The sequence below is a fragment of the Stylophora pistillata genome, chromosome 2 (genome assembly GCF_964205215.1).
Source record: "Stylophora pistillata chromosome 2, jaStyPist1.2, whole genome shotgun sequence".
In the NCBI taxonomy this organism is placed as follows: Eukaryota; Metazoa; Cnidaria; class Anthozoa; order Scleractinia; family Pocilloporidae; genus Stylophora; species Stylophora pistillata.
In genome coordinates this window covers 53,855,664-53,922,377 of record NC_142520.1, presented here as the reverse complement: position 1 = coordinate 53,922,377, position 66,714 = coordinate 53,855,664, and the positions used below count along the sequence as shown (strand labels likewise).

Here is a 66,714-nt window from a genome sequence, read left to right as displayed (position 1 = left end):
TCTAGCGATCCCCGACCAGAAGAGAATGCGCTTGGCGATCATCGTGGACGAGTGAGAAGTGATCTCGAAGACCAAAACATCATGGCAAAGGAATTGAAATAAAAATGAAAATAAAATGAATGAAAGAGAAAACTGAATCAATTTATTCTATAGATTGAATCGCTGATTGTGAAGGAGACCACCTGCTAAAGAAAAGCGCTTTTAAGTAAGCGTTCAAGTTTCAAGTATTTATTCTTGCAGTTCAGTTTTCAAATCATGTCAATACTTGTAAAGACTACGTTACACACGGCCAGCAAACTTTATAAGGTTGAAATTATAGGAAAGTGTTAAAAAATTTTCCTCTCCTAAATTCGATTTATTGTCACTTAATTTGGGCGGTTGAAAGCGATTTCAAGTTTCTGGGATAAAATTCTTATCCGCTGATCATAAATCCAGCAAACTGATCAAAAAATACAAAGAGGAGAGGACGTTCTCGGATAGTAAGTAAAAAAAGAAAATTGTCGTAAGTGCTCCTAGTATCAACAATTTTCGTTAGTGTTGTACTTAACTGATGATGTAAATATGTAATAAAGACGATCAGTAATTTGTTAAGTTATATCTGATTTTTTTTTGTTTTTGGTTTTTTGGTTACCACAAAGAAAGGTATATATAACGGAGGGGTGTAACAGAAAGAGGAAATGTATTTGGGGCCTGATTTCATTTAATCATTAACCTTTTAATCTCCTACTCAGTCGTTTCTTCCACAAGCAAGGGATTTATCTGATTCCACTGAATAAATTATCGTTCCTAGACTGGACATCTCACATAACAATCTAACCACCGTCCCTGATACTATTGGGGAGATGGTGGAGCTGGAGGGACTGGGGCTGAGTTTCAACCAGTTGACAGTGTTGAGTCCAGCTATAAAACAGCTGAAGAAACTCATTTCTTTGTATGTGAGAGGGAATCCTTTTACAGTTGAAGGAATGAGAAGTGTTATGGAGCTAAAGGATAAGATTGACAGAGTATATTCATATGTCCCACGTGAGTAAAGGAAATTCCTCTTCACATTTATGTTGTGACATGTGCATTTACTAAATTGGTTCCAATGGTTGGGTCTGCTAAATCTGTGAGCTGGCAAGCCCTGCGAGCCACGGTACGAGCCACGGTGCGAGCCATGCGAGCCATTTTTGCGAGTATTTTTTCTTCGATTGGTCCAGGGTCCAGCTAGGAGGTCGTGGATCATTTTGCGCCTGACTATCACTCAACTGTCACTATAAACCGCCCACCCGCCATTTTGAAAGTGGAGATGATCCTGGGGACGAGTGTAAACGGTACAACCTCGCTCCCAGGGTACTCTCTCTTTGCCTGGAAAATTAATTTTAAATTTAGCTACAAAAGGGTTTAATAATGAAATATTCCCAGAAAAAAATCTTATACTCGCTTTGGTTGCCAGAACTATTGCTGGTGCGTCAAATATGAAAAATGCTCTAAACATCTGTACATCGTCCCAAGTCTTGCATCATAGTAATGGCTGCATGTCCTGAGTTGGACGAATTATTTTCTTCGTTTCATATTTTTGTTATTCAGAGAAAATTTTATGTATTAAAATTGCTCAAGATCTGCAAATAATGAAAACAATGTGAAAAAAATTAATTAAGGTTCAAGACTTAAGTAAAAAAATTTTCTAAGGAAAACGTATGGCTCCATCACCCTACCACGACTGAATGGTATCCATTGACTGTGTGTCTGTGTGTCTTTATTGTTCAAAAGATAAAATTACATATCTTATGTTACATCTAATACAGGAAGTACACTTTCACAAAGCTACATTATACTTAAAAACAATTCTATTAAAAAATGTATTCTTAAAACGGTTTGTGCGAATAGCGGGCATGACAGGGGATTTATTTCTCAAATTATACCTCGTGATCTTGGTCTCAGGGAAGTAGGCTCTAAGAGGATGGCTCAGGATAGTTGAAACCTTGCGACAAATTTTGTGATCTTGCGTTTTAAGTAAGTCACCTATCACTAATTTCTTAGATATGTATTTACGTTTAAAACAACGATCTAAAAACTGCTGGGCTATAGTTAGCTCTGACTCAGAGGCCCCATGCACAGATAGAGCATAAGTGATATTAGGTAGGACAATGGAATTAAATAAAACATCTACTTCTGCTTGGCTACATCCTTCCTTGCGGAGGCATCTGATAACGTATAACCCTTTATTAGCTTTACCTAACTTTTCTTTTAGGTGAGTACTGAATTTGCAGTTCGGCTGAAACGTGAGACCAAGAATGGTTATTGTACTAGTCTGAGGTATGCCAAAAATACTTTTGTAGGCCTCGGCAGTGTGACCTTTTTTATACATAATAAGCTCTTTACATTTAGTAGAATTTGAATTCATTCTATTTTGGCTTGCCCACTGTAAAAACTGATTTATTAAGTCTACAGAGTGATCTTTATAATAATATACCGGAGCAATAATCGTACAGTCATCAGCGTATTTGAAACCAAGTGTCTCGTTCCCTAATTTAATTTCCAGATCGTTAAGAAATATATTGAACAAATAAGGTCCTGAAACACTACCCTGGGTTGTGCCCTTGTTAACTGTTTTCCAATTACAGACATGATTCCCGAAAATAACTCTTTGTTTTCTATCTCGCAAAAAACCTAACCACCAGTTTATGATATACGGGTTAAGTGGTAGACTCTTAAGTTTCTCAGCAAGGAGTTGATGGCTCACAGAGTCAAAGGCCTTACTGAAATCCATCGCGAACATCCGCACTGCCTTGCACTTGGGATCATCAAGAAACTTGCAGATTTTATTCTGTATAAGTAGCAGAGCATCTGTGCAGCTCCCTCCTTCTCTATACGCGAATTGACTATTCAACAGCTGTTCTTCTACCGGCCTTTGGGCGTGAATCTTATAGACTGCCTTTTCCAGGGCTCTTGCTATTACAGGGGTTACGTTGATCCCCCGGAAGTCCCCTCTTGCCACTGGAACATCAACTTTTGGCAGTGGGTTTATACTTGCCCTTTTCCACGATCTAGGCCATTGGTGCGTAGCGAGAGACAAATTCCATAGCTTAGTAATGATTGGAGTGAGGATCTCCGCATGGTCTTTCCACACCCAATACGGAATTTGGTCAGGACCAGTTGCAGTCTTCTTTAGAGTACTCAGTGAGTTCCATACATATCGTTCACTAATTTCCGGGACTTTCACCTCAGGACCAATTTCAAGTAACGCGGGCTCAACGTAATCGCCATCCGTACACAGGTCACCGAAATACTCGTTCAAATCTTGAGCGGTCTCTCTATCCAGCGAAACGTTTGTGGACCGCCGGCGTTGAGATATCAAGTCTACGTTTTTCCACCATTCTCTGCTCCCCATTTTGCCCTCCAGAAGCATCCTTCTGTTTTCGCCAATAACCTTCAACACATTTCTACTAAGCTCTCTATGCTTATTAGTACGTAAAACAGAGATGCGAGACTTGCTACGTAGCATGTATTTAACTAGCGGTGTCATCCAACTTGGATCACGGGACGAAAGGGAAACCGTTCGTAAAGGCATGCACCAGTTAATATTTGCCAGGATCTTCAATTCTAAGATGTTCACAGCTGTTTCGATACTATCCGCCTCCAAAACATCATCCCAGCATTCTGATGCGAGGGCAAGGTAAAGAGCTTGCTTCCTATGCTCACGACAATCCCTAAATTGCACTTTCTTACGAATAGGCTTGAGTTTCTTGCCCGCTGGAACTATAAATCCAATGTGATCCGTCTTAATCAGCATCTTTATAGATAAAGCTTTTCCGAAGAGCTCTGGCCTATCTGTAAGACAATTATCCAAAAATGAATTCCCTCGTGTTGGAAAATCCACTAAAGCAGTCCAACCAGTAATGCGTTTAAGTCTCGTGAGATCAAGGTGATTAAGATCGCCACCGCAAACAATAGTAGCGTTTGGGTGATTATCCAGCATTGTGTCAAAGACATTAAGAAGATAATCCATTAAATCGCATTGCTGGTATGATGTCTTCGGGGGGTGATAAAGACCAGATAAAAGAATGTAATTCCCACTTGGCAGCAACACAGTCAGGCAAATAAACTCGTATAAATTAGAACGATAAACATCAATAACTGAAAGATTACTCCTTGTATAGATAGCAACACCTCCCCCATTCCTTAGATCGCATCCAGACCAATTCCTATCCCTTCTGAAGATATTATAACCCGAGATATTGACCACCGTATCGGGTACCTCAATTTTTTAAATGAGTTTCCGACACAACACAAGCATCGATGTCATTATTTCTTAAGTCGGCCTCCAGAGCCACAACCGCTCGCACCCGACTAGTTGTTTTCCCCAAACTACAGATGTTAATAAACAAAAGTTTAGGGACAGCAAGCTGACCAGAACTAACAGAGGTGTGTTCGCGGGACACCACTTGTTTTGGTACACTGACGAGATTGCTAGGGTTTCGTCGTTTTTCAACCCGCAGCCGGGGAATAGCAAACCCGCTTTCCGCCCTTCGTCCAATGACGACAGAAATATTCTGAATAGATCTCTCCTTCACATGCTGAACATTTTTTCTCAAACCTCCCCGTTTACCACGAAACCTGAGCAGCTGTAGTTTCTTAAGCGTCTCTAAGACAGGGCTCGAAGGTTTACCAGATTTCTTTCTCAAACCGAGTAAATAGTTTCTTCCATAACATGGAATCTTACTTTCGTCCGACCAGGTTTGCTTTCGTAGATCATAGCTCTTCTCTGAAGAAATAGGACCAGGGTTCGTCTCCACATCCATAAAAACTGTAATGTCTATCGTTAACAGGGAGCAATCCGTCGCCGCAAGCAGTATATGACCATGTTTAACCCATTTCATGATAGGCCTTCGAAGTCTATCATGGCGGTGCACTCTTGTTGAGTAGCACTTACGAGCTGAGAAGGAAATTCCAAAGACGTCGCAACCAACCGAACTTTTTCCTCTCCAAATAGGCTTGAGAGAGTCAAAGTCTTCATCCGAGTATATATTGTAATAAAATTGAAGCTTAAAATTGATTAAAATAGCTAATAGAAGAGGAGCCAATATCCTCGTGGCCGCCATACTCGGCGCCTGCGCAAAAATAACTCCTCTCATTCAGTGATATCAACGAGGAAAATCATTCAAGAGAAAAGAGAATAGTAGTTCCAGGATAACTCCGTGTATTGGCATCAAGAATGGTGAGCAAATCACGTAATTTTAACAGCTTCACACTTTAGTGAATCAGACTTATCAAAATTCTATCAAATAAAAATTCTTAACATTTTGACTGTGGTTCACATGACTCGCGGGCTCGCACCTTGGCTCGCAGGGCTCGCCGGCTCACAGGTTTATAAAACTCCTAATGGTTGAATTGCAAGTGGTTATAGGGCTTGTTATGATAATTGCAGGCAGCTGACAACAGTTTCATAATAAAGCCTGAGAAGAATATGAAGTGAATACTGTCACAGCTATACTCGGGGGTGGAAGCGGAATAATTGGATCTCATTTATTCATTATTCCGATCCTGATGAGCTCAACTCTTTCTTCGCCACTACAGCAGAGAGAACCTTAGGAAAATCTTCAGGGGACTCTGTCGATGACCTATTATATCTGGTAAATTCACTGGATGATGTTAGCGACTCCGTCCCTTTCAAGCTACGCGAGGTAACCCATGTAGAGGTCTTACGCGAGATCAAATTACTAAGAACGGACCGTTCAACAGGTCCAGATAATATCCCAGTGAAGTTTTTGAAACCAGTTGCGGAGCTTTTAGCAGGTCCCCTCACACATACAATTAACTGCTGTATCAGAAATAGTTATTTCCCTATTGACTGGAAGGTGGCGCGTATCTCACCAATACCAAAGATAGATCAACCAATGGCTAAGCATGACTATCGACCTGTATCCATCCTCCCAGCCCTGTCCAAAATCTTTGAAAGGCTGGTAGCCCATCAGACAATTGGATTTATTGAAGAAAGAGCACTTTTTGGTGAAAACATCACAGGATTTAGAAAGAATCACTCAGCGGCCACGAAATTACTGGAGATTAGAGACGATATTACACGTGCAATGCGTCGCGGCAAAATAACTCTCATGATTCTTGCAGATTACTCGAAAGCTTTTGACATTGTGAACTTCAAGTCAGTTATTTATAAAATGCACTCAATGGGTCTTTCAAAGGATTTTCTAACCTGGATTACCTCCTATCTTATGGGCAGGCAACAGTATGTAATGATAGATGACAAGTTTTTTCAGCGGTTGGAAACGTGCTTCGGCGTCCCTCAAGGATCGATCTTAGGACCGTTAATTTTCAATATCTATGTAGCAGACCTCCAGAAAAAGTTAAGTTGTAAATGCTTTCAATATGGGGATGATACCACGTTGCTTCACCACTCGAAGCCGCATGAAATAGAGGCGTGCATAAAGGATGCTAATCAGACAATAAGAGGCCTGAGCAGTTACTCTGAATCGTCCAATCTGGCGTTGAATTCAGAAAAAACAAAATGGATGCTTCCCTCTACAAGACAATTGGCGCGCGCACACTCTTTAAGTGGTTTTTCTGCAGATGTATACTGCGATGACACTTTTGGGAGTTTATCTGGATCAAGAACTAACATGGCAAGAACACATAACGAGTCTGTTGTCATCGTGTTACGGTGCTTTAGCAGTACTACGGAAACTAAAAAACTTCGCACCATACCACATAAGAAAACTACTGGTGGAAAGTCTTATACTCTCTAAACTGAATTATTGCAACGTTGTGTTTAGTCCTCTCCCAGAGTACCAGACCAAACGCCTTCAAAGAGTACAGAACACGTGTGCGGGTTTTGTGTTAACTAATCTAGTATAGTTTTTATTATTCACTATTTTATCAATTTTGATTTATTGTGAGTATTAGGCATATAGTTAGTTTTTATATTAGTAGCGAAGAGCCACTATGTGGAAGTGTACTAATAAAGGTCATTATTATTCCTATCATTTTTTTCGAGGTTATTCATCATTCCGTATTAGAGTTTTTTAGGGAGTTTCTAATTCGCCTTATTGTGAATGGATGATTTCAATTCGATTAAAATATGATTTAAAACCGTCACCGTCATGTTCAATCTAATTACCGTATTTATTTACTTAACTCCAGCCTAAGGTTTATTTAGATATCAGCCTTATAGGCGTGGCATTTATTCTTACATACTGTACATTGAACAAAAATGTACACTAAACATCTACACTATAGGGACTTTAAGCAGTGACGACGGAAAGCTCTTACGATGGCGTTCGACACTTACCTTTTTCCCTAGTCCTATTTACTTTGCGCAAATTAATGGTAGATATCTAAGCATCATAATGTTTGATATTCTTATTTTCGATCATGGGATTGAGTCTTTCGTCTCTATAACGTAACGTAAAAAACACTGGAATTTTAATTGATAACGTATTTAAGATCAAAACAGCATAGTTATTCAACAATATAATAGCGCGAGTCACCATGAGGGGACGCAAATCGTCTGCACTGCAAGTATCCCGGAAAGTCCCATACATTTTCTTAGACTAAAAGTCTAAGAAAATGTATGGGGCTTTTTGAGCGCTCCAGGCAGCTTTCCTGTAAGGCGTCATAATCTTGTTGCCGCTGACATCGATGTGACAGATAATTGCTTTTACAGTGTTTTCTTTGCCGGCTTATATTGTCATCAAGTTTCAATAAGACGGGTCTCATTTTTCACGAGAACAATAAAGTATTTGTAAATTACGAGATCGGATGCAAGAGCACGTACTGTTTCAACTAATTCGCTCTTCTTGCTTGGGAATACATTAATAAAATGTCGGCGGACCTTGAGGCCTCCACTAAGCTGGAAATACCAAATAAACGTGAGGTAAAATCGCGAAAAAATACTCCCAAGGAGAAACGTAAACAAAGTAGAAATGGGGGAAGCGAAAGCGACAGCAGAAGAAAGCGGGTAATGTGGCTTAAGTTCTGCCTGGCTTAAGTTCTGCCTGGCATCGATGGTGGACCAAATGTGGCTGACACAAACTTGATAGATGAAAAATCATTTTCTCCAAATCTGGATACAAAACAGGTAGGCAACGAAAGCGGACTTATCATGCTTAAGGCTAATTCTAAAGAAGAAATGGAAAGTAATGTGAAGCGAGCACGATTAACAACCGTTTTAGATGTAAATAATTCAAGTTCAGCAACAATGCTTCGGCGGGCGCTTGGAGACGATGCAAGACGCAGGCGGGCTCAATATTCAAGGCCGTTTTTGGCACAGACAACTTTTAAACGTATTGGTAGTCAGAAAAATATCCATTTGAAGAGTCATCATGAGACTCAGGTAAACAGAAGTTCAAATATTCAAAAAGGCTGGTTGCTATGGAGTGACGTCATAAACCGGCTTAGGGCCTGATTACATGAGCCGAGCTGGCCCGGTTAGCGGGGCTGATTTCTTTTGTTTTCACGCTTTGGCGAACACCAAAACAAAAGAAATCAGCCCGGCTAACAGGGCCAGCCCGGCTCATGTAATCAGGCCCTAAGTGTATTTGCTGCCTTATGTTTTGTTGTGAATGTTGGTTTTGTGGTGTATCAGAACTCATTTCTGCTTGGCAGGAAAATGACATATAATACCGTTAAATTTCATTAAAGATCCAGCAAAGTGCCTGAGTTTGATTTTGCAGCTTATAGCGGTTGATGGAAGATGCATCTAAAGTTAAATTTCCCGTAGGTACTTAAAGTTGGAATCACCTGAAACCATCTGAAAGCACCCATGAAACCATCTGAAACCCCCAAGGAAACCATCTGAAATTACCTGAAAATATCTCGAAACAATTTGAAACAACATGAAAGCACCTAAAAAACTACGGGTGACATCAGAAAATAAGTGTTAACAATCGAGTTTATCCACAGGGAGCCCGGCTTACGGATATCGTATATAATGCCCTACAGTACAGAATAGGCACCACAAACAGGTCTTCAAGGAAACATTCCACTGTTCTTGTTGAAAACACACTCAATTAGCTCTACCAATGGCTGGGAGTTGCACGGGAATATGCGAATTCATTTCTTGACAAAGCAATTGCGTGACAATAACAACATGCGATCGCGAATGCAAAGAAGAAACTGTTTTAAATCGAAAGAAATACGTGAAGTTTTTTCAACGGGATCATGCAAATTATATAAGAAAAAGCCCAGGAAGGCTTGAAGATTTTCAAACTTCCTAAGGACACTTTGAACATTGTGTTTCTTTTAATCAGAGACGAATTTATAGCGTGACCTAGAATTTCACTGACTTTGTCATTGCAAAAGTGAAATATATGTGGATTTTTTGCAAGGTACTTTACTGCAAATGGCAGAATATAGCTGATGAATGGTGGCTTTAACTTTTACTGCCTAAGTAAATTTCAGGTGGTTTCAGGTGATTTCAACATTTAGTACCTACATTAAATTTCCAGGCTGTGTCTGCCATTCTTGACTCTTCATATTTTTGCAATGTTTTTATGTTACATGTCTAGCCATGTTATGCTACTCAAGCAAAAAGTTGGTGATGCTAACAAATAATCAATGAACTTTGCAAGCGAGGCCAGATTGGACACAGAGTGCTGTGTATTCTGCAAAGTTATTAAGGTAGGTTATACCTGCAATTGCTAAATGACATGCATCATAGCAGAATTCTACAGTAACACAAAACATTTTCAGGTTACCGGTATTTGTGATGAAATTTATTTGTAATCAATTAGTGACAGCTTTCTTGACTTTATGGAAAGGCAGAAATCTGTCCACAAACATGAACCTGTTTTATCTGTGATGAACAGTGATTATATATCTACAAATAGTAGTGAATATTATGACTTTAGCCAAGTTAATTCATTATTAAGTCGTACGTGCACTTTATTGATAGGAATGTGCCTGTCCTGATGTTCCTCGTGGGAAGCCTGTGCTGAGCGTTTCCCAAAGAGCAAAGCATATACTGGGGGGTAGGTACAACTCTGCATTTCCGTATTGACATGCATAAAAACGTCTAGCTTGCAGTATATTCACTTTCTATTTAGAACCCATGTCTTTAAATCTCACTTGGGATACTCAGTTTGACAGACAGTTACCAGCAGAAATATGGTAGGCTTGGATTATAAAGGTGGAAACTAAATTCACTGTATTTTTTTCCTGTCTGTTTCAGATGGACAGGGTTGAGATGACTTGCTCTTTCCCCTTGAAGAGGAACCATGTGATTTCAATTTATGTGCTCTGCATGCAATGTATAACATTTGAATTTTTAAATTGTGTGTACCCATTGTAGTATGGTACAGTCAACATTGTTTTCGTTTAAAGAAATCTATTTTCTTGAAGTTTAATCCTGTAATAATGATCTTTTGTTTAGTGTTGCCTGATCACTTCTGAGATATAAATTTATTTTTCATATTTCTTTGATTAATATAGCATTCAGCGTAATGTCAGAGGGCTTCTGGGATATATAGCAAACTTAGTTTTTCATTCACGGTTAATAGAGGGATATGTTGTCTTTCCTTTCTGGTTCACCCAGGTTGAATTCCTGGCATTCAATGTAATGCCTGAGTGCTTCAGGGATATATAACATACTTAGCTTTTCATTCATGGTTAATATAGCGATGTGTTGTCTATCCTTTCTGGTTCACCCAGGCTGAAGTCCTGGCATTCAGAGTAATGCCAGAGCTCTTCTGGGATATATAACATAATGAGCTTTTCTCTCATGGTCAGTATAGGGAAGTGTTGTATATACTTTCTGGTTCACCCAGGCTGAAGTCCTGGCATTCAGTGTAATGCCTGAGCACTTCTGGGATACATAACATACTTAGTTTTTCATTCATGGTCAATCTTGGGAAGTGTTGTCTATATCCTTTCTGGTTCACTCAGGCTGAAGTCCTGGCATTCATTGTAATGCCTGAGCACTTCTGGGATATATAACATACTTAGATTTTCATTCATGATTAATATAGGAAAGTGTTGTCTATCCTTTCTGGTTCACCCAGGCTGAAGTCCTGGCATTCAGAGTAATGCCTGAACACTTCTAGGACACATGACATACTTAGTTTTTCATTCGCGAATATTATAGGGAAGTGTTGTCTATCCTTTGTGGTTCACCCAGGCTGAAGTCCTGACGTTTCAGTGTAATGCCTGAGCGCTTCTGGGATATATAACATACTTAGTTTTTCATTCATTGTCAATCTTGGGAAGTGTTGTCTATCCTTTCTGGTTCACACAGGCTGAAGTCCTGGTATTTAGTGTAATTAATGCCTGAGTGCTTCAGGGAAATATAACATACTTAGCTTTTCAGTCATGGTTAATAAAGGGAAGTGTTGTCTATCTTTTCTGGTTCACCCAGGCTGAAGTCCTGATATTAAGAGTAATGCCTTAGTGCTTCTGGAATACATAACATACTTAGTTTCTTTGACAATCACGGGTTAATCTAGGGAATTGTTGCCTATCCTTACTGGTTCACCCAGGCAGAAGTCCTGGCATTCATTGTAATGCCTTAGCGCTACTGGGATATATAACATACTTAGGTTTTAATTCATGGTTAATATAGGGAAGTGTTTTCTATCCTTTCTGGTTCACCCAGGCTGAAGTCCTGGCATTCAGAGTAATACCTAAGTGCTTCTGGGATATATAGTGTGAAGAAATTCTTGTGACTCAAACTGTTCTGCTGTTTGAGCTCTTCACCTACCTACAGCAGAGCGACAATAATAAATGGTCAATTGAGACACAAATTTGAAAAACAGTTTCATTTACTGCTAGAAGGCGCCCTGCAAACCGCGACGGGAAGAGAACTTCAAAACACAAAATGCTGCGAAAAAAAAAACCAATGAATAAATCAAGGCAAAACAAAAGCTGGTACATTTCTTTGCGAAGCTAGATCATGAAATTTCCGATGCGCCGTCTTTGTAGGACGTAAACACACGACGACGACTGATTTCCTGACAAACTGGGCAATACGAGATAACATGAATTATGCAACAACACGAAATAACGCACACAGCCTCAAGTAATCTATATACTGTATTTCCTTGAATAGGCGCCCACCCCTCGGCCATCCAAACTTCAAATGCGCTGGAATTTTTCTTGTTGATGAAGGGGCGTCTCTGGGTGTGCCACCTTAAAGTACAGCCTAATGACTATGACCATATAAAGAGTTTAAAAATACAGAATTGCTGAGTTATACTGCACTTTTGGGTGTGCCACCTGAAAGTACAGCCTATTGACTATGATCAGAGAAAGAGTGTAAAAGTACAAAAAATGCTGGGTTACACTGCACTTTTGGGTGTGCCACCTTAAAGTACAGACTACTGACTACGATCATATAAAGAATTTAAAAATACAGAACTGCTGGGTTACACTGCACTTTTGGGTGTGCCACCTTAAAGTACAGACTACTGACTACTGACTACTGACTACAATCATATAAAGAATTTAAAAATACAGAAATGCTGGGTTATACTGCACTTTTGGGTGTGCCACCTTAAAGTAGAGCCTATTGACTACAACCATAGAAAGAGTCTAAAAGTACAAAAAATACTAGGTTACACTGCACTTTTGGGTGTGCCACCTTAACGTACAGACTACTGACTACAATCATATAAAGAGTTTAAAAATAGAGAAATACTGGGCTATACAGCACTTTTGGGTGTGCCACCTTAAAGTACAGCCTTTTGACTACAATTCTAGAAAGAGTGTAAAAATACAAAAATGCTGGGTTATACTGCACTTTTGGGTGTGCCACCTTAAAAGTACAGCCTATTGAATATGATCATAGAAAGAGTGTAAAAATACAATAATGCTGGGTTACACTGCACTTTTGGGTGTGCCACCTGAAAGTACAGACTACTGACTACGATCATACAAAGAGTTTAAAAATACAGAATTGCTGGGTTATACTGCACTCTTGGGTGTGCCACCTTAAAGTACAGCCTATTGACTACGATCATAGAAAGAGTGTAAAAATACAAAAATGCTGGGTTATACTGCACTTTTGGGTGTGCCACCTGAAAGTACAGCCTATTGACTATGATCAGAAAAAGAGTAAAAAAGTACAAAAAATGCTGGGTTAAACTGCACTTTTGGGTGTGCCACCTTGAAGTACAGACTACTGACTATGATCATATAAAGAATTTAAAAATACAGAAATGCTGGGTTATACTGCACTTTTGGGTGTGCCACCTTAAAGTACAGCCTATTTACTACAATCATAGAAAGAGTGTAAAAGTACAAAAAATGCTGGATTACACTGCACTTTTGGGTGTGCTTCCTTAAGGCACAGACTACTGACTACAATCATATAAAGAGTTTAAAAATAGAGAAATGCTGGGTTATACAGCACTTTTGGGTGTGCCACCTTAAAGTACAGCCTTTTGACTACGATCCTGGAAAGAGTGTAAAAATACAAAAATGCTGGGTTATACTGCACTTTTGGGTGTGCCGCCTTAAAGTACAGCCTATTGAATATGATCATAGAAAGAGTGTAAAAATACAATAACGCTGGGTTACACTGCACTTTTGGGTGTGCCACCTTAAAGTACAGACTACTGACTACAATCATAGAAAGAGTGTAAAAATACAAAAATACTGGGTTATACTGTACCTTGGGTGTGCCACCTTAAAGTACAGTCTACTAAATAAGATCATAGAAAGAGTGTAAAAATACAAAAATGCTGGGTTATACTGCACTTTGGGGTGTGCCACCTAAAGTACAGACTTCTACATACGATTAATAGGAAAGGTAATAAATACTAAATACTAAATAAGAAAGGTACCTAGTGCATACTGTGAAATTGAAAAGGAAGCAAGTACTTACAAATGGTGCCCATTTCAAAAGCGCTCTCCGATGAAACATCTGGGCGCTGCACAATATAAACCACACCTCACAAATTTAAGAAAAATAAACAAGAACTGTTGAACCACAAGTGAAGGTACTTGCCAATGCCACCTCTGGTATCAAAGACTTGCATCAACACGGGACTGACAAAATGTAACACAGTTAAGAATAAAATTCTTAGCTGTGTTTACATCTGTGTAGGAGAGCTTCAATTTGTCCAGCAGAAGGGAGAATCCCACAATCTCTTCCAGGTTTTGAAGAGTTTCAAATTCTGTTGGACCTGAAATGTGTTTTATCACAATGGGAAAAATAATAGATATACCCACAAAGTGAATCAATTGACCACTCACGCACCCGACATAGAGCTAACATGAACATTCTGCTTTGAAAAGCAGACTCCTGACCACTCTTCTTCTTAACAGAAATTCTATCACCATAAAAAGACTCTGGGCCAAAGCTCTTCAGGGCTTGATTGGCTTCTGGAAGTGAACCAATCTTGTAGGCAATCAGACCAATGGATGCAAGCAACTGCTCTGTATTGCGCATCTCCATATGTACTGCACACAACTGAATGCTAGTAAGCTCTTCATCAAGGAGAAAAAGGAGATCATCCCGGATTCCAGTTGATCTGCAAATTATGGATAACAATGGTGCATTTACAATAATTATATTGTAAATGGGTACCCCAAGAGGAGCAGAGATGGCATAGTGGTGAGAGCAATCGCCTCCCACCACTGTGGCCCGGGTTCAATTCTCGAACCTGGCGTCACGTGTGGGTTGAGTTTGTTGGTTCTCATCCTTGCTCTGTGGGTTTTTCTCTGGGTCCTTCGGTTTTCCTCCCTCCGCAAAAACCAACATTCCAAGTTGTGTCCCCAATTAGCTTCAAGCTAAATACCCCTGACACATTCTTAAAGTTTATTATTATTATTATTATTATTTATAAATAAAAAATAAATAGTCTTATGAATATCATGGCGATAAATAAATGGTGGAAGGTGGCTGCTCTTACCAGTGCATCAACTTTGGTACCCAAAAGGCCTCAAGCACTTCCTACATAAGCCTGTGCATTATATAATGATCATGAAAGGCTAAACTTAAAGTATACCTGCCTATGTTACACTTGCTTTGTAGGCATTCTAGGCAGGTTTCATCTAGGGCCACTTCATGACATTTGCAACCCTAATGGGAAATGAAATTACCTCAAAATAAATTAATATTATCTTACAAAATTTTGTGGTTGCATTATTAGAGAAGACTGTAGCTTGTGTATTGTAACTGATGAACTACAACTAAAAAATGCTCATTGATCCACATGTACACCAACACAAATACTAACCCTGCATTGCATATAAAGCAGAATTCTACATCTACCCCTCGACCACTAAGTTGAAAATCAAGATCCCCTTTCTTTACCAAAAGAAGGATCAGTGTTTTGTAGTCCAATGAAACTAAGATATGACAAAAAAAACAACAGCAATAAAGAATTATGATATGACATACCCCTGGTACATGTAGAAAATTAACTTATTGTTTAAAATAATGGTCACTGATAATGAAAAAAAAAACCCTCAAATTAAGTTTCTAAAAAGAAAGTCAGCATCCTCCCTTTTAAAAAGATTAAGGTTAATGTTCTTGCAAATAACTTTTATGTAACAAAATGATAGAAACATCTTACCATCAAATTCTACATTGAACTTCATGCCATCAACAAAAATTCCTTGGTTCTTGATGATTCTCTTTTGTTCATTTAGATCCTTTAAAAGTACCTTCAGGCTTTCCCTATCAAAATAACAGGCATGAACACAACCGATGAAACTTGTTGTTTATTCAGAGCTTATGTTGGGGTAATGTTCTTATAATGCAAAAGGATTTGCAGTTTTTTTCCTCTTTCTGTTTAATTCATAATGTGTGGGTATTTTGGGTGTGTGTGTGTGTGTGTGTATTTGTGTGTACTACATTTGTCAGATCTTAGAGCCAGTACTGGAAATTCAGTCAACAATACAACTATGAAAACTGTAACATATGTTCTATAAAACTATAAGCTTTCAGTAACGAAAGCTTTATGAGAAAGTGTCTCTACTGTGCAAATTAAAAACTTTGTAACCACGTCAAGCAAAGGAGAAAAAGTATTTTAGTAACATGATATAATAGAAATTAATGATGAACCTGTTTTCTTTACAATTGGCAATGGCCAGTGGGTAAACAGACTTTGCACCCTGTATGTTGTAAACAGGGTTAAGATGGGGAACCAGACCTACCAACACCTGATTTCTACCTGATCATAAAAAAATGATAATAGAAATGGTTATTATTTCATTTTGATTCAAGGGAACAAAAATTATGCACAACCACACACTTAATCCGAGATAAGGTATTGTTTTATAATTTATGGCAGCAGACTTAAACCTGACAGTCAGTATTTACCACAAAAGGGTCTTCCATCTATCCTCATCAGAAGTTTGAGAGTTAGTAAGCACACATTATGCAGCCTTTGCTCACGGACAATCAACTCCAAAACAGGAAACAAATCCACCTGATAACCTTGTAAAGGAGAAGGCACCTTTTTCACATCCATGTATTCTTTACAAACTCCAAAGATCACTTTTTTGGCTGCCTTCATTTGGTTAAGGTTCAACAATATTGGTGTGTCAGAGGATTTCTAAAACGGAAGCCAAAGAAAGAAACCAAAAGAAAAATTAAAACAACAAAATTAACATGAAAAATACATCTGATATAACTGAGGTTTAAAAAAATTAGCTATTATCATAGTAATAGTAAATAATAATGAGACTTGCACTTCTTCTACCACTTTCAAGCATTAAATTTGTTACTGTGGAACTGCTTCCAAGTTGGGATAAATTAAATCTGAGTGCAGACATATCCTTTCCAAAAGAAGCCTCTTAAGATTGATAACTAATGACAGACCTTACTTACCCCTGTCCTTCCAAGTTTGGTGATATCGATTACAGCTTGCCAAGTATTACCAGATACCCTTGCCTTGGTCTTGAAATATAATAGCACTCAATCTGGAACTCGGAGGCTTTCCACGTATAAGGAAAATGTTTCATCACCAACAAGCTCTTCCACCGTCCGTTTAACTCCTTTCTTTAGGGCCACGTCCTCCACAATCTCATTTAAAATAGCCTTGGCCTCAGGATCGCCAAAAGCACACATGCTGGAAAGCACCGTTGATAAATTTTCTCGGCTCCTTTCACAAATGCCTTGTGCATCTTAGAGAACGCGGCTCCCCCTTTTCTTAATAAGGAAAGTCTTTTCTGGGATCTCCAAATCACTCCTTTCAGAAATCTCCTTTAGATTAGGAGAGCTAAGACTGCCACTGTTTGGAGGAGTCAAATAAAACGAGACAGGCATTTCTTTCGTACTAGGAGGAGTGTTGAATTGAGGGGTCATTGTAAGGCACCGAGCTGCACGTGGTCGCTCGCAATTCAAGTCGTTGCCGTCTCCCTTGAGGGAACTCAAATCCAAGCCATTCAAAAATTCTTTAACTTTATAAATCGCGGCGGATCCTCCTTCTTCAGAACCTCTCTTTTTCCTCAGAATAACCGATACAAGCCCAACAGACGAGCAAACAACTTCAAATGCGCTGGAATTTTTCTTGTTGACGAAGGGGCGCCCATCGAGAAGCCGAAATTTGTCGCTTTCAATTCGGCAGAAATCTTCTGGAAAAGTTGTCACGATCGGCGATCGCTTAAAATATTGCAGAGGAGTAATTCCACAAAATTCTCTTGTGAGCACATACCAGTAATTATCCTCGCTTAATGCATCACTGACGACGCGAGAGAAGGTCGCAAAAACCTCTCCTTGGCGCCATTTTTGGGGAAAATAACTAAGAAAACTACATGCACACAAAGCAATCTGGGAAAAAAAAAGAACATTGTCCAGATCCAAAACCAGACACCGTCCAGATCCAACCGAAAGGGGCGCTAACGATATTAACCATGCAAACGCTGACATAAAAACCACATATTTAATGGGATTAGAACGCCTGGGGAGTTTGATGTGTACTTCCAGTGCAGACGATTTGCGTCCCCTCATCTTGGTAGATTGGGTGGTAAATAGCCGAGAACCACATTTTACTGATTCTTTCCGACGTAGAAATATTGTCACTCAACTTTCTCAAAATTATATTAAGCTTTTAAAAATAACACAACGAAAGAAATAACTTTGAGATCCTAGAATACTTACACCAATGAATACGTGAATTGCGTTAAGCAAAGTGTTAACTTAACTTAGGTTCAAACGTGTTGCAGTGCGTCCAGATCTCGTATTTCAAGCTACACGTCTGCAGAGTCGTCTTTTACAGCAGTTTAGTCGATATTGAAATCCCCCAAAACGACAATTTCCGATCCGCTGGCAGTTTTGAGAGTGAGTGAGTCATTTAGTGCATCGAAGAATGTCTCAGAACAGACGTCAGGTGTCCTATATACACAGGCAATAAACAATTTCTTGCACTTGAGTCGATGTACTTCAATCCATAATGTTTCAATATTTTCAGTAGTCAAATCCGTTCTAAGTTTGTAGGGAATCCCATTGCGTACGTAAATTGCCGTGCCGCCGCCTCTTTTACCCGTTGGGTCATTTCTCAGTACTGAATAGCCAGTAATATCTACTTCTGTCAGAACCTTTATAGATGGGCTAAGGCATGTTTCAGTTAAAGTAAAAATGTCGAATCTGCTTGACTGCCCTAAACGCTCTCTATTTAAAGAATAGTGTATTTCTGTCGAGGAACTATCGGTTGATAGTTGCCCCGCGAAAATTTGATGTTCTTAAAACAAATATTTCGCTTCTCGGGAGATTATGCTAGTTCCGAGACATAAACACTCTATTGTCTTTATTGTTCACCATTCTTCCGCGTGCCAGTTGAAAAAAAGTCAAAAACCTACTAAACGCAGATCAATCAAATATTTATTCATACGTACAGCCTGTCACAAATGTCAATAATTCGCAACCGTACATTAGCTAAATACTACGTTATACCTGTCAGAATATGTAATTTGTGGTAATCCTAATTAGCATAAATTGATATTTTGCCGGCACGTATCGGAGGACTGGGGGTGGCTGTGAGGTACGCAGAGAGTTATGGGATCGTGATCTGTAAGCAGAGGTCGTTTGCGGAGCAAGGTATTCTACGGTCAGCCTTCACCGGACGTCGCTGTTCCTTTTCGTTTGAGTCTTTTGTATAAATTTAGAGCGGTACTTGCATAGTACCTTAAGTAACTATGCAAAAATGTCATTTATAGGATACCCTAAAACCCCAAGGGTGGCACCACTGCCTTGGTCGGGGGTACACGTTCCTCGTTTTTTCCAACTGCTGGTTTTTAGGGGTTTTTGTGTCCGGCTTTGGTGCATTTAGTTTACTTCAACTGTAATAGGCTTCTGTTAGCATACCGATTTGGCGTTAAATAAACGTTGGCTTGGCTGGCCAACCCGCCCAGATATCAACTCTTTGTGCATGTCTGGTTGAGCAGTGAAGGCAAAATAGTCCCTTTTACAATTGTGGGCTTGGTGGCCAGGCCTTGAAACAAGAGTGAGGCTAAGGGTGACCCTGTTGTGATAGAGACCTGTATCTAGTTAGCATGATAACAAAGTAATTTGCATTTGAAAAGCAGCAACATCTATATCATAACAAGGTCACTCTAAGCCTCATTCCAGTTCAAAGGCTTGGCCACCAAGCCCACAACTGTAAAAAGGACTTTTTGAAAAGTCACTGTTTTTCCGATCTGCCTAACTTCACGGCTATCAGACCACTCAAAATTTTTCACGGATGTGTATTTTCCGCGGACGGGCACTATGGATTATCATAGTTCACCACTAAATTTTCTCCGGTTTTTGTCTGTTTAAATCGATCACGTGACGTGATAGTGTTCAACTGTGGAGAGACACTATCAGCCCATAGTGCCCTCCCGCGGAAAATACTCGGATGGATAGTGCCCGTCAGCGGAAAATATCTACCTGGATTGATAGTACTCATCCGTAAAAAGTTTTGAATGGTTTGACGGCCGCGAAGTTAGGCAGATCGGAAAAACAGTGACTTTTCAATTCTGACAGGCATAACGTATTATTTAGCCAATGTACGGTTGCGAATTATTGACATTTGTGACAAGCTGTAGGCGCGGAAGCTAATTTAGTGGTGATCAATTAAAACAATAGAATGTTTATGTCTCGGAACTATCGGTCTGATAGTTGCCCCTTGGAAATTTGATGTTCTTAAAACTAGCATATTTGCCCTCGAAGCTTCGCTTCTCGGGAAAATATTTGTTTTAAGAACATCAAATTTCCGCGTGGCAACTATCAGCCGATAGTTCCTCGACAGAAACACTCTATTGTTTAAATAGTGTCTCTCCACGGATAAACACTCTCGCGTCACGTCATCAACTTAAACCAAAAAGAATCGAAGAAAATTTAGTGGTGAACTATAATCCATGATAGATACTGCGTAAAGTGAGTAGTACGTGACCTGATCCATTTGTATCATCAAATATAAAAATATCAGCCTGTATGAGGAGGGCTTTGGGATTGTCGGTTTTGTAGTTTTGACTGTTTTTTTTTTTTTTTATCGGTGTTTCGGTTTTTGGGTCAAAAAGGTTCGGTTTTTCGGTTTTGATGTTCAGAGCGGTTTGCGGATTATATGTGTTTTTGCATTCGGTTTTCGGTTTTCACGAAGACCCTGAGACGGTTTTCGGTTTTTCCTTTTGGACCCCTTCAAAGGTGAAAATGTAGCGGTTTTGTCAGGTTTGCGTGCAGTTTTCGGTTTTGCTGCCTTTTTTCGTCGGTTTTTCGGTTTTGGAGATTTTTTTCTCCGGTTTTGCGGTTTCCCAGAGGCCCCATGCAATGCCCCCCCCTCCTGTATATTGACAACATCTATGGAAGGTGTATACCCAGTTGCGGCTTCTTGTTATGCGGAGATTTCAAGCGCCTAAATATTCGCCACTTGACCACCCAATTCTAGCTCAAACACCTGGTAGACAAGCCTATAAGGAAGGACCAAATTTTGGACTTAGTGATCACAAACCTCCCTCAACTACACGATGCAAACTCAGTCCAAACCCTTCCCCCCTTCGGCCTGTCCGATCATAAGGTCGTTCTTGTGGGCCCCAAGGCGAGGCCACAAGGCGAGGCCAGTTGGAAAGGGTTCCGGTTGGAAATCTGTTGCAAAGCGGGATACTCGTGCAAGTAGAAAGTTGGAGCTCGGACGCTACCTCTCGTCTATCGAATGGTCCCTGTTCAACCGCGCTGATTCGTGCCTGGCCAAGTTGAATCTGTTTGTAGACACGATTCACATTGGTATGGATCATACTATGCCGATCAAGCACCACAAGATTCACGTCAACGATGCACCTTGGATCATCGCTGAGTCAAAATACCTTATAACGCTACGAAAGAAAGCATTCAACAGTGAAGACAAGAAGAGCTACTACTCTAATGCTGTAAACCGAAACCGTAAATCGCAGCGCAGCAAGTACTTTTCCTCAAAAAATGACAATCTCAAGTCCACCAAGCCCTCGCAGTGGTGGAATGCTGTCAAACGGGTTGCTGGAATAGTTCCCTGTTCCAGTTCGAACAGCATTTTCTCCAGTTTACAACTTGAAAGCGAACTCAGTGAACTTGAAATCGCCAAAAAAATTAACTCCACCTTCCTTGCTCCCATGAAAATCTTCCAGCCATTAGAGCCAGTTGCAACTGTAGAGGACGAACCCTATGTATTCACTCTATCCGAGCCTGCGCTTCTGGCCACCCTGAGACAACTAAATCCACGCAAAGCGGCCGGATCCGACTGTATTCCTAATTGGCTCTTGCGTGAGTACACTGAGGTTCTTGTCGAGCCCGTGACGGCCATTGTCAACTCTAGCTATGGAGAGCAAAGACTGCCTTCACTCTCGAAGCTAGCTGACGTCGTTCCGCTCCCGAAGTAGAAGCCTGTAGAAAACCTCAGCAAGCAGCTGCGCCCCATCTCCCTGACTCCCGCCATCTCGAAACTCGCGGAAGGTTTTGTTGTATCGACCCATGATGTTGGCCCCGCTGTATTGAAGAACATTGACCGTGATCAATACGGTGCTATCCCTAAATCCTCCACCCTGTTCGCTCTGATCTCGATGTTTCACCACTAGTCACAAGCTACAGACGGTACCGAGGCAGCCGTTAGAGTCGTGTTATTTGATTATCGCAAGGCCTTAATAATAATAATGATAATAATAATAATAATAATAATAATAATTTGATATTTATATTGCGCAAATTAACACGTAGATATGATCAAATGCGCATCACAACACTTTTCGGGGGACTTTGGCCGGACCGCATCAGCAGTTTACAAACAATCGAAGGAAACTTTATTTGAAGATGCCCCCTCTCCCCAAATTCCCAGTAAACAGGCCAGACCACATCACAGTAATCTCGTGAGTGGGTTCTTTAACGTCCCCTACCTAACCAAATTAATTAATTAATGGATGCAGGAGACTGGACCTACGGTTTATTCGTCCTTATCCGAGAAGACTAGAATGTCTATCCATTTCTGGATATTATAGAAAAGTAGCGCATTCTCCTCAGTTAATTTTAGACTTTGAGTGTTGGTCCAGCCGGGGCTCGAACCATCGACCTCGACCTCCCGCACAACAGTCCAGCGCTCTAACCAGTTGAGCTAACCGGAGGCGGTTAGTTCATCGATCATAAGATACTTGTCGCTAAGATCATCGGCCTCGACATACCGCACGGCATCAAAGCCTGGGTGACTGACTTTTTGATGAATCGACACCAACGCGTCAAGTTGTCCCCTGACTGCTTTTCTGAGACAACTAGGCGGTTAGCTTACCGATCATAAGATACTTGTCGCTAAGATCATCGGCCTCGACATACCGCACAGCATCAAAGCCTGGGTGACTGACTTTTTGATGAATCGACACCAACGCGTCAAGTAGTCCTCTGACTGCTTTTCTGAGTGGGGCCCAGTCCCTGCCGGAGTTCCGCAGGGGACCAAGCTCGGCCCCTGGCTTTTCTTGCTCATGATCAATGATCTCAAGGTTGTCACTCCCATGTGGAAGTATGTTGACGACACGATAATCTCCCAAACCATACCCCGCGGCTCTCTGGGTGATGTGCAACACGCTGTTACTGCCGTGGAGGAATGGTCTCTGTCTCAGCGGATGCAACTCAATGCCGACAAGTGAAAGGAGATGATTATTGACTTCAAGAAAAACCCTCATAACTTCTCCCCTCTCGAAGTAGATGGTCACGAGCTTCCTGTCACCGACTGCGCGAAGATATTAGGTGCTACGATATCCAGTGACTTGAAATGGAACAAGGATATTGTAGATTGCGTTAAGAAAGCAAATAAGGGCCTGTATTTTATTGTTCTCTTGAAAAGGGACCGTGTTCCCCTTAAGGACATTGTGAACTTCTATTGTACATCAAGTAGACATATACTAGAAAACTACTCTCCACTGTTCCATCATGCACTCCCGGCCTATCTTAATGAGGATATAGAAAGAATTCAGAAACGCATGCTTTAAAATAATAATAGTAATAATAATAATAATAGTAATAATAATAGTAATAATAATAATGACAATCTTTATGCAGGGGGCTCACATCACTGGGGAATGGTATTCTGTGAGGCCCTGTAAAACTAAAAATAAGTAAAATAAAATTATAGAAATGGAAAACAAATTACAAACAAAAACTAAGTAATATACAGGGTATGTGAACATGATAAAATCAGATCTCAACGCTAACTTAACTAAATACATGATTTTCCACTCTATGCTTAAAAATGAGAAAGCAGTCAATTTTTTTAATAGAAGTGTCTAAGAAATTCCATTCTCCTGCGCACATATATAAAAGTCTCTGTTTTCCATAGTTCGTTTTTACACGATGGAGGCGGAAATCGTTCTTTCTTCTTGTATTATATCTATGGAGGTAAGAATTCCTTGGGATATTAAAGCTACAATCCACAAGGCCGTGAATGTACTTAAAGGTGGCAATGTATCTGTGTACAAGACGCCGTTGGAGCAGTGTTGGCCAGTTCAGAGAACTTAGAACGTCGGTGGATGAGGCGTGATTCGGCAAATCAAGGATAACTTTTGCAGCTTTATTTTGTAGTATTTGCAAATCTTCCATGATAGTGGAGTTATTCTTGTCTCCCCAAATGATGTCGGCATAGTCAAAGAGTGGACTTATTAAGGAATTGTACAATATAATTCGCGTTTCTAATGGTAACAGATGCTTGACTCGTTTTAGTAAACCGATTCTTTGTTTTATTTTGGTGATTAATGATTCGATGTGCTCGAGCCATGTCATGTTCTTGTGGATGACTACACCGAGATATTTGATTGAATCCGTATTTTCAAGTTCTTTGTTATCTATTTCAAGCTTGATACCTTGGCAGGTTTGCAATCTGCGATGGCTACCAAACAATAAAAAGTTTGATTTTTTAGTGTTCACTTTCAGATAGTTACTGTCAAACCATTGAGCTAATTTGGCAAGGTCGGCATTTAGATGGTATTGAATATCTTGGCAGCGTTTTCCACTTGAGTATATCACAGTGTCGTCTGCATACATAATAATAATAATAATAATAATAATAATAATAATAATAATAATAATAGTAATGACATACGTTAATTGAAGCTCCCCCTTAGGGGCTTCTCAGCCACAATGTAGACTAACTAAGAACTTAAAAATCCCCACTGGCAGGAGGCAGGCCAGTGAGCTATTTACAGAGCGCAGCCGAGGAGTTGAACTGGGGGCAACCGAGAACAAATCCAGTGAGTGGCAGGGTGGAGGACTTGAACCCAGGACCTCGACAGTGTTCTAAGCAGTTCGGAAGATCGTTAATGTAGATAAAGAATAGTCAGAGGGCCTAGGATGCTACATTGAGTCACTCCAACATGAACCTCACAAGGAGGGGACTGGTAGCCTTAAACAGATGTTACTTGGTACCGATTATTGAGGTATGAGACAAACCACTCCACGACTTGAGAACCAGCACCAATAGCCTTGAGTTTTTTAACAAGAAGCATACGGTCTACGGTATCGAACGCCTTGGAGAGGTCTAGGAAAACTGCTCCCGTAAAACAGCCGTTATCAAGACTCTGAAGTATATTATCAGTGAAATGGGCAAGGGCAGTTTCAGTTGAAAGCTTGGAACGGAAACCAAACTGATTTGGAGTAAGTAGTTTGGAGTCTGATAGAAAAGTGTAAAGTTGCTGGTGCACGGCTCGTTCAAGAATCTTGCTGATGGTTCGAGAACAGTTTTCGGTCTGTATTTGTTGCAGTCCGTTCTTTCACCTGTCTTAAATAAAGCACATACTTTGCCAAGTTTCCAGATCGATGGGAAGGTGCTTGTCTCAATTGACCGGTTAAATAATTTGATCAGCATGGGTGCCAGACACTGAGCCGAATCCTTTAATAATCTTGCACTAATACGATCTAGTCCAAGGGCTTTGTTAGTTCGTAAAGCTTTCAGTTGCTTGAGAACAAATGATTCAGTGATAGTAGAGAAGGTGAACAAGTTCTCTTTTCCGATGCAATGAGTGTAAGAGGGTGAGAAAAAGTTTATACTGTTGTTAACTGTAGATTTCAGTTTTTCTTTGATTTTGGAGCTAGTTTGGTTCCGGTAAGGAAAAAATGTTCATTTAGAACCCGAGCTATGGCGCTTTTTTCAGTGTGAAAAACGCCATCAGCCTCTATTAGAGAAACGGTAGAGTTGGATTTCTTTGACGTGATCTCATTTAGTCTTCCAAAGCTCACTGGGATTACCTTTCTTCTTGTCAATTAAATCCGACTAATAGTCCGTTTTACATTTTTTCACCAGTTTGTTTACGAAGCAGTTGATCTTTTTAAACAATCCACAGTGGTATTTCGAGTTCGTTTTTATCGCCTTTCTTTGATGAAAATCTCGGTCTCGCATGGCGTTTGATAGATCAGAAGTCATCAAGGGTGTTTTTATTCCTTTGATGCGAGTTTTCTTGATCGGCTCGTGTCTATTTGCAACATCAGTAAAAGGGATGTTCCACGTTTCCACAGCAGGATCTACATCTCTATCTATATCAATTAAGTTCCAGTTAGTCTCAGCTAAATCCTTGACGAAGGCATCTTTATCGTACTTGCGGTACGAACGGTATGCCACTGTCTTTGGCTGGGACTTAGGGACACCAGATTTTATGGTGCAGAACACAATGGAATGGTCGCTAATTCCAGAATGAATTACACCACTTTCAACAATGCGATGGTTGTTGTTGACAAAGATCAGATCGATGGCGGATTTCGTTTGTTCACATATTCTGGTCGGGGTGTTGATTAACTGCTCAAATTCATTAGTTATTGTAAATTTTTGCAGTTGCCGTTTTAGTTTAAATGCAGAGTCGTCTTCTACAGCTAAATAGTCGATATTGAAATCCCCCAAAACTACAATTTCCGATCCCGCTGGCAGTTTCGAGAGTGAGTGAGTCATTTAGTGCATCGATGAATGTCTCAGAACAGACGTCAGGTGGCCTATATACACAAGCAATAAATGATTTCTTGCACTTGCGTCGATGTACTTCAATCCATGTTTCAATATTTTCAGTAGTCAAATCCGTTATATGTTTGCAGGGAATCCCATCGTGTACGTAAATTGCCGTGCCGCCCCCTCTTTTACCTGTTCGGTTATTTCTCAGTACTGAATAGCCAGTAATATCTACTTCAGAATCCTTTATAGATGGGCTAAGGCATGTTTCAGAAAAAGTAAAAATGTCGAATTTCTTGTCACTAAATAATAGTCGAACATGATTCATCTTGTGCAAAATGCTTCGCACATTAAGATGAGCTCTAATTTCACCTGAAATGTCATATTGGGAATGCCTTGACAGTCTAGGCCTGCCAACGTTGTATGATAGACGCATAGAACTCTGTTGTCATTTCTTCGATTATATTGTTAAAAATCCCGAACATAAGTTATACCATCTTCTTCCATCAAGGAAAAAATGCAGCTCTAATTTAAGGCGTCCAGAGATATATAATTTTCCACGTTCTCACACTAAACGTTTTCGACGCTCATTCTTTTATGCTATGTCCCAGGGTGCGCACAATGGCTCCTAAAGTTTCAGAGAAAGTCGACTTTAATTTTGGATATTCATACCTATTCTAGATTTATTTATTATATTAGGCATTTACATTTATATGATTTTATTTAGCTTTATATTTTAACCAATGTTGGCTGTAAAATACGCAATTCAGTTTTACGACTGCAAAGTATTACTCAGTAAACGATCTATCTCTCTAAGTTTTGGGCGACAAGTAGGTTTCCACAAACCATCATATTGTTCCTTGTTGATTTCCACTCTTGACAGTTGATTCTCGAACCCGTAGTCCTTTGTTTTATAGCCTGATTCTTGAAGGAAATTTCGATGGTTTCTTATTATGTGTTTTTCTTATCATGCGTACCTTAAGGGAATAAACTTGATTCATGTAAATGAAATAAAGAAAAGACTGAAAAGTATAGGATTCGATTCTGTAGAAATGAGTCGCTAAGACCATTGTAATCATTTTTACCTCTTGAAAACATTGGAAAATGAAAGAAACGATTCTTGGATCTCTCTTCCTTGTCCTGGTGGAGTAATAAAGAGCTTCTCACCCTCTCTCCCTCGGTAATCAGTCATCTTCCCTAGCCAACAGATCGAGGTAAACAGCCCAGTGGCCTTTCTAAATGGTCGCGGACGTTGAAGGGCACGGGCACCAAAAGGTCTTGCATCAGTAAATACTACTCTACTAAAGCTTCTTAATGACGCTACTGTGCCTAGCATTAAAGGTGGACTATGCAGTAAAACCCACTCGAGTTTTTATCTCTACCATAAAAAAGTATCTAAGATTGCCAAGAGTAACCGAGCTGATTAAATCACAGCCGGGGCTCACACAAGCTTCCTGTAGTGTTTCCAACAAAACTGTTGACTTTAGATACTTTTAATATTTACTCTGTATCGTTATTAATATTTCTTTCAACTCACGGTCATTATTTACATACCCATTCTCGATTTATTCACTATTTAGGTTTTTATTAATTGATAATTTAATTGGTGCAGGTCCACATCAAGACGTAATGTCTTGCCTATCCCTACACCTGCTTTATTATGAATAAACGATGATGATGAAACGATGATGAAGCGGCGTGTCTGGTCGTTTATTCGAAATATAAAGAAATGTATGGGAGAATGTTGAAGAGTCGTAATATCGTAAACTTATATCCACGAATGTCTTTGTTAAGGCTCAAGATAAATGTAAACCTACCTCACTTGCTGTGTATTGTCTTTTCTCTGGTTCAGTCTAACAGTTCCAAACTTTCAGTCACGTTTTCTTGCCATTTTTTCCGCAGAACACACCCAACATCCCTTTGTTGAGGTGAAATGCAAACGATCGGATAAGTTTTTATCACTTTTTAAGATCGATCAGTTTCCATTCATCAAATATTACTTTGATACCTTCTGAAACATCAATTAACTACTTCACTATACTAGTCCGCCGACGTAGCGAAGAGACAAGCACTCCCCCATCCCCTGTAGTAGTCTACCGGGTCGCGTGACATGTGAGAAGCATTGTGATGTAAATCAAACCTAAGTTGTCAGTCAGGGAGTGTGTACTTGTAGCCGAACAGCTAGATTGTTCACAATCTCTCTTCGATTTCGTCATAATTCGCCGCCGCAGTTGTTGTTCACTTTGCTGAGAAGTAAGTATTATGTTCAACACAGTTATGAATTTAGCCCATTTGTGTAAACTGTAGCCTCGCTAGACTCCTGAAACGCGAACAAAGATAATTCAGCTGAGAATTAACTCGGACTCTCCGCCCGATCGAACTGATGTAATATTTCCCCTCAAGTGTTTTTGCCGTCATTTCCCGTAAGATTAATCTAATTCTCTGGTATCTCCAATACTCTTTCTTTCCCTTTGTATTCTAAGTTTGCTGGGTTCTGATCCATTGTTCGTACTTTAACGACGCTCGTCAAATGCAGAGCACTTTCGTCATACGATCTTGCAGGAATCAGTCAATGTTCTGTAACAGACGAGTTCAAGTAGAAACTCCAAGCAACAACAAGAGGAAAACAGTGATTTTAAGTTATGATAGCGTTTTTAACGGGATATTATTGGAACTGGTATGCACCAGAGAAACTGTTTCTGATCGTGTTGACGTCAATTAGCTCTAATCGTTATCTGTCTAGTAGTTGTTAAGCATCGATTAGTATTCACAACAAGTAATGAGAGTGTTTAAACTGATAGCAAAATTTTTCCATGGTTCCCTGGATTGTACTTCATTTTAATTTTAACTGATAGAAGTTAGAAATGTACTCGAAACCGCCAAGGTCTGTTAAGTAACCAAGTGTAGGCATGATTATATGATCTACAGGCAGTTATGTCACGTATTTGATACTTGCTCGCTTTCTGCTTCGGTAATTGACAAGTGAAAAAGTACAAGTCAAATTCTTAGAAACTTTCGAACTCACTCATTTTTTATTCATTAACAAGCTTTTTTGGTAAGATGTAGAAACTACAGCATACTTGAATGTGCATTTCAAGCCAAAAAATTTTGATTTCAGTGTTTGGCCTGTTGTACGTTTCTTGTTTGCGAAAGCAACAAACGCTTCCCCGTTTGTATTCAATAAGTTTGATTATTATACTTTGGACATACTATGAAAAACCTGTTTGGTTGAGAGCTTTCAATCAACATACTAAAGTGTGTATACTTGACATGGTAAATGAAATATTTCCAGTGAATGTTGAATTTATTATTATTTTTTTTTTATTTAAGCACATTTTTCATTGTTTTCCCCAAAATCACCTAGGCCTAAGGAGGGGATTACAATATTACAAGTTTTATCCAATTTATTCAGGGACACAGACAAACAGACACACAAACAACCCTTCATTGGCAATAACAATGACTTAAACCTACAAAGCTAGAGGGGTTTATTATTTAAACAATCAAATAATGGCCTCTGAGAAGCCATTAGTATTAATTATCAAACTTTGTACTTTGTGAAAAAAACCACAGTTGACATTGTAATTTACAGACTGAATACCATACAATACAAATTTAGTTTCCTGATGCATCACTGCTCAGTGACCATGCTTCACCTAGAATGTTTGTAGCAGAGGTAGAATTAGGACATCACGTTGAGCTCAGTGTACCTTAGAAAAACAAGAAAGAGTATTTCACTACTTCAGATTCAAAACTGCACTGGGAAATACATAGGTGATGCACAGCTATTAATTTTCAAGAGATATTCTCAAAGAAAATAGGAACCCAGTCTGAGGTAGGTGTGATCAACAGATGCATGCCATGTAACAGAACAATCATATAACTTAGTGTCAGTATTCAGAAAGAGAATTTACCAGGTTTGATCTCAAAGTGGGAAGAGATACAGAGATTGGCACAACTAGGTCCAGACAATTCTAGCCAGTGATAATGGATGGAAAAAAAAGACTTTTGAAATGTAGAACTCTACAAGGAAATTGAGTGAAGTTTTCTTTTGATTTAAGACAAAAATATGCATATCCACTTGACAGTTTAGGGAATAGCTAAGTTGAATAATGTGGAGCAAGATTCTTGGCTATTTTGTAAAATTGGCTTAATGTATGTAGTTCTCTCCTCAAACTAAGAGGCTTCCAAGCAAGTTCATCATGTACCTTTGTGAATTAATAATTAATGTACCTTTTTTAATTAATAAACAATTAAATTGTTTATTGCATCAACCACATCATTACACGACATAATGTGTACGACAACTGTTGCTGACCTAGATCTCATGCAAGATGTATCATAAATTGAAAATTGTTGTCTCAAAAGCATCTTACTGGGTGACAAACTCTTAAAAAAAAAGAAACCATCTTCTGAGTAATTTTCTGTGTCAATTGCAAATGAAAACAACTTACAGAGGATAAAATGAAATAACAGGTCTGGAAATAGCCACTTGGTTTGAATATTTTCAGCTTGGAAATCATTCATGTTTTGGTTTATATTACAACTGTTTAAGGTTATCACATCAAAACATAACCAACCATAGATTTGCACTAATGATTTCTTTCCTGTTAGATATTAACCTTTACAATAAAGGTAATCTTCATGTTGTTTTTAAAGAGTCGGGAGAACTCTGTTTTAAAATTCAAGTATTTTCTTGTTCGTAATAGCCTTGTTGTTAACATGTATAACGCAAGCAGTTGTTTATTTTTGACAAAAAAAATTATACAGTGAGAGTAAAATCAAAATGTCTGACATGAAAATAAATGACTAGAGCTTTTTACAAATAAGCAGTGTTTACTCAGAGTGTTTAAAAGAACACTGAAGGGTGGATGGCTTCCAAAGATTGTACTTAGAGGAATAAAATATAACTCATTACTTTGGTTTAGTAGAAGGTAAATTATAAACCTCATTTTTTCCATTTTTGGTTCAATGGTTATAATGCCAAAGCAAGTTAGTTTAAGTTACTCACCTTTAATGACAGCTTTTATTTTTGTTGTGACAGTTTCCCATGAATGAAATGGAATTTCTTTCTAAAGAAGAGTTAAGAAGAAAGATGTCAACATTTTTGGGAAGAAAGAGTTTAGATCTCAGTTGGAAAAGTTTGCATGAATTGCCTGCAGCTTTGTTTGAATTGACTGAGTTGGAGGAACTTGACCTGTCAGGGAATAAACTTACAACAATACCTGAAAATCTCGGAAAGCTAAACAATCTTACGGTACTTCATGTTAGAAGTAACCAGCTGTCCATATTCCCTACAAGTTTGACTCAGCTGAAAAAACTCAGAGTGCTGAACATCTCACATAACAATCTAACCATCATCCCTGATGGTATTGGGGAGATGGTGGAGCTGGAGAGACTGGGGCTGAGTGACAACCAGTTGACTGTGTTGAGTCCAGCTATAAAACAGCTGAAGAAACTCAGAGTGCTGGACATCTCATATAACAATCTAACCTCCATCCCTGATGTTATTGGGGAGATGGTGGCGCTGGAGAGACTGGAGCTGAGTAGCAACCCGTTGATTGTGTTGAGTCCAGCTATAACACAGCTGAAGAAACTCAGATGGCTGCTCATCTCAAATAACAATCTAACCACCATCCCTGATGCTATTGGGGAGATGGTGGAGCTGGAGAGACTGACGCTGAGTTATAACCAGTTGACTGTGTTGAGTCCAGGTATAAAACAACTGAAGAAACTAGAATATTTGGATGTGAGAGGGAATCCTTTTACAGTTGAAGGAATGAGAAGTGTTATGGAGCTAAAGGATAAGATTCACGAAGTAGATTCAGATGTCCCAGGTGAGTAAAGGAAATTCCTCTTCACATTAATGTTGTGACATGTGCATTATTTACTAAATTGGTTCTAATGGTTGACTTGCAAGTGGTTATGCTGCTTGTTACTGATAATTACAGGCAGCTGACAATAGTTTCATAATAAAGCTTGAGAAGAATATGAAGTAATGCTTTTACAGTTGTACTGTATGATTGAACAAAGTTTGCATCACTTTAGAAATACATGACATTTGTACTGGAAGGTTTGGTTATATTTTGAAAGGTTTATTTTAACAACTTGGCTGACATTGAAATTTAAGTTGAACTACAGTGTACTATAATTTGATAGGGAATTGAGGAGGGATAAAGTTTATTACAAATCATTTTACAGTAAGGGATTATTGTAAGTTGTAATTTTTGCTTTCTAGTTGATTGGAATTTAAGAAGTTTATTGCAAATCATTTCACAGTTGTAGGAATTGCGGTTGTAATTTGTACTTTATATGTATTTGATTTTAATTAAGGGAGATTAAGGTTACTACAAATCATTTCACATCTGGGAATAGTTGTGACTGTAATTTTTGCTTTATCTTATTGGAAGTTATTAAGTGTACAACAACATTTAGCTTATATCATACAGAATTTATGGACTGATATGATTTTAAAACGAGAGTTTAGGTTATTGGGAATAAAACTTTTGTCTTGTCTGGTCAGGAGTAATTTTGATAATTGTTACACCATAATTTATGCTGGCCTTGTAATATTTTAGAATGTATCAATTGTTACGTTTTGGGAATATGTGATTTTTCTTTCTGTTTTCCAAACACCATTTGGCAGAATTGACATCATTTATTGCCTTTGTTTAGTTTGATCACTCACATTTTAATCAAACTCTTTACTGTTTCATTTCTTTGAGTTAGTTTAAAATAGTCATTGTGTTTATGTTTACCAAACCCAGCAATGCAATGACTTTTCTATGTATCTATACAATCATAGATTTTAAATTTATACCTAGTAGACATATCATTAAATTTACTTACCTACTTCTAAGCTTGTTGCAGATTCTTTTATAACTTATTAAAACAAAAATTGCTGTTTGTTTAGGTTTCTTATTTATAAAAATAAATTACAACTTCCTCTGATTAGACTTTTTCCTTTGGCTCAATCATGACAACTTTTTTTTTTTTAAAATTAGACTCTAAAAGAGCAAAAGGAAGCAAAGCACAGTCGGCTTACGAAGAGGCTTTAAAAGATGGATATGTAAAAGTTTACCGTGGGCGTCTTATACTGGTTGGTCAGGATCGTGCAGGTAAAACCAGTCTGAAGAAGAGTCTTTTAGGCCTCCCATTTGACCCTAAAGAACAGAGTACTGAGGGGATTGAAGTGGATCCTTCAAAATGTGAAATTGATGTTGACCAAGCTGTCAAGAACTGGCAGTTGACCAGGGACAGTAAGCCAGGACTATTGGAATCTTCAAAAGATGTAGCAAAGATTGTGGCAGACAGAATGTGTGGAGCAGATATTTCTCGAAAGACAATTTTAAAGAAAGATACAATTGATGGAGGAAAACTGAAATTAAAAGATGAAGTTGGAGATATTTTCAAGTCAAAGCAGGTTTGAGAGTTTTGTAAAGTGTTGAGAATTTTACACCAGTCCTATGTCTGTAGAACTCTTTTTGTTTTAGGAAGGAAGAAAGGAAGGAAGAAGAGAAGGGAGTGCAAAGTAGCCTCATGAGAAAATATTTTTTTAAGGGAATGAGTAAGATTTAAACTTGATATTTTTCAAAATTCTTTTCTTTATGAAAAATTTTAAATTTCTTACATCCAGCATGTGCCTGAAAGAGTCTGTTTCTTTGGATGTTTTCACAAGTGTTTAGATGAGTCTAGAAAAGAATTAAAGATCTACAAGTAATTTTTATTTAAACATCTTAAATGAAGGCGTATATGCAAAACTTTTACCATAAAAATGATGGGGCATCTTTTAATTTTTCCATTTGTGAATTGCTTTTTCAGTGGCATCTTCAGTCAACTTGAAAGGAAATTTGAGATTTTTTTCTCCAATCACCTAAAATTTTAAATTTTCAGTCGTGATTATTTTTTATTCTCTGATATAATTTTTTGATAACTTTTGTTACATTTTGGCTATAAAATCCTTACAGAGGAGCCTCAATGAATGTATGTTATATATGCTAATGCTTAATATGTAACTTCAGTGTCAACAAACATTTCTTCTGGATGATGCACGATCCTCGCAGTAGATAGCGCTATTTAAGCAATAGTGAAAATCAGACCTGAAAAAAATCAGGCCTGTACGGGACTCGAACCACTGACCTCTGTGATACTAGTGCAGCGCTCTACCAATTGAGCTAACAAGCCAACTGTGAGCAGGCCGTTAAGTTGATTCATAATAAACCCGTGAAAGTGATAAATGAGATACAATGAATATATAAAGATCATATATTTTTTTTGAACTGCGGTATTACATACGCATGATGCACAATCCTTGCAGTAGATAGCGCTATTTAGAGCGCTGCACTAGTATCGCAGAGGTCAGTGGTTTGAGTCCCGTACAGGCCTGATTTTTTTCAGGTCTGATTTTCGCTATTGCTTAAATAGCGCTATCTACTGCGAGGATCGTGCATCATATGTATGTAATACTGCAGTTCAAAAATATATGATCTTCATATATTCATTGCATCTCAAACATTTCTTCGTCTGAGTTGACTAGCTCCAGGGTTGGAGGATTTGTTCTTTTATGTCTTAATCTAAGTTTACCTCTCTCTAAGGGCTCTTACACTTGAGATGTCGGTTTCAGAACTCTATACAGTAGCCAATTTATAAGTTCAACTCAGTCAGTAAACCAAGTTATCTTGTTATACCCCTCTCAGTAAAGCAGTCCAACAGTTGATTAGAAACTTGCCCCCTTAGAATTATTCTAGACTGAGGTGATCATAATGTTTTATCATTTAGCAGCCTGTCCATAATGTCAAGTTTGATTACATAATTATATACACTTAAGTGAGCATAATGTTTCATTTAATTCTCCATTCAGGTTGAGGAGGATGAAGGTTTCACAGATATTCTGCCAAACAATGGCAATGAACATTCTACTGAATGTAAAGATGAAAATATGCAAGCTGAGCCTGATGTGATGATTGATGTTTCTCAACCGCCTGATACTGTTAAGCATGTTAATCAGTGGTTAAAGTATGCCAAAGGCAAACCCATCAAAAGTGCCTTACTCACAGAAGAATCCTATGTTACAATGGACGTGTGGGACTTTGCAGGGCAGCACTTGTACTATGCCAGCCATCCTATCTTCCTATCACAGCGGGCACTATACATATTGGTGCACAATCTCAGCAAGCCTCTGGATGCCCCAGCTGAGCCCAGTATGAGGCAAGGGTGTAATGATGTGAAGTTGGAAAATCCTAACAATGAAACAAACATGGAGAATTTGCTGTCATGGCTGGCTACAGTACATAGTGTTGCCCTGGCAACCGATAACACAGATGATGATGCACAACACAAGCTGCCCTACCTCCACCCCCCAGTGTTCATTGTTGGCACACATGCTGACAAACCAGTTGAAGACATTGCAGTAATAAAGAAAGAAATTCAGAAGAGAATTTCTGGTATGGAATATGAGAAGCATGTGGTCAAACCCTTATTCTGCATTGACAACACTCAGAGTCCTAATTTGATGAAAAAATTTATCCATAAGATTGGAAAGCAGATTGGAAAAGATAAAACAGGTAAGATAAATGATTTTATTACACGACTCGGGCAGTCAGAGGGCTAATAACTAAAATCAACCAATCAAAATGCTTCATTGCCAGTCCAATACATAGTATTGGACCGGGCACTGTCCCGAATGATAAAACAGGTAAGATAAATGATTTCATTTTGTATCCATAACCATAGGTTACTTGCAGTAATTGTTGACTTTATAATTGTATAAAAGCTTATCTTTGGGTGAATTTCAAGAACACCTGATTTGTAGCAATTTTTGTAACCAAAACCTCAATATCGGGATATGGTTGACAAGCATTGAGCATACAATAATTATTATCTGACTTACATTGTTACATGTTATCCAGCAGCAGGCAGTGTGTTGTGCTTCATTATAATTTGAATTGCAAGTAGATAGAGAGACAGAACATTCTAGTCGAAGTTGTAGAGGGATTAAATGATATTACTATGGTGGAATGAGCTAGGACTTAATTATTGTGGAAAAAAGTCAGAGTTTGAATTGCAAGTAGATAGAGAGACAGAACAATTTTTCTAGTGGAAGTTGTAGAGGGATTAAAAGATATTACCATGGTGGAATGAATTAGGACTTGATTGTAGTGGAAAAAAGTCAGAGTTGTTTGTTGTTGTTTTTTTGAATAACCTGCACTCTGCTTTAAGCTTTCAGCTACTCTATATTCTGAATATACTAGCAGCATCATATAGAGTCCAATTAATTTTTGGAGATGGAGCCATTAATTTCAGAGTATGGAATAATTATAGGGAACAGAAGAGCTAAAATGTGGGGATTTAAAGAGATTGTCATCTTAGCTAAGTTGTCAGCTGTAAAATCTCTGCAATTATACAAGTATAAAATTATGCTATCATACTATGCTCATTGTAAGCGCATGTTTCTGTGTTGTATTATGCTTTGAATTCCTTTTCTAAATAATATCCTGTAGAGCAAGAAGGAAAAGTAGATGGTATAAATGAATTACAGAACACAATCCTGGAGGTGTTGAAACAAGAGCCTTATATGGGAGAGAAGATACCAGTGAGGTAAATAAAAAACACAATTTATTTGGAAAAACCCCAGTTCATGCACTTCAAAATCGATTTTTCCCCTCAAATCAGCCATGATAAAGATTTTAAATGGTACGCAGTGTATATAGCATAATTTTATGTGCAGGTAAGTAATAAAAAATATCCTTCCACCACTGGATTAAATTGTGGGTACATCAAAATTTGCAAAACTATAGATTGTACAAATGCACAGCAGTTGCTTCAGTGCAGACAAACAAAATTTAAATTTGTGTCATTACGACAATGTTATAATTCTAAAAGATAAGAAGATGTGATTGATATTTAAGTAGGCACAGTTCTTGGAATTGACATTGTAAGTTGCAAAAAATAATCATGTTTGTTATAGTTGAAAGTTGAAGATAGCATGATCGAGGCAATACATGTATTAACACTTGAGGACTTTAAACACATGCGTGTCGGACTGAATTTAAGACCCAATTTGATGCCAGAATGCATTGTAGGTATTCTGTTGCTTTCTAGGTGGTTTCTGTTTGAAAAAGTGATTGAAGGTTTGGTGGCTAAACAGATTTATCACAGAAATCTGCAACAACTTGAGCACTATGCAAGGAAAAAGTGTTTCATGGAAGATGCAAAAGAGTTTGACTCCATGATCGGTTTTTACCATGGCCTGGGGATGATAATCAAGCACCGCAGCACAGTTGTACTGAAGGCTCAGTGGCTGATTGATCTGTTCAAGCAGCTGATAACCATTCCACCTTTCAATAAACAGGTAGAAAAACTATTTTCATTTTAGAAAGACTAGCTTACTTGGAAACTGTTGTTCAATAAATTAGAACAACAGGAAACTAAGCAGGATGATTCTTCGAAGAAATGGGCACTTATTTCAAAAGCTATAGAGAACATGTAGAGGGGTAGACGGCATCGACCAGCGGCTCTTCTGATGTCAGCCGTAATGTCATTGTTTGATCTGATTGATTGCATAAATACGCCCCAGTACTTGAGGGGCTAAACTGTGCTGCGAATCCAGTTTTCCTCAATGTAACCGACGAACTGCTGTGAAGGCTCCGTCTTAGCTTCTGGTTTTAGGCTACCGATGGTTGCGGCAATGTGTTATAATTTGTTGGGTAGGAATCGACCAGAGGATTGGGGACCAACTGATCGAAAGTGGGTATGAAATGTCTGAGCCTAGGTACGAATCGTGTAGGCACGAAAGATCCGGCATGGTTACGAAACGACTGGATAACACCTGTAAACATGTGTCTTTTACTGTTTCTTGTTATAATCATATGATTTGTTGACCCCACACTATTTTACGTACTTTTTGCAGCTTGTCAGGCCATTTATTGATTTAGCCTTTTTATGTACAATTAGAGACTCGCATTAAGTTGCTACTGCTCACAATAATTGTATTCACACAATTGAATAGTTCTTTTTGCGTGTGCTAGTGGGCGTATTCACCTCTGAGCAACCCAAGATACAAATTTGCCCATTAGTGGTTTCATAGCCAACCATTTCAGTGTATTAATGGAAATAAACTTTTATTTCTTATAAATGTACGTGGGAAACATTCAAAAGGAACATTACGTGGCCTTTCCTTATCCAGAATTGTTGCATTGTTCCACCTACATTTTCTAGAATCCCCTGTATGCTAAGTACTGGCAAGAACTTGAAGGAAGTGGCATCCTCAGCATGAAACATGTTGATCATGTGTTCTCCAGCTTTATTGGCCAAGGAATCATCAAAGAAGACATCTTAGACATGATGGAGCGATTTGGTTTGATTGCTAAGTTCTCAGTTTCTCCAACTGACGTAAAGTACTTTGTACCAGCTCAGCTAAAGTCATCACCTGATAAACTCTGTAAGATGAAACCGTCGTCAACAGATCCCTGTCCATTGTATCTCCTGTTTGTCCATGGCTTTGTCCCTCATGGCCTCTTCTTACAGCTTGTCTCACGATCCATTCGTTGGTGTTCAAAGACATGGCCCGCGGATCAACCTACTCTGTACCAAAATGGTGCATGGTTCATCATTGGCAAAGATATTCATGATTTTGTCCTCGTATGCAAAACAGGATTTGTGAAGGTAATCTTGAGACAAAGAACACAGAGTCATCAGGTTGTAGGACAGAACTCCGCTGAACTAGCTAGTGTCGTTCGTGAATTTCTTGAAGACACCCTTCATAATTTGTCACAAGAGATGCCGTACCTGAGGGGACTACAGTATAGGCTGTGTGTTGCATGTCCTTACTGCCATCAAGGGGCAGAAGAACCAAGTCGTGCATGCTCAGACCATGTGAAAACCACGTGCACCCACGAGGACTGCTTCCACCTCATTGATGCAAATGAAGGCCGAGCGGAAATATGTAAAAGAAATATCGATGATAAAATACTTCCTCCCTGTGGATTGGAGAAATGGTTCTTGAAAAGAAGAAGGCAGGTATGATCGATGAAAAAGATTTTTCAAGTACAGATTTCTAGCCTCTGATTCATCTTTGAAAGTTCTCTCCTCCATATAACTTGATCTGAGAATCAAATGTTCATTGTTGAGAAAGGTAGCCCTAATAGTTTATATCCATGAGTTTCAAATATTAGTAAGAGAATCTCTATCACGATGAAATTATTTTTGAAGTTTATACTTTTCTGTTTTCCTTTGGTCAAGTATTGATCAACATATATTTATATCGTAACACACATAATATGTTATGTCCTGTAATTGTTTTAATGCTAAATGACGTATTTTTCTTCAGGGTTTATCTTCAAATGTGGCTGCTAGATCACTCGGTGAAGCAAGTAAAGTTGAGGCAATGAAGTCTGACACGGCATTGAAGGTGACTCTCCTGGGCAGTGAATGGAGTTCATCAATGGGAGGCTTGTCCACCATAAACAGACAACTTGCTATTCTGTTGGCCAAACGTAAAAAAGTGGACGTCACACTCCTAGTCCCACAGTCTGCCTGTTCTGAAGAAGACAAGAGAACTGCAAGAAGCCACAATGTTTTCATCTGGGAAGCAGAGAAACTTACAGGCTACAGTGACCCTCTTGACTGGTTGAGTTTCCCACCAGAAGACCTTGTCATTGACTTTGTACTAGGTCATGGTGCTAAGCTTGGTAAGCAAGCCCAGGTTATCAGAAAGTCTCACAGTTGCAAGTGGATTCAGGTTGTGCACACTGCACCTGAAGAACTTGCTATGCAGAAGAACTATCCCGATGCTATTTCCAAAGGTGAAGAGAAGAACGCAACTGAAGTGGGGTTGTGTAAGTTGGCAGATGCTGTTGTAGCAGTTGGACCAAAGCTAACAGACGCTTTCTCCGCTCAGCTCCGCTCTTGCAAGAGACACGAAGACATCCTTCAACTGACTCCTGGAATTTTCCGTGAATTCTCTGACATAGAACAAGCTCCAAATGAGAGTAAAAAGTTCAAGATCCTGACGTTTGGCCGTGGTGATCAAGAGGACTTCAGCCTGAAGGGCTACGATATCTCTGCCAAAGCAATAGTTGAACTGAGAGACAGATCCTACCATCTGATCTTCGTGGGTGCACCTGAAAGTAAACAAGATAAGGTTGCAGCAAATTTGCTCAAAAGTGGAATTGCTAAAAGGCAGCTGACTGTGAGGAAGTTCATACAGAGCAAAGAGAGATTGAAGGAAATATTTTGTGAAGTTGATCTCTGCATTATGCCCTCCAGAACAGAAGGGTTTGGATTGACAGCATTAGAAGCTCTGTCTGCCGGTCTTCCCATTCTTGTCAGTGGCAACTCGGGATTTGGTGAGGCATTGTGCACTGTACCATCAGGCAAATCATTTGTTGTGGATTCTGAGGACCCTAAGGAGTGGGCAAAGGCAATTGCTGGTGTCCGAGAGAAGGAAAGAGCAGACCGCCTCCATGAGATTCAGCAACTGAGGAGTTCCTATGAAGAGAAGTTCAGCTGGGAGGAACAGTGTGACATTCTTGTGGAGAAGATGTGGGACATTGTTCGTGGTGAGAATATTTTGAATATCCTTCAAAAAGTGTTTTTGGGGACGACTCAGCTTTCAGTCCCTTATAAAGCATCATGGAAAGCTGGGACACTACAGATAAAAAAATATGTTTAACCTGAATAGTAATCAGTGGTTTTATCCTCTTATTGATTGGTGTAATATTAATAAAAAGGTTTCTTTCTATCTTTGTAGCTTCTAAAAGACAAGACCCAAGATTCAGAACTCAGGAGGGCGAAGTTGTGGATACGCCAACCGAACAACCAACAGTTGATTCATTACTGACTCCAAGTGAGTAACAAAATATTTATAACACATCGCAATTGACATCCCCAAAGAGTAACATACAGGTTTGAAGAAGATCCAACATTTCTCCTTTCCTTTTCTTTCAACTTCAGGCCAGCTACGCTTTTTGAAAATGGCACTTGTGATAATATTTTGCACTGCGGAAGAGAGATGTTCTTTTTGTACCTCTGCTTTCTCCGTTTATGATCCAAAGACATGTATACACTAATTTGATTTTCTTCTACTTTCTGATATGGGCGGAAGACATGGTGTAATTTTTGTTTTAGTCAATTGAAGTTTTTATTCCATTTCACCAGAAAGCAAACATAAATTGCGTAAAACAGGAAGGCTTGGGGCGTTTTTTTTTGTTCTTTTTTAGTCGTGGGTACGCGAAGCGGACAAACGACTATTAGAATGCGGCAGAATATGCAAATGTGTCACTCACTCAGATGTAAACAAATCGATAATAATAACGACTTTCCGAAATTATACGGGAACACCTCTATTACATTTCCGAAGGAATGCTGCGACTTTAAAATTTAACTGGACCTTTCTCTGAAGGAGTTTCGATTTTGATGAAAATACTCGTCGCAGTTAGCACATGTGCTAACTGCGACGTTAAAGCTCTTCGAATTACTAAAGGTGTAACTATGAGTGAAGACGCTTAATGCAATTGCTTTTCCGCGATCATCTTTCGCCATCATTTGCATTATTGTGGAATATTCCTCGCCGTTCCCGGGTATATTTTTTTTTTGACAAAGCGTCCAGGCCACAATCGTTCTTAAATACAATTTCAAGCCTTCATTCTTCTCACTGCGAGCCGTCAGTATTTACATCGTTATATATCGCTAAAATGAGTAACCGGCGAATTTTTATAGGGGAAAGCGAGGCGTTGTTTTCGTGACTGGCCAATTGTTTAAGTTTCTGATGGTTTTACCTCTCATCTGTTTGGTAACTACGTAAACATTAATTTGTAAAAATCATTGTCTGTACACCCCTGAACGTTAAAAATATATCAAGTCGAAGGAATAGTTTTTATTATTATTACTTAAATAACAGTTTTCAAAATTTCCAGTCTGCATTCTGTACCCAATCTGCAGTCTGTAGTCTGCATTTTGCACCCAGTCTGCATTTCGTACCCGGTTTACAGTCTGTATTTTGTACTGACCGATAGCTAAAATGTGAATTCTGACCATTCACCCAACATCATCCCAGCAGTCCAAAGTAATACCATGTAGTTTCAACTGTATCAGGGAGTTACCCATTGGAATTTAATTATCTTCAAAACTCATTCCAACGCGATGTATCCACGACTTATTCACAGTTTCCTTTGATTTTTCCCGAAACGAAGCCCAAGTTGAAATGCTGTTGCTATCAAAACGTGTATTTGTACCGGCTATTCAGGGTGTAGTCGTTTTCCGACACAATAATAAAGTAATCATATATTAATGCGATTAATCCTTCATTTATACGAGGTCTAACCCTAACCGCGGTTTTCATTAAATAAATGTACTTCCCAAAATTTAATATAGTTTAGAACGCGGTTTTGTCAAAAAACGGCTCAGGGGTTCTTTTTCCAGTTCTGCAAATATGTCAGAGTGTAAACCTTGTCGTAACTTTTTCCTCATTGCATCTTCTCTCTTGACTTTTAGTATATTCGTTTGCAAATAAAAAGTCACAATTTATCATTTCAAGGCTCAGTAGCTGTACAATACACTGGTTGTTTAGTGGGTGAAGCTCTCTTTTCCTTTTTTACCCCCAAACTTCTCTGTAAAGATGGGAAATTGTTTCGTTTCTTTCATGCTGTTAGATTAAAAAAACTTTTTGTCCCTTCTAGGTTCTCTTGACCGAATCATCCGGGAACTTCAGCAGATGCAACTTGATGCAAGCAAAGTCAAGAGCAGAACAGATCTATCATTGGGGCTGAGGAATATTGCATCAGACAAGGGCTTCACGATATCTGACAATGAAGGATCAGGAAATTGCATGTTCTATGCCTTGTCAGAACAACTGGAAATTGTTAAAGGAATCAAAATCACAAATGGCACATTAAGACGAACCTTGGTTCAGTACCTCAGAAGTAACCCAAAACTAGTAAGTTGATGTTAGTATGTGAAACAGAGTTTGTCACTTGCTGTTCTTTTTAAGGTTAAGTGAAAAAACGGGTCAACACCACCAGAGCATATCCCAGTGTTCACGGCATAATTTTATTATTCAAGAAGCCGCACAATGATGTTGGTTACAGTTGAATCCATTTGTTACTTAATGTGGCCTCCGAAGCAGCAGACTTTTACGGTTTTAGTCATTTAATATTTCGGTTTAAAAAATGCCACCCTTAAATATCCATCAGATAACACTAAACAGAATTCCTGTTATTCTCTTAATAATGGATCTTTCCTGTTGTTTTTCTGCTGTTTGCGAATCGTTGTTGTTCCACAATAAATTGCTAATTAAAGGTTGTCTCGTACCATTCTTAAAAAAATTACTCCATGACTCGTACTCCACGCGTTCAAGTTCCGATCAACAATCCTCTTTAACTTTGTTTTTTGAACTGATTTTCTTACAGCCGAATGGAACAGATCTGTTTCACTTTGTCCATGGATATCAAACATGGACTGACTACTTAACACACATGAAACAAGATGGCGCTTGGGGTGATCACGTGATTCTGTGTGCCGCAGCAAACTTCTATGAAACGTGCATTCGTGTGATCAGCAGTCTACCCCATAGCAATGATGTAATGATTACGCCACATTGTCCAGTTGACGAATGCAAAGCACTTGTGCTGGGACATATTCATGAGGTGCACTATGTCAGCCTTCAACCCGCGCAAGGTAGAGCTCGTTATATTACTCCAATAAAGTGCAATTTTTGTTTTATAGTGATCTTTGTTAGTTAGAATCGTCAATCTTCTTTTTATTACCGAGTTGACAACAAAGTAACGCTTTCTGTTGTTGTTCGATTTGACACTTTGCTTTTTTCACAGAATCATCAAGTTGGTGTTTTTAATAATTTTATGTTTCATCGTTGGCTCCCGTCTCAATAATCAAACACAATTCATGCACACTTTAATTCTCCGTTGCTGTTTAATCAGTGTTCTGATTGTTGTGCTTACAGGTTAAAATGGCAGCCCCTTACATTTACTTTGATCGGCCAATGAAGAGCCCAGCCTTGCTGAATGACTTTATAGGCATACAGACTTCCGATGCAAATTGGTCAACTAGAGCTCTCTTCGGCCTGATTTTTCAGATGTGAACTTAAGAAGCTTAGGTTTGATAACATAGGTTCTATAATAATAGTTTTCCAATGTATGGCGTAAAAAGAGAGACAAACGAAGCGACAAAAGGCTTTTAGTAAAAGAACATCACAGCTTCAAAAGTTGTGGTTACCAGACAAGAACGTTCTACTTGGAACCAAAAAAGACAATATCACCAGTGTGGAACTTTATTGAAGGGGCTCGAATCATGAACTCGACTCCTCAATTTTAATGGACTAACGAAACATTTTATTGCTACGTATTATATATGTATATACAACTGAATAAAACTTTGTACAATCACAGTAAAGTAACTAATTATTCAATAAATTCATATATTAATATTTTAAAAACAAAATCGAGGTAATTCTTTTACAATGAAAAATAGCAGATTTAATCACGGTTTTAATCACACTGTGCGATCAAAGTGTTGCTTTGGTTGTACTGCAGCAAGGTCCTGGCAATGCATGGAATAAACAGCACTTACGGTAATGTCTTTCCACCTAGTAATTAAGAAGGCAATCGATAATTGAAATAGATTGTAGATGTGCGTTGACTTGAAGTGTCTTTACGGATTAAAATATAAAAAAATAGAAAATCGAGATTTCAAGGGTTTAGACTCTGGTCTGAGCTGAGCGAGTGTAACCGCTCCACATGATGTTACATCGCTGAAGTTTAGGAGCTGTTTTCGTATCAAATCGATGCCAAGTGTCATCATGATAAAGTTTCTTTGTTTTACCTTCATCTACAAACAGGATTTCAGAACAATGAAAGCCTTAACTCAACGCAGTGTCATAGAGAATTTAGCATTCCATTTCGATCCTGGTACTGACGAAGACAACTCCATCACCGATCAAGATTACAGGGTTTCTTTTGTGTAGAGTGGCTGCGCAGATGAAAATTGTGTGACCCACAAAGTTGACAACAGAATGTGCTACGAATGAAGGCTGATAGTTTCGAAAGAAACTGTTTGGGGCTGCGTTGGTGGGAGTAACGAAATAATTTGGATATATCAACAAAGTTGAAATGGTAAATTGGCCACCGTAATGATTATAAAAGCTGACGTTTCGAGCGTTAGCCCTTCGTCGGAGCGAATTAGAAATTCGCAAATTAGAATGTGCTACGAATTGTTTCACTACATTCAACTATACTATGAACCGGATATATCAACAAAGTTGAAATGGTAAATTGGCTACCGTAACGATTACAAAAGCTGACGTTTCGAGCGTTAGCCCTTCTTCGGAGCCATTCGCTCCGACGAAGGGCTAACGCTCGAAACGTCAGCTTTTGTAATCGTTACGGTGGCCAATTTACCATTTCAACTTTGTTGACATATCCAAATTACTCCGACGAAGGGGTAACGCTCAAAACGTCAGCTTTTGTAATCGTTACGGTGGCCAATTTACCATTTCAACTTTGTTGATATATCCAAACTATTTAGTTACTCCCACCGTCGCAGCCCCAAACAGTTTCTTTCGAAACTATCAGCCTTGATACTATAAACCCTTGAGCCACTTGCAGGGTCATTTTTAGCTTCTTGTGTCCCTTTGCGTGTCCCGCACGTGCAGTTCCATTTCGCGCACATGCGACACTTTTTCGTGCCTCGTGCCTCGTTCGTCGTCATCGGCTTCTTCAAGTGAAGGTAAGATTTCTTTTGATTAGCTTCTTCATTGTCACTTATGAAGAGATAACATTCGCTTCTTTGGAGATTAACAGCAACCCTTGATTTAGAATCGAGTTATGAATCAAACAATTGATTTCGGTTAAGTAAGGGAACTTGGATATTTCACTAAACATATGTTCAAAATTTGATCAGCTCCCTGAACAACGGCATTGCAATTTCCATTTCCTTAGGATTTGGGTCTAAGCAGCTTGCTGGTTGTTGAAGCTATCGGGGCAGTTAGCAATATTTCTTCCTTCCAGTGGTGCAGTATTCGGCTGAAAATAGAGGATTCCATTCACCTACAAGAGAATATTTTGAGTCGTTTCTAAAAATCTCACAGGAAAGATAGAAACACCGTACACGTACAGATTGAAGTGCGTACTAAGCTTCTAGTCCAGTCTCCTGATTATTTCCATTCATGTCTTAACTTTGAATTTAAAACAGCTAGAAATTGGGCGGTGGATGTTAAAGCATGCAAAGAATGTTATGAATAAGTTGTAAGAGGATAGGCTTTTGGGCTTTTAGAGTATTCAGCAACGAAAGGCAAGCAGTCGAGCCAAGGGGCTCATCTGGGCGGGACTTAAGCCAGTTTCCATCGATCAAAGTGATTAGGAGAACATGTACTCCTACTTCCCCTAGATGGGATGCTGATGTATCGCAGGCGCACGCGCTCGCACGAACCACCCCCACCCCCCACTTCCCCATCTCACCCGGCATTTTGTCAAGTTTTCCAAACAATTCGCTGATACCCATTCTTGAGTGGAAAGAGACACTGAGGAGTTAAGTGTCTTGCCCAAGAACATAATACAATGAGCGGTCAAATCTCGAAACCAGGCCTATCAACCTGGAATCCTTATCCAAAGCGCTAACCGCTAAGTCACCTGGGACTGACACTCTCGCTGATCAAAAAGTAAACCCACCTCTAAATGATCAATACAGCCAGAGAAATCTTGTACAAAGGACGCCGCGTTGTCCACTGCTCTCGGATTGACATTTGACAACTTGCGAGCCCCTCCCAAGTAGAAATTTGACCGAACGTCAAGAGCCACAGCCGACCCAGGCGAAGTGACATAGACAGGGTTACCATCATTGATGGTCAAACTTCCATTTCGCGCATTTCGAATGGCTTTGACCGTGTACCACGTGTTAAGACTGAGCGTAACGTTACTCCTAGCCTCGCCGACGCCCTTGCCAAGGTCATATCTCAACTTAATATATCTGAAAGCGGAAGAATAAACTAGCATTAGAGATGATAACGAAGGGAAATCTCATTTAGACGTTTCAGTAATGCAACAAATAAAAGTGAAAGTCATTCAAAAACAGACCTTCACCCAACAAAAGCTGCAAACATAATGGAAGGCTGAGTAAAAAACGCGATCATTTTTTAAGGCCTTTATCTTTCAACTCGTTTGTGCTGTTAAAATGCTACATTTTACTTGAATAATTTCCTACAAGGCTTAAATAGGAGAAAGAGGGAAGAGGGAGGGAACACTGGTTGTCAATCAGAACATAACGGAAGATTGTAAATTAGGAAAGCAGTTGAGACATGCGCAAGTAACTGAAACCAGTAAACGCGAGAGAGAGGGCACACGCGTGAATGTCAGTATCTTGTGCGCGCGTGACTCGCGTCCTCACCAATAAGGCGGATCAAGAAAAACCTTACCCATTGTGTAGAATAATGGACAAAAAGTCTCCAATCGTGCTCTGCTCTTCGTGAGACACATAAAATAGAATACCATCGAGCGTTTCCGGTTTGAATCTGATCTTGATCTGTGTGGTTAATCTTATGTTTGTCTTGGAAAACATCATGTACGAAAAATTCTGGAACAACGGCGTTTGGATTATGATGTCTACAATAAGAAGAAAACAAAAGAGCGTATCATACATCAGGCACTTTAAGGAAATGTGAAGTTAGGATGCATTTATACCGCAGTAAGTGCAGAGCGAGGGAGGGAGGGAGGGTGTGTTAACAAAGTCAATCAATTGATCCTTCCCAAAGATTAATCTTAAAAGTGTGATACAAGTAGAATTCCCAAAAAAATACAACGCCCTAATGTCTTTGAGACCTAAGCGCGCTAAACGGCGACAGCTCGGTATTTTCCACCAAAAGGTTTTCATTCACATTTCAAGAAGGATCATTTGGGTAGTTGTAGCACAGTGGAAGCAGGGATGGGGGAGGGGGGGTGGGTGCTGGGAGTGTAAGGGGGGAGGACTCCCATATATGCTGTGTTTGTATTTGTGTCTTGTTTTGTTGGTGGATTTCCAGCCTTTTCACGGATTTAAAACACAAAAGCACATTATATGGACATGACTAAGATTGTCTTTGGAGTAGGTTAGATGAAACACCTTCACTAACGCCAAAAAAAATAAAGCAATAAAAATATTTTTAAAAAAATTTAACAAAAAGTTTCGCAAACCTTGACTGCACAATGGACCTGTTTTCCTCAAAGGACAATCACAAATGGTGTCCAGTCCATCAGGACGACATGAGCCGCTGACACACGGACTGTAACCATAACATGGCAGGCGTTGATTACCGCAGTAGAGACCGGTCCATTCCGCTGGGCAGGAACAGATAAATGTCGCCCCCTCTTGGGTACAGTTTCCTCCATTGAGGCATGGCGGATTGAGGGTGTTACACTCATTGTAGCTTTCATTACCGACATTTCTTCCCTTGACTACCGCCAAATCGTTGGCTTCGGCGGCCATACCTGTCGAAATTGAGAGTTTGACGGATGAAGTTCCCGTGGCGAATCTAATGGCTACGTCATATATAGAGCCATGAAATCCTCCGGTTTTAAATTCCAGCGTACTAGGAAGCTGACGTGTATTGGGAATACCGCCGATGTAAAGTGGCTCAAACAAGTTGAGTCCCATAAGGGGCGCGGGGGACTCGCCTTCTTTACGAGGTTGGGTGTCAACGTAGAGCCAACCCTGGCGCCCATCTCGTCCAGCGACTACCACATGCCACTCTTTGCGCATGTCCACCGGTTCACTGTAGATTTTTGCACTACCGCTACCAAGGTTATATTGCACTAAAACCTTGTTGTCTTTCAATCCAATTGCAAAGAAATCATCCGCACTCCCTACAAAGGAGTTCTGTGCGCTGTATACTAACAGGCTATCGTTCCAAGATTTTGACGAATTGTCGAGTTTGAAGAGGAAGGTCACGTGAAAGTTGTTCACTGCACCTTTGGTACTGGGTACTCTAAGTATGATGGGAACTCTTGTACAATGGTGAACAATGGAACGGTTATTTCGATGACTGAAAAAAACACGAAATTGAAAAAAAAATTTTTTTTCAAAAGCATAATGTTGGGTGAATTGAGCCAGAAAAAAAGTAAATTGTACTTTACGTAGTATAATAAGAACGTAGACAAAAAAAAGAGTTATTTACAAGAATACAACCTTTGGCGTCCTGATTTTGTTAATATTTTATTTACGTTTACAGTGTACGAACATCCATGCAGTCACATCATTCTCTCTTGAAAACAGTCGGAGAATATTTACTGCACAATCATTGATTTATTGTTTCTAGGCACAGAGAACAAAGCCACCTTACCTGTTTGACACTGCACACCCACTCGACCCAGAGGACAAAGACAAATGAAATCGTTAGGATTTGATTCTTTGGGTATACACTCCCCTCCATTACAATTCTCTGATTTGCAGGCCTTGTGTACTTCGCAATTTCTCCCCTCATAGTCCGCTGTGCAATTACCCCTGTTTCGTCTTTACTCTGACTTTTGACCCTTTCCCTAATCTTCTTTCTTTTTTCATAATTTTTACCTCTGTTTCCTTTGCTCTGCTGTAGCTATTTGTGGTTTTGTGTTTTGCTTATTAGCTCTTCTAAGTATGTGATATCACTCAATCTCTGTCTGCATGAGATTCCTGCTGCGAAGTTAGCAAGTCTCACAGCGATAACTGATGATAAGAAAAATCATCACATTGACAAGTTTGTTAAAAACTTTATTCACGAATATTCATGGCCGCAGATTTACAAGATGGGAACAAGATTGAAATAATTTCAGCATTTGGATGACAAACGCTTGAGAGTGTTTCATCTACACTAGCGTCAGATTGTTTCCCGTCTTCAACGTCTTCGGCAAGGAACATTTGACCTACCGGTATAAATGATTGACTTGTCCTCTTTCCGTTCCACAATGAAACTCAATCATACCCTAGAACTCTCAGTTAAAACCTAAATGTGTACGAATATGCTAACAAAAGTAGACGCCCTCTGCTAGCTTACGGAATGTGATATTGTAAACAGTTTTTGCCATGGGAAATAGATGAGAGTTTGAAACGAAAGCAGGGATAAAAATCAATCAGTAGTCGTTAACTATGCAAGGCTTGCTTATTGTATTGATTTCCTGATGGAACACGGTGTTAACTGCTAAAATGTGCTTGGAATTCCAGAGTTAACCACAGGGTGCCTAATTAGATTATGTCGTAACGTAAACGCTGATGTTGCGATTTTTACATAGTTCAGCCTGGTTTTTCCGTGCGGAAATGAAAAGCCCCAAACTAATTTTTATATCCTCGAAAACAACACTTTATCAACAACCATTTATCATGAGCTTAACCTGAACCGATTCTGAGTTATACCGCATGTGGAAAATGATAATTGAAAATTTGTTACAAAATGCGATATTTGGATTTTGAAATATTGATGATTTTCTAAAGCGTCCCATCGGCTCCAAATTAAATGAAATGGTCCCGTTTACTTAAACCATACCTCGATCCTTCGTATACAAATCTGTAAAATAAACATGGGACTGCTTTCTTTTGCGCTATTCATGAGCAAGTTCATTTGTTTCTACTCGCGGCACTGATATCCGCCATTTCACGGCTACAGACGCTCGTTTTAGTTTTCGTGAATTTTCTAGGATGAAGAGGCAAGTCTGGAGAAAAAAAAAACCATACCACGTTGCTATGTTCACCATGAGGTGTCTCTGACTGAAATATGAGGATAGTCATTTTTCGGTCGATGTGCCGCCTCTTACGCGGTCTTGAAAAAAAGTCGCTCTTAATACCTCAAGAAGACACAGAAAGTCCGGAAAACGCATTTATCAAACTCCAAGAGATTTCAAAGCGAAAATCTCAAGAATGTGCTCCCGAAGAAAAATTAACAAAACTTAAGGTTGTTCTCCGCTAGATGAAACTTCCGCAAATTGTTTTTGTAGTCTGTATGTGTCATTGTCAATTGATCTGAGGATCTTGGAATGGTTTGTAGAATGAATCTAGCGTGAAGTAAGTCTTGAAGAAGTAAAAACATGAGGAGATTCCCAGCAGTAACTAAAGACTGCAGATGAAGATAAAACAGCGTACATTTTACTTCTTACACATTTTTTACCTTGGAATATTCCCATTTTACTGTCTGGGATTTTCTCTTAGTAGAGTATCATGCTGTGTCATATGAATGTACATACCACTGCAGTTTCCAATGTCTCTCCTTATTTAATTAAATCCATGGAAACGATTTTTGACTGCAGTACACGTCAAGTTTTGTAGTTTTGTTTATTTGTATACGTGTAGTTATTCCTGTGTTTGCTCGGAAACTTAAAGTATTGTTTAAATACTGTCCAGTCAGCCAACCAGTTGCCGGTCATTCACTAAGACATGCAGTCAGTCAACCAGTTGACGGTCATTCACTAAGACATGTAGTCAGTCAACCAGTTGCCGGTCATTCACTAAGACATGCAGTCAGTCAACCAGTTGACGGTCATTCACTAAGACATGTAGTCAGTCAACCAGTTGCCGGTCATTCACTAAGACATGCAGTCAGTCAACCAGTTGACGGTCATTCACTAAGACATGTAGTCAGTCAACCAGTGGCCGGTCATTCACTACGACATGTAGTCAGTCAACCAGTTGACGGTCATTCACTAAGACATGCAGTCAGTCAATCAGTTGCCGGTCATTCACTACGACATGCAGTCAGTCAACCAGTTGCCGGTCATTCACTAAGACATGCAGTCAGTCAACCAGTTGCCGGTCATTCACTAAGACATGCAGTCAGTCAACCAGTTGCCGGTCATACGCTAAGACATGCAGTCAGTCAACCAGTTGCCGGTCATTTACTAAGACATGCAGTCAGTCAACCAGTTGCCGGTCATTCACTAAGACATGCAGTCAGTCAATCAGTTGCCGGTCATTCACTAACACATGCAGTCAGTCAACCAGTTGCCGGTGATTCACTAAGACATGCAGTCAGTCAATCAGTTGCCGGTCATTCACTAACACATGCAGTCAGTCAACCAGTTGCCGGTGATTCACTAAGACATGCAGTCAGTCAACCAGTTGCCGGTCATTCACTAAGACATGCAGTCAGTCAATCAGTCGTACAGTGAGTCGTTCGAAGGACTTTGCTCATTGTAATGTTTGAGTTTTTGAGTAAGCCCCTATACTATGCTGGAGGTTACTTGCGGTGGATCAGTATCCCGGCATTCTCCATGCTCCAGAAACGTGAATAAGCTCTGATAGTGATGCACCACTGACCTCATAACACTAATACCAGAGAGGGTCTCTAAATGGCCTTTCTAAATGATTTCGGACGTTTAAGGGCACGCGCACCAAAAAGTCTTGCCTCATTAAGTACTATTCTACCAAAGATTGTTAATGACACTACTGTACCTGGCATTAAAGGCGGAGTGCGCATTAAAGCTCACATGAATTCAGTTATCGCTACCTTTTAAAAGTATCCAAGATTACCAAGAGTAACCGAGCTGTTTAAATAGTGCCCTTCCGCCTCCCGAAACTTCCAGTCACGTTTTCTTGCCATCACACCCCACATCGCTTTGTTGAGATGAATTGTAAACTTCAGATAAGTTTTTATCACTTTTTAAGATCGATCAATTTACATTCAGCAAATATTACTTTGATACCTTCTGAAACATGAATTAACTTCTTCACCAGTCCGCTGACGTAGCGAAGAGACAACTACTCCCCCATATTCCCTCTCCTAGTCTACCCAAGTACCCCTTGTCGCGTGAAATGTGAGAAGCATTGTGATGTAAATCGACCTAATTTGAGAGTCGGGTAGTGTCTACAACGAGTTTGTCTACAATCTGTCTTTGATTTCGTCATAATTCGCCGCAGTTGTTGTTTACTTTGCTGAGACGTAAGTATTATGTTCAACACAGTTATGAATTTAGCCCAGTTGTGTAAACTGTAGCCTCGCTAGACTCCTGAAACGCGAACAAAGATAATTCAGCTGGGAATTAACTCGGACTCTCCGCCCGATGAAACTGAAGTAATTTCCCCTCGAGTGTTTTAGTCGACATTTCCCATTAGTTTAATCTAATTCTCTGGTATCTTCGATACGATTCTCTTTCGCTTTGTATCCTAAGTTTGCTTGGTTCTGAGCTGTTGTTCGTACTTAAAGTTAAACGACACTCGTCAAATGCAGAGCACTTTCGTCATACGATCTTTCAGGAATCAGTCGGTGTTCTGTAACAGACGAGTTGAAGTAGAAACTCCAAGCAACAGCAAGAGGGAAACAGTAATTTTAAGTTATGATAGCGTTTTTAACGGTACAATATTGGAATTGGAATGCACCAGAGAAACTGTTTCTGATCGTGTTGACGTCAATTAGGTCTAATCGTTATCTGTCTTGTTGAGCGTTGATTAGTATTCACAACAAGTAATAATAGCGTTTAAACTGATAGCAAAATTTTTGCATGATTCCCTGGATTGTACTTCATTTTAATTTTATCTAATAGAAGTTAGAAATGTACTCGAAACCGCCAAGGTCTGTTAAGTAACCAAGTGTAGGCATGATTATATGATCTACAGGCAGTAATATGTCACGTATTTGATACTTGCTCGCTTTCTGCTTCGGTAATTGTCAAGTGAAAAAGTACAAGTCAAATTCTTAGAAACTTTCGAACTCATTCATTTTTTATTCATTAACAAGCTTTTTTGTAAGATGTAGCAACTACAGCATACTTGAATGTGCATTTGAAGCCAAAAATTTTTGATTCCAGTATTTGGCCTGTTCTACGTTTCGTGTTTGGGAAAGCAACAAACGCTTCCCTGTTTGTATTCAATAACTTTGATTATTATACTTTGGACATACTATGAAAAACCTGTTTGGTTGAGAGCTTTCAATCAACATACTAAAGTGTGTATACTTGACATGATAAATGCAATATTTCCAGTGAATGTTGAATTCATTTATTTTTTTATTTAAGCACATTTTTCATTTTCCCTAAAATCACCTAGGCCTAAGGAGGGGATTACAATGTTACAAGTTTTTATCCAATTTATTCAGGGACACAGACACACAAACAACCCTCCATTGGCAATAACAATGAGTTAAACCTACAAAGCTACAGGGGTTTATTATTTAAACAATCAAATAATGGTCTCTGAGAAGCCATTAGTATTAATTATCAAACTTTGTACTTTGTGACAAAAACCACAGTTGACATTGTCATTTACAGACTCAATACCATACAATACAAATGTAGTTTCCTAATGCATCGCTGCTCAGTGACCATGCTTCACCTAGAATATTTGCAGCAGAGGTAGAATTAGGACATTACGTTGAGCTCAGTGTACCTAAGAAAAAAAACAAGAAAGAGTATTTCACTAATTCAGAGTCAAAACTGCACTGGGAAATATATAGGTGATGCACAGCTATTAATTTTCAAGAGATATTCTCAAAGACAATAGAAACCCAGTCTGAGGTAGGTGTGATCAACAGATGTATGCCATATAACAGAAAAATCATATAACTTTGTGTCAGTATTCAGAAAGAGAATTTACCAGGTTTGCTGTCAAAGTGGGAAGAGATACAGAGTTTGGGACAACTAGGTGCAGACAATTCTAGCCAGTGATAATGTATGGAAAAAAAAGACTTGTGAAATGTAGAATTTTCTACAAGGAAATTGAGTGAAGTTTTCTCTTGATTAAGACAAAAATATTTGTATCCACTTGACAGTTTAGGCTGCCACAATAGCTCAGTTAAATAATGTGGAGCAAGATTCTTGACTATTTTGTAAAATTGGCTTAATGTATGTAGTTCTCTCCTGATACTGAGAGGCTTCCAAGCAAGTTCATCATGTACCTTTGTGAAGCTGGTTCCCTTCTTAGTTATACTTTAAACATAAACAAAAAATTATTATCAGTTTTCTTACTCTTTGTAATTAAATTGTTTATTGCATCAACCACATCATTACATGACATAATGTGTACAACAACTTTTGCTGACCTAGATCTCATGCAAGATGTATCATAAATTGAAAATTGTTGTCTCAAAAGCATCATGCTGGGTGACAAACTCTTCAAAAAAAGAAAAAAAAAAGAATTAAAAAACAAAAAAAAATTAAACACAAAAAGGCTCTTATTCTGTTTTTTTCGTATTCCAAACAATAACTTATGTCAGAGAGAAGGACTTATGAAATCAGTTTCTGTTAAAGAATCAGGATCATCTTCTGAGTAATTTTCTGTGTCAATTGGAAATGAAAACATTATTAACAGGGGATAAATTGAAGTGACAGGTCTGGAAATAGCTACTTGGTTTGAATATTTTCAGCTTGGAAATCATTCATGTTTTGGTTTATATTACAACTGTTTAAGGTTATCACATCCAAACATAACCAACCATAGATTTGCACTAATGATTTCTTTCCTGTTAGATATTAACCTTTACAATAAAAGTAATCTTCATGTTGTTTTTAAAGAGTCAGGAGAACTCTGTTTTAAAATTCAAGTATTTTCTTGTTCGTAATAGCCTTGTTGTTAACATGTATAACGCAAGCAGTTTATTTTTTGACAAAAAAAATTGTACAGTGAGACTTAAGTCAAAATGTCTGACATGAAAATAAATAACTAGAGCTCTTACAAATAAGCAGTGTTTACTCAGAGTGTTTAAAAGAACACTGAAGGGTGGATGGCTTCCAAAGATTGTACTTAGAGGAATAAAATATAACTCATTAGTTTAGTTTAGTAGAAGTTAAATTATAAACCTCATTTTTTCCATTTTTGGTTCAATGGTTATAATGCCAAAGCAAGTTAGTTTAAGTTACTCACCTTTAATGACAGCTTTTATTTTTGTTGTGACAGTTTCCCATGAATGAAATGGAATTTCTTTCTAAAGAAGAGTTAAGAAGAAAGATGACAACATTTTGGGGAAGAATAAGTTTAGTTCTCAATTTGCAAAGTTTGCATGAATTGCCTGCAGCTTTGTTTGAATTTACTGAGTTGGAGAAACTTTACCTGCATGAGAATAAACTTACAACAATACCTGAAAATATCAGAAAACTAAACAATCTTACATTTCTTGATGTTGGAAGAAACCAGCTGTCCATATTCCCTACAAGTTTGACTCAGCTGAAAAAACTCAGAGAGCTGGACATCTCACATAACAATCTAACCATCATCCCTGATGGTATTGGGGAGATGGTGGAGCTGGAGAGACTGGAGCTGAGTCACAACCAGTTGACTGTGTTGAGTCCAGCTATAAAACAGCTGAAGAAACTCAGATGGCCGAACATCTCACATAACAATCTAACCACCATCCCTGATGCTATTGGGGAGATGGTGGAGCTAGAGGAACTGTTGCTGAATGACAACCAGTTGACTGTGTTGAGTCCAGCTATAAAACAGCTGAAGAAACTCAGATATTTGAATGTGAAAGGGAATCCTTTTACAGTTGAAGGAATAAGAAGTGTTATGGAGCTAAAGGATAATATTCACACAGTATCAGATGTCCCAGGTGAGTAAAGGAAATTCCTCTTCGCATTAATGTTGTGACATGTGCATTTACTAAATTGGTTCTAATGGTTGACTTGCAAGTGGTTATGCTGCTTGTTACTGATAATTACAAGCAGCTGACAATAGTTTCATAGTGAATCCTGAGTAGAATAATGAAGTAAATGCTGTCACAGTTATACTGTATGATTGAACAAAGTTTGCATCACTTTACAAATACATGACATTTGTACTGGAAGTTTTGGTTATACTTTGAAAGGTTTATTTTAACAACTTGGCTGACATTGAAATTTAAGTTGAACTACAGTGTACTATAATTTGATAGGGAATTGACGAGGAATAAAGTTTATTACAAATCATTTTACAGTAAGGGATTATTGTAAGTTGTAATGTTTGCTTTCTATTTGATTGGAATTTAAGAAGTTTTTTGCAAATCATTTCACAGTTGTAGGAATTGCTGTTGTAATTTTTGCTCTCTGTTTATTTGATTTTTATTAAGGAAGAATTAAGTTTATCACAAATCATTTCTATCTTGGAATAGTTGTAACTGTAATTTTTGCTGTATTTTATTGGAAGTTATTGAGCATAATTTATATAACAACATTTAGCTTATCATACAAGAAGGAAAGCAGAGTTGGCTTATAAAGAGGCTTTAAAAGAGGGATATGTAAAAGTTTACCGCGGTCGTATTATACTGGTTGGTCAGGATCGTGCTGGTAAAACCAGTCTGAAGAAGAGTCTTTTAGGCCTTACATTTGACCCTAAAGAACAGAGTACTGAGGGGATTGAAGTAGATCCTTCAAAATGTGAAATTGATGTTGATCAAGCAATCAAAAACTGGCAGTTGAGCAGGGAGAGTAAACCAGGACTATTGGAATGTTCAAAAGATGTAGCAAAGATTGTGGCAGACAGAATGTGTGGAGCAGATATTTCTCGAAAGAAAATCTTAAAGGAAGATACAATTGATGAAGGAAAACTGAAATTAAAAGATGAAGTTGGAGATGTTTTCATGTCAAAGCAGGTTTGAGAGTTTTGTAAAGTGTTGAGAATTTTACATCTCTCTCTCTCTCTCTATAACTCTTTTTGTTTTAGGAAGGGCCAGGAAAGGAAGAAGGAAGAGGAGGGAGGAAGGCAGCAAAATTAGCCTCATGAGAAAATATATTTTTTAAGGGAATATGAGTTGGATTTAAACTTGATATGTTTCAAAAAAATTTCTTACATTCAGAATATGTCTGAAAGAGTCTGTTTCTTTTGGATGTTTTCACAAGTGTTTAGATAGATGAGTCTAGAAAAAGAAAAAGATCTGCAAGTAATTTTTATTTATTTAATAACTATCTTCACTGAAGGCATACGTGCAAAACTTTTACCATAAAAATGAGGGGCATCTTTTGATTTTTCCATTCTTCAATTGCTTTTTCATTGATGTCTTCACTCAACTTAAAGGAAATTTGGGATTTTTTCACCAATTATATATAAATTTTTAGTTGTAATTATTTTTTATTATCTTATGCCATAATTTTTTGATAGCTTTTGTTACATTTTGGCTTTCAAATCCTTATGGAGGAGCTTCAAGGAATGTATGTTATGCTATGTAACTTCAGTCTCAACTAACATTTCTTGGTCTGCGTCGACTAGCTCCAGGGTGGGAGGATTTGCTCTTCAATGTCTTAATCTGTGCAATTAAGTTTCTCTCTGTCTAAGGGCTCTTACACTTGAGATGTCAGCTTCAGAACTCTTTATAGTAACCAATTTACATCTTCAACTCAGTTGGTAAACCAAGTTATCTTGTCATACCCCCTTCAGTAAAGCAGCACAACAGTTTTTTTGTCCCCTTAAAATTATTCTACCCTGAGGTGATCATAATTTTTTACAATTAGGCAGCCTGTTCATAACATCAAGTTTTGAATACATAATTATATATACTTAAGTGAGCATAATGTTTCATTTAGTTTTCCATTCAGGTTAAGGAGGATGAAGGTTTCACAGACATTCTGCAAAACAATGGCAGTGAACATTCTACTGAATGTAAAGATGAAAACGTGCAAGCTGAGCCTGATGTGATGATTGATGTTTCTCAGCCGCCTGATACTGAGGAGCATGTTATTCAGTGGTTGGAGTATGCTCAGGGGAAACCCACTGAAAGTGCTTTATCCACGGAGGAACCCTATGTTACAATGGACGTGTGGGACTTTGCAGGGCAGCACTTGTACTATGCCAGCCATCCTATCTTCCTATCACAGCGGGCACTATACATATTGGTGCACAATCTCAGCAAGCCTTTGGATGCCCCAGCTGAGCCCTGCATGAGACAAGGGAGAAATGATGTGAAATTGGAAAACCCTAACAATGAAACAAACATGGAAAATTTGCTGTCATGGTTGGCTACAGTACATAGTGTTGCCCTGGCAACCAATGACACAGATGATGATGCACAACAAAAGCTGCTCTACCTCCGCCCCCCAGTGTTCATTGTTGGCACACATGCTGACAAACCAGTCAAAGACATAGCAGCAATAAAGAAACAAATTAAGGAGAGAATTTCTGGTATGGAATATGAGAGACATGTGGTTAGGCCTCTATTCTGCATTGACAACACAAAATCACAGAGACTAAACTTGATTAAGAAACTTATCCAGAAGAGTCGAAAGCAGAAAAAAAAGAATGAAACAGGTAAGGTGTTTCCCTTTATGTTTTATCCTTTGTTATATGTTTCTAAAGTAATTGATGACTGTAAATAATTGACCCAAGTGTGAGGTGACCATGGCTGCATATTGACAAAAAGTTACAAACTGCTCCACACACTTTTTTTGATGCGTAGGATCAAAGTATGCGGTCCTGAGTCCATCTTACTTGTTTGGGTAGCCAATCAGAACACACGATTTTCTTCACTGGGTGCTGCACACAAACTTGTTTGACGTTCATCAGTTTTGAAAACACTTTACAATTAATTTTGGTTGGCAAGCATTCATATTATCTAACTCACATTCAGTGGTTGTGTTGTGTTTCAGTAAAATTTTAAAAGACTGGTAGAATGAGTTAAGGCTTGTAATAAAAGTAAGAAAGCAAGTTATGTTTTTTTTCTTTTTTTTATTAGCTGCACTCTTCTTAGTTTAAGGTGGCACCATATACTTTTTTGCTGACAGATCCATTAATTTCAGAGTTTGGAGTTAGGAACAGAGGCTTAAAATAGTGGGATTTGAAGAGTTAATCATCTTAGTTATGTTGTCAGCTGTAAAATCTCTGCAATCACACAATTAAAATACAAATAATGCTCATTGTAAGCACATGTTTCTGTGTTGCTTCATGCTTTGAATTCCTTGTCTAAATATATCCTGCAGGGCAAGAAGGAAAGGTAGATGGTATAAATGAATTACAGAACACACTCCTGGAAGTGTTGTGGCAGGAGCCTTATATGGGTGAGAAAATACCAGTCAGGTAAATGAAAAACGCAATTTATTTGGAATAACTCCAGTTCAAGCACTTCAGGATCAATTATTTATTCAAAATAGACAGCAATGAAATTTCTTTGAATATAATCGGCATATTCAGCATAACTGAACATGCATGAAAATGTATATCAATGCAAAACTATCTCACCTCCAGTACTTTAAAGTTCATCAAAACTCTTAAAACATCAGATCGTGCAAATACACAGCAGTCCATTCAGTACAGACAAAAAGAACTCTGACTCTTGACATGGAGACAATGTTATAATTATAAAAGAGCAGAAGATGTGATTGATATCTGAGAAGGCAAGGTTTTCTGAATTGAGATGTTGTTGCACAAAATAACCATGTTGATTATTCCTGAAAGTTGAAGACACCATACGGCCAAATATGAATGTACACTAGAAGAGTACAAATACATACACGACTGACTGAAATCAATACCTAATTTTATGCCATAATACATTCTAAGTAGTCTGTTGCCCTTTAGGTGGTTTTTGTTTGAAAAGGTGATTGAAGCTTTGGTGGCCAAACAGATTTATCACAGAAATCTGCAACAACTTGAGCACTATGCAAGAAAAGATTGTTTCATGGAAAATGCAAAAGAGTTTGACTCCATGATCAGTTTTTACCATGGCCTAGGGATGATAATCAAGCACCGCAGTACAGTTGTACTGAAAGCTCAGTGGTTGATTGATCTGTTCAAGCAGCTGATAACCATACCACCTTTCAATAAACAGGTAGAAAATAAATTTCATTATAGAAAAGCTAGCTTACTTGGAAAATGCTGTTCAATAATTTAGAACAACAGGAAACTAAGCATGTTGTTTTTTAGAAGAAAGAAGTAACTAATGCAAAAACTGTGACTCTTTAAACTGTGAACATGTGTCTTTCTATTGTTTATTGTTATAATCGTATGATTTGTTGACCCCATACTATTTCACCTACTTTTTGCAGCTTGTCAGGTCATATATTGATTTAGCCTTCTTTATTTACAATTAGAGACTTGCATTAACTTGCTACTGCTCACAATAATTGTATTCACACAATTGAATAGTTCTTTTTGCGTGTGCTAGTGGGCGTATTCACCTCTGAGCAACCCAAGATACAAATTTGCCCAGGTTTAATATCCGACCATTTCAACTTACATTGATGGAAATAAACTTTATTTTCATTTGTTTTACATGTAGGTGGGAAACGTTCAAAAGGAACATTATGTAGCCTTCCCTTATCCAGAATTGCTGAATTTTCTCCACATACATTTTATAGAATCCCCTGAATGCTAAGTACTGGCAAGAACTTGAAGGAAGTGGCATCCTCAGCATGGAACATGTTGATCATGTGATCTCCAGCTTTATTGGCCAAGGAATCATCAAAGAAGACATCTTAGACATGATGGAGCGATTTGGTTTGATTGCTAAGTTCTCAGTTTCCCCAACTGACGTAAAGTACTTTGTACCAGCTCAGCTGAATACATCACCTGATAAACTCTGTAAGATGAAACCGTCGTCAGCAGATCCCTGTCCATTGTATCTCCTGTTTGTCCATGGCTTTGTTCCTCATGGTCTCTTCTTACAGCTTGTCTCTCGATCCATTCGTTGGTGTTCAAAGACATGGCCCACGCATCAACCTACCCTGTACCAAAATGGAGCATGGTTCATCATTGGCAAAGATATTCATGATTTTGTCCTCATATGCAAAACAGGATTTGTGAAGGTAATCTTGAGACAAAGAACACAGAGTCATCGGATTGTAGGACAGAACTCCGCCGAACTAGCAAGTGACGTTCGTGAATTTCTTGAAGACACCCTTCATAATTTGTCACAAGAGATGCCGTACCTGAGGGGACTACAGTATAGGCTGTGTGTTGCATGTCCTTACTGCCATCAAGGGGCAGAAGAACCAAGTCGTGCATGCTCAGACCACGTGAAAACCACGTGCACCCACAAGGACTGCTTCCACCTCATTGATGCAAATGAAGGCCAAGCGGAAATATGTAAAAGAAATTTCGATTACAAAATACTTCCTCCCTGTGGATTGGAGAAATGGTTCTTGAAAAGAAGAACGCAGGTATGATCGACTTTTTTAAGCACAGATTTCCAGCCTCTGATCTATCTTTGCAAGTTTTCTCCTCTATTTTACCTGATCTATGAATTAAATGGGCCGTTATCAGTGTTGAGAAAGGTAGCCCTGATAGTTTGTCTCCAGTTTCAAATATAAGTGAAAGAATCTTTATCAAGATAAAATTAGTTTTGAAGTTTATTCTTTTCTGTTTTCTCTCGGTTAAGTATTGATCAACATACATTTATTTGTTATGTTATGTTATTGTCCTAATCCTCCATAACGTCTTTTTCTTCAGGGTTTATCTTCAAATGTGGCTGCAAGATCACTCTGTGAAGCAAGTGAAATTGAGCCAATGAAGTCTGACGCGTCATTGAAGGTGACTCTCCTGGGCAGTGAGTGGAGTTCATCAAAGGGAGGCTTGTCCACCATAAACAGACAGCTTGCCATTCTGTTGGCCAAACATCCGCAAGTGGAAGTCACTCTCCTTGTTCCGCAGTTTGCCTGTTCTGAAGAAGACAAGAGAACTGCAAGAAGCCTCAATGTTTCCATCAGGGAAGCAGAGAAACTTACAGGCTACAGTGACCCTCTTGACTGGTTGAGTTTCCCACCAAGAGACTTCGTCATTGACTTTGTACTGGGTCATGGTGCTAAGCTTGGTAAGCAAGCCCAAGTTATCAGAAAGTACCACAGTTGCAAGTGGATTCAGGTTGTGCACACTGCACCTGAAGAACTTGGAATGCACAAAAACTATCCTGAGGCTATTTCTAAAGGTGAAGAGAAGAACACAACTGAAGTGGAGTTGTGTAAGTTGGCAGATGCTGTGGTAGCAGTTGGACCAAAGTTGACAAAGGCTTACTCTTCCTACCTGCGGTCATGCGAGAAGCACCAAGATATCATTCAACTGACGCCGAGCACGTTCATTGAGTTTTCCTATGTGAAACAAGCTGCAGTTGACATGGACAAGTTTAAGGTTCTAACGTTTGGTCGTGGTGATCCAGAGGACTTCAGCCTAAAGGGCTACGATATCTCTGCCAGAGCAGTAGTTGAACTGAAAGACAGATCCTACCATCTGATCTTCGTGGGTGCAGCTGACGGTAAACAGGATGAGGCTGCAGCGAATTTGCTAAAGAGTGGAATTGATAAAACGCAGCTGTCTGTGAGGAAGTTCGTGCAGAGTAAAGAGAAATTGAAAGAATTATTTTGTGAAGTTGATCTTTGTATAATGCCCTCAAGAACCGAAGGGTTTGGATTGACAGCATTAGAAGCTCTGTCTGCTGGTCTTCCCATTCTTGTCAGTGGCAACTCAGGATTTGGTGAGGCATTGTGCACTGTACCAGCAGGGAAATCAGTTGTGTTGGAGTCTGAGGACCCTAAGGAGTGGGCAAAGGCAATTGTTGGTGTCCGAACGAAGGAAAGATCAGACCGCCTCCATGAGATTCAGCAACTGAGGAGTTCCTATGAAGAGAAGTTCAGCTGGGAGAAACAGTGTGACATTCTTGTGGAGAAGATGTGGGACATTGTTCGCGGTGAGAATATTTTGAATATTCTTCAAAAAGTGTTTTTGGGGACGACTCGGCTTTCAGTCCCTTATAAAGCATCATGGAAAGCTGGGACACTACATATAACAAAATATGTTGAACCTGAATAGTAATTAGTTGTTTTATCCTCTTATTGATTGGTGTGATATTTAAAAAAGATCTCTTTTTATCTTTTTAGCTTCCAAAAGACAAGACCCAAGATTCAGAACTCAGGAGGGCGAAGATGTCGATACGCCAACCGAACAACTAACAGTTAATTCATTACTGACTCCAAGTGAGTAACAAAATATTTATAATACATGGCAATTGGCATCCCCAAAGAGTAACATACAGGTTTGAAGAAGATCCAACATTTCTCCTTTTCTTTTCTTTCAACTTCAGGCCAGCTACGCTTTTTGAAAATGGCACTTGTGATAATATTTTGCACTGCGGAAGAGACATATGTTATTTTTGTACCTCTACTTTCTCCGGTTATGATCCAAAGACATGTGTACACTAGGTTGATTTTCTTCTTATTTCTGATCTGGGCGGATGGCTTGGTGTAATTTTTGTTTTAGTCAATTGAAGTTTTTATTCCATTTCACCAGAAAGCAAACATAAATTGCGTAAAACAGGAAGGCTTGGGGCGTTTTTTTTTGTTCTTTTTTAGTCGTGGGTACGCGAAGCGTACAAACGACTATGAGAATGGGGCAGATGTAAACAAATCGATATAATAACGACTTTCCGAAATTATACGGGAACACCTCTATTACATTTCCGAAGGAATGCTTCGGCGTTAAAATTTAACTCGACCTTTCTTCGAAGGAGTTTCGATTTTGATTAAAATACTCGTCGCAGTTAGCACATGTGTAACCGAGTCAAAGCTCTTTGAAAGACTTAAGGTGTAACTATGAGTGAAGACGCTTAATGCAATTGCTTTTCCGCGATCATCTTTCGCCATCGTTTGCATTATTGTGGAATATTCGTCGCCGTTCGCCGGTTTATTTAGTTTTTGACAAAGTGTCCAGACCACAATCGTTCTTAAATACAATTTCAGGCCTTCATTCTTTTCACTGCGAGCCGTCAGTATTTACATCGTTATATATCGCTAAAATGAGTAACCGGCGAATTTTTATAGGGGAAAGCGAGGCGTTGTTTTCGTAACTGGCCAATTGTTTACTTTCCTGATGGTTTTACCTCTCATCTGTTTGGTAACTATTAATTTGTAAAAATCATTGTGTGTACACCCCTGAACGTTAAAAATATATCAAGTCGAAGGAACAGTTTTTGTTATTATTCCTTAAATAACAGTTTTCAAAATTTCTAGTTTGCATTCTGTACCCAATCTGCAGTCTGCAGTCTGCATTTTGTACTGACCGATACTGAGCTAAAATGTGAATTCTGACCATTCACCCAACATCATCCCAGCAGTTCAAAGAAATACCAAGTAGTTTCAACTGTATCAGGGAGTTACCCATTGGAATTTAATTATCTTCAAAACTCATTCCAACGCGATGTATCCACAACTGATTCACAGTTTCCTTTGATTTTTCCCGAAACGAAGCCCAAGTTTAAATGCCGTTGCTATCAAAACGTGAATTTGTACCGGCTATTCAGAGTGTAGTCGTTTTCCGACACAATAATGAAGTAATCATATATTAATGCGATTAATCCGTCATTTTTACGAGGTCTAACCCTAACCGCGGTTTTCATTAAATAAATAGCCTTCATAAATTTAATATAGTTTAGAACGCGGTTTTGTCAGAAAACGGCTTAGTGAAGTTTGTTTAAATAACCAGCGCTGGGTTTCTTTTTCCAGTTATGCAAATATGTCAGAGTGTAAACCTTGTTGTAAAGTTTTCCTCATTGCATCTTCTCTCTTGACTTTTAGTATATTCGTTTGCAAATAGAAAGTCACAATTTATCATTTCAAGGCTCAGTAGCTGGACAGTACACTGGTTGTTTAGTGGTTGAAGCCCTTTTTCCCTTTTTTCCTTTTTTTCCCCAAACTTCTTTGTAAAGATGGGGAATAGTTTCGTTTCTTTCATGCTGTTAGATTAAAAAAACTTTTTGTCCCTTCTAGGTTCTCTTGACCGAATCATCCGGGAACTTCAGCAGATGCAACTTGAGGCAAGCAAAGTCAAGAGCAGAACAGATTTATCATTGGGGCTGATGGCTACTGCATCAGACAAGGGCTTCACGATATCTGACAATCAAGGATTAGGAAATTGCATGTTCTATGCCTTGTCAGAACAACTGGAAATTGTAAAAGGAATCAAAATCACACATGGCACGTTAAGACGAACCTTGGTTCAGTACCTCAGAAGTAATCCAAAACTAGTAAGTTGATGTTAATATGTCAAACAGAGTTTGTCACTTACTGTTCTTTTTTAGGTTAAGTGTGGAAACGGGTCAACACCACCAGAGCATATCCCAGTGTTCACGGCATAATATTATTATTCAAGACGCTGCACAATGATGTTGGTTACAGTTGAATCCATTTGTTACTTAATGTGGCCTCCGAAGTAGCAGACTTTTACGGTTTTAGTCATTTAATATTTCGGTTTAAAAAATGCCCCCCTTAAATATCCATCAGATAACACTAAAGAAAATTCCACTTATTCTCTTAATAATGGATCTCTCCTGTTGTTTTTCTGCTGTTTGCGAATCCTTGTTGTTCGACAATAAATTGCTAATTAACGGTCGTTTCGTACCATTCTTACAAAAAATTACTCCATGACTCGTACTCCACGCGCTCAGGTTCCGATCAACAATCCTCTTTAACTTTGTTTCTTGAAATGATTTTCTTACAGCCGAATGGAACAGATCTGTTTCACTTTGTCCATGGACATCAAACATGGACTGAATACTTAACACACATGGAACAAGATGGCGCTTGGGGTGATCACGTGA

The 66,714-nt window shown here is 38.9% G+C and overlaps 5 protein-coding genes, 1 long non-coding RNA gene and 1 pseudogene across 9 annotated transcripts in view; 4 read left to right on the top strand and 3 right to left on the bottom strand.

Moving 5' to 3' along the window:
• LOC148740369 (uncharacterized) overlaps positions 1-595 on the top strand; it is a 19,352-nt gene extending 18,757 nt beyond the window's left edge. The window contains exon 12 of the mRNA XM_088750498.1: positions 1-595. This exon is cut by the window's left edge and continues 2,217 nt beyond it. The gene's annotated coding sequence lies outside the window, so the exon portion shown is untranslated.
• A 989-nt stretch (positions 596-1,584) lies between these two features.
• On the bottom strand, positions 1,585-3,991 carry LOC148740368 (uncharacterized). The gene is made up of 2 exons (XM_088749670.1): positions 2,653-3,991; positions 1,585-1,601 (listed from the first exon to the last, which is right to left on the bottom strand). The coding sequence occupies exons 1-2, from the start codon at positions 3,989-3,991 to the stop codon at positions 1,585-1,587; spliced, it is 1,356 nt and encodes a 451-aa protein (XP_088605796.1).
• Positions 3,992-7,491: 3,500 nt separating this feature from the next.
• Positions 7,492-11,298, top strand: LOC148740367 (uncharacterized). Its single transcript, XR_015997154.1, has 4 exons — positions 7,492-8,074; positions 9,504-9,615; positions 9,890-9,965; positions 10,166-11,298. It is a non-coding gene; the product is annotated as an uncharacterized LOC148740367 (long non-coding RNA).
• Positions 11,299-11,728: 430 nt separating this feature from the next.
• On the bottom strand, positions 11,729-18,626 carry LOC148740366 (uncharacterized; annotated as a pseudogene). The gene is made up of 7 exons (XR_015997139.1): positions 16,769-18,626; positions 16,259-16,493; positions 16,001-16,109; positions 15,510-15,613; positions 15,167-15,282; positions 14,940-15,013; positions 11,729-14,462 (listed from the first exon to the last, which is right to left on the bottom strand). The product of XR_015997139.1 is annotated as an uncharacterized LOC148740366 (transcript).
• Positions 18,627-31,322: 12,696 nt separating this feature from the next.
• LOC148740365 (uncharacterized) lies at positions 31,323-44,884 on the top strand. 2 transcript variants are annotated; one of them, XM_088750461.1, is made up of 11 exons: positions 31,323-32,134; positions 33,302-33,720; positions 35,158-35,860; positions 36,797-36,893; positions 37,398-37,647; positions 38,514-39,314; positions 39,625-40,855; positions 41,047-41,142; positions 42,974-43,230; positions 43,703-43,970; positions 44,254-44,884. In XM_088750461.1, exons 1-11 carry the CDS (start codon positions 31,348-31,350, stop codon positions 44,256-44,258), a joined length of 4,914 nt encoding a protein of 1,637 aa, XP_088606587.1. In that variant the 5' UTR covers positions 31,323-31,347; the 3' UTR covers positions 44,259-44,884. The 2 variants fall into 2 exon arrangements, with proteins under 2 accessions (XP_088606587.1, XP_088606588.1); XM_088750462.1 differs by lacking the exon at positions 41,047-41,142.
• Positions 44,885-46,014: 1,130 nt separating this feature from the next.
• LOC148740364 (protein eyes shut homolog) lies at positions 46,015-49,771 on the bottom strand. The gene is made up of 5 exons (XM_088750548.1): positions 49,618-49,771; positions 48,473-49,320; positions 47,719-47,905; positions 46,976-47,273; positions 46,015-46,354 (listed from the first exon to the last, which is right to left on the bottom strand). The coding sequence occupies exons 2-5, from the start codon at positions 49,035-49,037 to the stop codon at positions 46,256-46,258; spliced, it is 1,149 nt and encodes a 382-aa protein (XP_088606674.1). The 5' UTR covers positions 49,038-49,320; positions 49,618-49,771; the 3' UTR covers positions 46,015-46,255.
• A 3,251-nt stretch (positions 49,772-53,022) lies between these two features.
• The window catches only part of LOC148740363 (uncharacterized), a 14,614-nt gene continuing 922 nt past the window's right edge, over positions 53,023-66,714 (top strand). Inside the window, exons 1-11 of one of the 2 annotated variants that reach the window (XM_088750474.1) lie at positions 53,023-53,178; positions 56,127-56,778; positions 57,383-57,795; positions 58,724-59,444; positions 60,113-60,209; positions 60,711-60,960; positions 61,490-62,290; positions 62,580-63,810; positions 64,001-64,096; positions 65,885-66,141; positions 66,615-66,714. The exon at positions 66,615-66,714 is cut by the window's right edge and continues 168 nt beyond it. In XM_088750474.1, the coding sequence (XP_088606600.1) occupies positions 56,133-56,778; positions 57,383-57,795; positions 58,724-59,444; positions 60,113-60,209; positions 60,711-60,960; positions 61,490-62,290; positions 62,580-63,810; positions 64,001-64,096; positions 65,885-66,141; positions 66,615-66,714 (4,612 nt within the window). In that variant the 5' untranslated portion in view covers positions 53,023-53,178; positions 56,127-56,132. Of the gene's footprint in view, positions 53,179-56,126; positions 56,779-57,382; positions 57,796-58,723; positions 59,445-60,112; positions 60,210-60,710; positions 60,961-61,489; positions 62,291-62,579; positions 63,811-64,000; positions 64,097-65,884; positions 66,142-66,614 lie in introns of those variants that run through there. The other variant, XM_088750475.1, reaches the window with a different exon arrangement.

Excerpts from the sequence above, each read along its gene's own strand:
- LOC148740368 (XM_088749670.1), bottom strand. The coding sequence starts at position 3,991 with ATGGATTATCTTCTTAATGTCTTTGACACAATGCTGGATAATCACCCA.
- LOC148740365 (XM_088750461.1), top strand. The coding sequence starts at position 31,348 with ATGAATGAAATGGAATTTCTTTCTAAAGAAGAGTTAAGAAGAAAGATG. Across the intron at positions 32,135-33,301 it reads AGTAGATTCAGATGTCCCAG|ACTCTAAAAGAGCAAAAGGA; the intron begins GTGAGTAAAGGA and ends TTTTAAAATTAG. Across the intron at positions 41,143-42,973 it reads TGATTCATTACTGACTCCAA|GTTCTCTTGACCGAATCATC; the intron begins GTGAGTAACAAA and ends TGTCCCTTCTAG.
- LOC148740364 (XM_088750548.1), bottom strand. The coding sequence starts at position 49,037 with ATGCGCAAAGAGTGGCATGTGGTAGTCGCTGGACGAGATGGGCGCCAG. Across the intron at positions 47,274-47,718 it reads TCCATTATTCTACACAATGG|ATATATTAAGTTGAGATATG; the intron begins GTAAGGTTTTTC and ends TTCCGCTTTCAG. Across the intron at positions 46,355-46,975 it reads GCTGTATTGATCATTTAGAG|GTGAATGGAATCCTCTATTT; the intron begins GTGGGTTTACTT and ends ATTCTCTTGTAG.